Raw genomic sequence first — 60948 nt, 5'->3', positions numbered from 1 at the left:
TAAAATAGTGTTCGTTTCTTTAGTATTGATAAAGTCTGTTTTCAAATAGTAACATCCACTTCGTATATAGATTTGTTCCTCTATTCTAGGAAATCTATGAATGTGTTATTTTTATCCTTCTGTTACCAGAGTTCGCCGACCAGCAAGAACTACCAGATTCCTTCCTCAGCTCCCAAAGTTCACAACCCTTAATAGTTGACACACTGTCAGAGCATCAAATTTATCAACTTTTTTTAGAACACTTTATTATAATACAAACATGTATGCATAGGATAGTTGACACAGCTGATGAATGCAATGACTCACATCAGATTGACAGTGGTAGATTATAAGTATCACAACTGTACTAAACATGTTCTTCTTGAGTTACATAATACTACATAATATACTACATGTACCAATATACAGCACTGCAGGGGAATATGATGAACAAGGCCTCCAGCTACTTGCCATGAAATTCACTGTGCATTTCAAAATCCCCCAGTCACATAAGGGACCAGTCAGTTTCTCAATCCGGGGGGGGGGGATTCAGTGGATTTTGCCATCGGGCCGACAAACAGGCACTGACCCCCCCCCCCATCTGTAAAACAGAAAACAGGCTGACCCCCATAACTTAATTCTATAACATGATGCCCCCATATCATATTAACATGACAGGTATTTTTTGATCGTGACTCAGTATGGACTGCTTGACTGTCTTGCAAATACTTCATAAGATCCCAGGATATCACTATCATATAATTATTGACTACACAAGGTAAATATATTCAAAAAGGAGTTTTATAACATCTTGACAGTGAGAGGTAGGGGAAAAGCACAGGGGGCAGCAAAAATGTAATTAATTAATTGATTGATCGATCGATTGATCAATCAATTGATTTATTTTATTTATTATTTGTTAGAATGATTGATCGATTGAATGATAAATTTTTTGCAATCAATATAACATTACTATTTCCAAGCTTCAAAAGGGGGGGGGGGTCAGCCTGTTTTCTGTTTTATAGATGTGGAGGGGAGGAAAGGGGGGGGGGGTCAATGACTTTTTGTCATGGCTAAATGCACCGACTCTCCCCCCCCCCGCCAGGGTGGAGAAACTGACTGGTACCTTATGTGACTAAGGAATTTTGAAATGCATAGTGAATTTCATGGCAACAGTAGCTGGACTCATTGTGTACCATATTTGTCAGTGGTGAAAATTTATGTAGGTATGGAGGGTTATGTAACTAAGTGATTTTTGTAAATTTGACAGACAATAGTAGCAGGAGTCCTTGGGTGTCATATTTCCGAGCAGTGCTGTATAGTGGTACATGTAGTATTATGTAGTATTATGTCACTGAAGGAGAACATGTTTAGTACAGATGTGATACTTATAATCTACCACTGTCAATCTGATATGAGTCATTGCATTCATCGATCAGCTGTGACAACTATCCTGTGCATACATGTTTGCATTATAATAGCATTATAATAAAGTGTTCTAAAAATGTTGATAAATTTGATGCACTGACAGTGTGTCAACTATTAAGGGTTGTGAACTTTGGGAGCTGAGGAAGGAATCTGGTAATTCTTGCTGGTGGGCGAACTCTGGTAACAGAAGGATAAATCTGGTATGGTAACACATTCATAGTTTTGTTTTCGAACACTATGTATGGCTTGCAAAGAGTACAAAGAGATGTTCTACGTCAATATTGTGATTAATTGAAACTGAAGATGAATTTGAACAAAACGAAAACAGTTGTTTTCAAAGCTGATGGCACTCTGGCAAAGAAGAAAAAGTGGTTTTATGAAGGACGAAAGTTAACATGCGTCAGCTTTTACAAAATATCTTTGAATGCTTTTCTCTTGTAAAGGTAGGTGGGTAAAGCAGTTCATACTCTTTCGCAACAAGCCAACAAAACATGATTATTTTGTGTAAATTCTGTTATAATTTTGAAAATCTACCTTTTATGTCTTTACTTCAAATTATTTGATTCCCTGGTCAACCTATTTTAACCTATGCAGCCGAAATATGGGAGTACTCATACTATATAAATACTGAAAGAGTTCAGTTAAAATTCTTTAGAAAACTTATTGGAGTTAGGACGGATACTTCAAGTTACGCTGTGCTTGGGGAATATGGTAGACTACCACTCCATGTACAATGTGTAAAACGTTCTGTCAAATATTGGCTAAAGCTTATCAATATGGACTGATCCAGGCTCCCTTATAGGATTTATAAAATTTTGTGTAAAATGGATAGTAATGGCAAAGAGACTTGGGCTTCACAAGTCCGTTTTTTTATTACAAACTTATGGATTTACTTATGTTTGGATGGCACAAGATGTTGAAAATCCTGAATTGTTCCTGTCGTTGTTTATTTATAGGGTAGTCGAAGTGTTATGTCAGCAAATTGTATATACAAGTCACGAAAGACAAAACTCTATACCACTATGCAAACTTTAAATCATTTTTACAAACAGAAATGTACATTAATGTATAGCCAGATATTATGTGAGTGCAAGTGTCTTGTACGTGTCTGTACAAACCATACTGTACAAGCACGCGATTTTGTATACAAGGAACACGTTCTCATTTGCATTTCATCTGCATATGATTTATGAGAATAAACAAATTAATTATTTAATTCTTAATTATTAGTACAGGTATGCAATAATGTTTTTGGTATTGCACTGCAGTGTAAATACCACTATGGGTGCTCACCAGTGTGAGTAATCAGTGGTACATATATGTATGTGTAATAATATCTGGTACATATGTAATAATAAAAAACAAATAATGAAAACAATTAATAGTAATCGTCATCTATAATGACACATTTTTCATATCGTCATTTCTTAATCTGTTAGAAGCGGTTAGAAACAACCTTATCTGGAAGTTTGATACCATCCCTCTGGTTAAATAAATGTTCCGTATTTGCTTCGTGTGCGTGCATACGTACCGTGAGATTCATAACTGGTGTACATGAAGCTGAATAGCCTGGAGTATCAAGGTCTATGTAATTTACTCTACTGAGTCTACCTCATAGAGATTTCTCACAAGTACAACAACATTTTATATCAAAAATATTGGTGTATGACGTCAAATATTTTATGATTCAATGAATAGTCTCATATACATGTAGTTATAATACACAGCACAATATTGCTAAATTGAATTGATGAGTCATACATCGTGCAGCTTTATGAATTATGCCGCATTTATCAACATTTCCTACATAACCTACAGAGTTATTGAAAATATTCCTAATTATCAAATAGTATTTGCTGTAAGTGTTAAAACACACCAGAATTAAACTGAATGCCTCCCGTAAGGGAATCACTAATTATGCAAATTAAACTAAAAAAACCTATGATAACAGGCTTTTTTGGACAAGCGTGCTTTCTTACATGTAGGTGTATGTATGTGACAAATTATACGGAATTTTAAGAGTGCATGATACTGCTTAATTACTGAGTATCGTTCATTACCTAAAATCAATAATTATGCAAATTTTTCATTAAAACTGTAAGCTATATCAACAAATGTTATAGGACATATCCGCTTTAATTTGTTATAGTTTAATAATGCATTCCTGCCAAAATTAGCGTCTAAATCTTTTCCAAATTTGCATGCACTCTACATGTAAATACGTTATATTTAAATACATGTACATGAACACATCAGTGTTATTCTCCCGCACACCGTATACAAGTACATAGTTTGCACTGCCAAAAAGAAAACTCATATGATTTTATTATTATTTCTACCACTACACTTTGAAGGGACCTGCTCGTTAAGAACGGTGCCGTAAAACGGTCTTGGTTTGCGACGATGACTCGGACCGTACAGAGTCCATAAAACTACATTATGATACTAGTACAATACCGCAATCCACAAACTATTAGTTCTACCATAGACCCTCCACCAGTGGAGGGTCTATGGTTCCACGACATGAAGTATGAACAACAGCGTGAACTTTCAATTTGACAGAGACACAGTTGTAAAAGTTTGATACAAATTTTGTGTCACTAAGGAGAACTATTAATTCGGTATACACCAAGATAATCGTTCATTCGCGAACGATGCCTTACGTGTGGACCATGTTCACCCTAGTCCTGCTTGCATACGGAGTAATCCGGGACTCGATTCCGACAATTGTCCCTCCATTCTGCAAAGAGCCAGCCAACAAACACGGGCTTACCAAAAATACCGGTAACTAAGGAATAAAATCGTCCAGTGGTCAAATATCAGCCATGAATCTATTATTTAGTCGGTTTAATTCGTCTGACTGAAAAAGTCCCATTGCGGGTTACCAAAACACTCGAAATCGGAACTTTTCAAGTTGTACCGTAAATTTAATCACAGCTCCTTACGTACGTCGGCGCAAGTGTCTCTGGGTAATTATTCATCTCACTCGCCATATGGCGGTGTTAGGGAGCCTTCACTATTTACAAGGGGGAGGGCTGGAGGAAATCACAAATGGTCTGTTAAATAAACCATCATATTTTAACAACATTCACGGACAGTGTGAGTGATAAGGTGAGATGGTACACTCAACAAAATGCATCATTTTATAAAACAATTTTCTTACAATATATGTATTTTTACCTTCCGTAAGGAAGGTTATATATTAGAGATGAAGTCTGTGTGTCTGTACGTGTCTCTATCACCATTTTCTAAAACGACTGGCTCAATTCAAGCGAAATTTTGTAGACGTGTTCCATAGGTAATGGCAAGAACTGATTAGGTTTTGGTAAATATATCATGAATATTAATGAGCAATTTACGTAATTAATGGTTTTCGGTAATTAGGCTATATCTCAGAGTGCACACTGCAAATTCATTATAACTTGGTGCATACATTTGCAATACCAAAGTGTAACTGTCCTGAAAATATTATCGATTTAGCTTTTAGTTTTGATAATTTATTGGCATATGTCTGTAATTAGACGCAGTGGCCACACAAGCGAAAGTTGATGTTTCTGGTCAGGACACTTTAATACCTAAAGTGGTGTGATGACGCAAATGTTTTTGTTAATTGTTCATGATTAGTTCTGCAGTTGTCTTCCCTGAAGTAGCAATTGATGTAGGGAGAGTTATTTTGTGTTTCCCTTGGATCTGCACTCTGCATTGGATGGACAAACACGAGCAAAAAAAAGATTGAGGTGGGGTATAAGTGATGCAAACTCACCAGAAAACAATTTCTTTTCTTGGCCTAGGCCTTAAAATAGGTTTACAATGGACGCAGAGTTCACAAACAGGTGAAATATTTATTGTTGTTTCAATTTCATCAAATATGGACATATCATTTTCAAATTTCACACACTATACTAATGCGCAGATGAATAAAGAGAAATCGTATCTTTTTAGATTTTCAATTAGAAGTTTAGGAAGTATAATATTGCCCTCGAACCATCTCCTTTTTCCGTTCTTTTCTGATTTCTCCTGATAACAAACTACTGCTGTTTGTTGCAAGGCTTGTACATAATCATTTATATAGCTCTGTATCTCAGGATATAAATACACTCTCACATATTTATCAAGTGTAATAATCTATAATTTATACCCAAATGTGTGTGGTCAAAATATGGAAAATAGACCAAGCCTTACCTAGCCTATGAAGAAAATTTTGTGACAATGTATCAATAATGGTGACCTATACATTGACCTCTATATAATTAGTGTACAGTGAGGGCGCGCCACTCAACAAAATCTTGACAATTTTCCTGTAGTGATTAAGGGAGTGTGAAATACTCTACATGCAACGAGTAGACAGACTGACTTGTAAACTCGTGTTGGGACAGAAGGAAGTTCAACACACACATGCTGATGGTTGTGTACGTTAGTGCAGCAGAAAATCATAGGATCCGTCGGAATAGGAATAGGAATGTATACACTTTACCCAGTGATGAAGTAGGGCAATTATACCATATCACTTCACTGTATAAACTTTCAGATGCATAATTATAGCAATGTTATGTGGGTATGAATTTCGTTTATTATTTGCCGTGGAAACAGGTGTGCATATCCCAGGTATGTAAGGGATCACGAAAGCCGAGTGAAGTCGAGGATGGCAAGCTTTCCTGAGCTGAGAATAGGAGGCGGGCATTTGAACAACATTTTTGACAACTAACTTTCATTGAGACTTGAAAAATCACAGATGCAGAGCTAAATTTCTTGCATAAATCATGAAGTTGCAATACTATACCCTTACGGAAGGCATTCACTGCATTCAGTTTAAATCTGGTTATTTTTGCATGTAAAGTACTCATAAAAATAAATGTTGAGTGCTCATCTCAATTTTACATCTCAAAACACACAAAACAAATTGACAATAATTGAATCTTCAATTTGGTCACAAAACTACGGATTGTAAAATGTGACCCTCCCCCAAACATTGTAATTCAAAATATGACCCTCCCCTAAGAATAGGTTTGTAAAATGTGACCTACCCTCCGATTCCTCCGCCCCCCCTGTAAATACTGAAGGCTCCCTAAACGAGGGTTATTTAAATGTTGCAGTTCGAACTTGAAAAGGTCCGATTCGCTGTTTGTGATCTGAGCAGGGAATACTACGGTCAGAGGAACGGAAAAGGTGTAGATTTTCGATCGATTGCTAATATTTGATCATTGGGTAGGTAATTCTTTTGCAATTTGTGCACATACATTTACATTTTGCTTGTGGTCTCGTAATTAGGCCTTTTACGTTGCAGCTGGGACGGTGTTTAGGGTGTGTCACTATTAATAGACCCGTGCACCGTCTGCAAGCAGAACTAGGGTTTGTGTCAATAATAGACCCGTGCACCGTCTGCAAGCAGAACTAGGGTTTGTGTCAATAATAAACCCGTGCACCATCTGCAAGCAGGACTATGTTCACCCCAGACGAAGCTTCGAAGAGCATGTGGTGAACTGTAAATTCAATTCGCGTATTGCGTTCGATCCCGTAACGTAGCTCAAAAAAGTTTCAGGTTTAGTGAGAATGAAATGGTGTCATGAAGTGGCAGTATGAATTTATCTACGTGAAGTTTTCAGCATAGACTACTCTCCACCGGTGTGGTCTATTTAATCATTTAATTGCCGTGCTGTCGATGGAAACACTTTCTAACCACGTCTGTTAATAAGTAACCATTTCGTCAGACCGGCTCTCCACGGCGTCAGGAAATGGTCATGGGGCACATGAAACTGTTGAAACGTTTTGCATACGATGGGTCATATTCAAATTTCACAGGTCACACTACACATAGAGATTTAGAACTTGAAGGTAGTTACAATCAGAACTGACTAAATCCATGATGCCTTGACCTTGTTCTACAATTTCGAAGCAAAGATTACAACCATACGTTTGCCAAATGTAAGCCCCATTTGTCCCCTGTTTATGACGCATCCCCACTGGTATGTACTGAATTATATTGAAATTGAAGTATGTATGGCCTAATTACCAAAAATCATTAATTGTGCAAATTATTCATTAACACTGTAAGGTACATCAACAAACTTTATAGGACATATACGCTGTACTAAATTATGTTGAAATTGAAGTATGCTTTCATAGCCTAATTACCAAAAATAAATGATTATGCAAATTATTCATTAACGCTGTAAGGTACATCAATGAATTTTATAGAACAAATGTATGTTGAGATGTCCCCTATATAAAGGGGATTATGGGTAATGTATGCATATGCGGGAAATTCAAACTGCTATAAGGCTCAGCACTGACTTTGCCCTCATATCTTCATCCCATTTTGCACTGAAAAAGTTTCACATGGCTCTCATATTTCATATATACTGTTTGTAAATATATGGTTATGCAACATGAGTAGAAATAACTGACGTTACCTAAGTTTGGTAGTCAATATAGCAGGTTTACCATCAAACCAATGCAAAATTTGTTTCAAATTTGTCTAGTAAAAACCGTTGGCCCAGTTGTCAATTAGGCTTACAAGTTACACAAAGCATGATAAGACACTGTGAATGGTGCAAATAAACAACGTGCAAAATGCCAAATGCAAACAATACAAGCTAACAAAGGGCTATATTAGCCCGATATTTTGCCTAAAATCAAGCTCATATGTGGGAACGGTATGTGAAAATGATACATTGTTACTGAAATAGAATGATATTACAATGAAACCAAAATGTTTCTCTGTTCCTCAGTTTGATCGATATACGTTCTGGGCCACTACTCCTTAGTAAATTCACAATTTCTTGTCTGCGCGCTAAGTGTTTTCTGTCAAGTAGTTGTGTCTTTGACATACCTAGTAGGCAGTGATGTAGATAATTGCCGGTTACCGGTCACAACGCCCAGCTATAACTTACATAAGTATGTGGGACCGGCTTAGGAAAGTACTCAAATCTGAAGATCATTGAAAAAAATTCTAAGGTTGGAAAATTAAATATGAGTTGCCCAGAAGTTCTAATAGCAACTAAAATACCCAAAGTGTAAAAAAAAAGAAATTAATTCATAATTATTTGTAAAACATTTGACGATTATGCGGTAAAACAAGACTGGACACGCTATCGCTATCGAAAGCCTTCAATGAGTGTGTACCTTACAATTATTAAAATTAGGCGATATCATTTATTTTTGATTACAACATCAAGGAATATTCTAGTGAAACAGAAATTGATTGAATATTCTTTGACTAATTAATTTCATTCATATAATTTTTTTTTGTTAATTTATTTGTTATGTATTTCAACAGACTAATGAGTCTATATTGTTGTTTAGGTTGTGCCATGTATATTTACGTCCCTATTTGCATATGAATTAACGAGGGGACCGTTTTTACCATCGGCGTAAGTGCTTAGGTGTAAACCTACTAATAAGCCGTAACTCACAGTTTCAGGGTTTTGCTATTTCCAGGCACCTAAATCAGTTTGTCAAGTTTTTATTTAGCATAAGTTGTTGATTAAAAATTCATTGCATACAAAATAAAACTAACAGAAAGGGTTACATGTTCTTGCGCTTACAAATGTGGATAGGAGATCAAAATAATATATTACCAAATTTCATGAACAGGCTGGAAAGCAAAAGGGCTGCATAGCCCCTTTTTCTGACAAATGTGGTTACCGTATAACACTGAAATTTCCTTTTAACAAAATTAAAGGAACATTCTGGTAAACATTTAAGGCTGTATTTGTTACGTAGGTCCCTGTCACTTACACTGTAGTTTTGGGACAATACTGAAATTGGAGTTTCACAAATAAGGAGAAAGACATCATGTCCTGTTACCACGTCACAAGATATCACTGGCTCTTTAATGTACCTGCATCTAGACTAAATCATCTTGTTTCTCCATTTATTTCTTACCAGTTCTGGGAAGTTGTTAACTACATGTAAACTCCTGATATAAGTTGAGATCAAGAGAGTTCAGATTACAATGCCTCTGTTTGACAGTGCACAGAAGAGTCCTGCAGAGTTGGTGAATATCCTGACGGATGCTTTGGCCGTCTTAGAGGAGGAAAATGTCACAGACAAAGACGTTGAAAAGGTGAGGACTATGACAGAACCCCATGATGCATATGCATGATGAGTGCAATTGTGGCGGGGTATTTGGATGAGTTCGTATGCTGTTCTCAGCAGAAAACACTACACACATGAGTGCAAATACCCTAGAGTATCACCAAGACTAGAACTCACACAGCATGGGATTTTGTTATTATTAGAACATAGTTTATATTTATCTGAAATAGCAGATTTCCATTTAATTTCAAAATCGTAACACATGGCCTGTCTGCAAGAAATGACCATATACTTATTTGCATATCATTTGCATACAATATGCAATACCATTTCTAGTATCCATACGCACTGCAGGTACATGTAATCACTGGAACACATGTGATAATGTATATGATCTCATAACTTGACTATGCAGAGATAAAGTTCTCATACAATGTCCAAAACATCTTTAAGATATGTGTGGTATTGTTCAGTAGACTGTAAGATACAAATATACATTGTATTGGTAAGCCCTATCAGGCCTAATAGCCGTGACTGCTGGCTGATAACGTGGCAAGAAAGTCTTTATCTTATAGAATAATATATCTTAGAAAACAATAAATCTTCTTAGTATTGAATTCATTGAACTCACAGAGCAAGGTTACATGTACTACATTGTAATGTAGTGGGAACTTGAGCTCCATTCTAATGTCTTTTGATTGAAAATACAACTAACATTTTACTTCTTAGCTCACTCTGTAACTTTCGAAATAGTACCAAAGCAATTGCTACCCTCAGTTATTAATTTGATGATTAAGTTTAATGTCAAAACTGTACTTCAAGATAGGAAACACATCCTTCCTAGTCTCAGCAACCAAGGAGGTGGTTGGTAGTTATTCCATCCTGTGAAAAAGTCTCAAGAAAAATATTACAGAGAGTAAGTTTTTATTAGTTTAATACTAGAAGCTGTTTTCTCTTAGTCTGAGTAATACTTGTAGTAATATAAATACACTGTAACATTGACAATTGCAGGCTTCAGATGACGTGTCCAAGACGTTGATATTAATGAAGAATGTCCTATATGGTACAGGAGATCAAGAACCACAAGCTGAACTAGTAGCACAACTTGCACAGGAATGCTACAATACAGATGTACTACTCTTCCTTATAGAGAACCTACAGAAAATCGATTTTGAGGTTGGTCATTTCAAAGTGTGTTTATTTCATGCTATCTGTACTGGATTGTCAGGATATGACTCAGATTGTATATAATGTATCTATATCAATAATGTACAAGTTGAGTCAAAATATTTGAATGTTCTGAATTTCATAGAAATATGTTAAATTAATTCCTTTTCTGGGTCATTAGCTGTATATGTATATATATATATACAGCTAATGACCCAGAAATGGAATTAATTTAACATATATCTATGAAATTCAGAACATGCGCAGTTACTCTAGGTTTGTCATGTAGTTATAAAAACAGCTGAGCCTGAAGAAGGTGTGCAAGTCACATTGAAACGTTGCTCATCGCTTCACAGCTTGGGATTGGGAGTAAGGCCGACGTTTGAACTGTTTCATCTCTTCTAGTCACTATTTTGGTATATATATATATATATATATATATATATATATATATATATATATATATATATATATATATATATATATATATATATATATATATATATATACATGTATCTATAAAAACCCCTAAAATCAATGTTAGTTTTATGTCATAATGCTCCGAGTATGAATCCGTGGACTAAGGGGTGGACAATTTGTATATATTTCAATTCAATTTACCGGTATAATGATAATTCAGATGACTTTGCTGAGATCTGTTATGGTTGATATGCAGATAGATTGGTCAGATTGTTTTTTTCCTTGCCTAGATCTTGCCATTGTTGGTCCAGATGTATTTCCATTTCTTCGAATTTCGTTGTTGGTTTGCCTTAAAGAATAGTTGTCTATTTGCCGAGGTTAAATTTTCATTTATATATATGAGGTTGTTGTTGGCATATCCGAGGTTGTGGGCTGTTTTACCTTTCATGTGTTTCTGTGATGAGTACAGTTTGTTCCGGATAGAGCATCTGACAAACTTCACGATAATGGGTGCTGGTTGGTGTCTCATGGACGTTGCGGTCTGTGTGGTAATCTGTGCGATATATGTCAAGATTATCGATGGAAATGTTGACACCTGCTGCAGCAGTAACTTTTTTCACAACTTTGTCAGTATTTTCGTTTTCTTCTTTCAGTATCCCAGATATTTTGATGTTATTTCGACGTCTATACTGCTGTAGTTCATTCAGTTCGTTTGTAGTTTTGGTCAGCTGCTCTTTCAGATCTTTGTTGTCACTTTTGAGGTTCTGCAGTTGTTCTCGAAGTTCGTCGAAGCTGTTACAGACGTATGGCACAGATTTCTGTAGATCCAGTAGTTTACCTTCCATGTCAACAAGTCTGTCCACCTTAGAAGTGAGTAGAAGAAGAGTTGCTTAGATGTCTTCAAGCTTGAGATTTGTCGAAGTCTGACTCACTTCTGGTTCATCATTGTGGAAGTCTACTTCGACCATCTTCGGACGACTTGGTGGAAATCTGATATCATTACACCTTTTGCAGAGGTGGGGATCACCTTGACATAATTTGGCTCTTGATTGTCCATAATCTTGGCACTTCATACGTGGTTCAAGCGATAATAGTTCAATAGTTGTATAGCATGCAAAACGAGAGTGAATATGAGAATTTTTGTGGAGCGGTGCACATGCATGTCTTTACACAGTTATGTCATTACTAATCTATGGTTTGTCTGAGTACCATAGTACATGTTCAAATAGGTTCAGGCATGTTTGAATACATATGAGCTGTCAGGTGACAGTGCACATGTCTGGCAGGAATCTATGTACATATGAACTGTCAGGTGACAGGAGTTTGTGCACATGTCTGGTGGCAGGAATCTGTGTATGTATGAGCTGTCAGATGACAGGAGTTTATATGCACATATGAACTATAAGGTGACAGGAGTTTATGCATGTCTGATGGCAGGAATCTATGTACCTATGAACTGTCAGGTAACAGGAATTTGTGCACATGTCTGGTGACAAGAATCTGTGTATGTATGAGCTGTCAGGTGACAGGAGTTTATATGCACATATGAACTGTCAGGTGACAGGAGTTTATGCACACATGAACTGTCAGGTGACAGGAGTTTATTCACACATGAACTGTCAGGTGACAGGAGTTTATGCACACATGAACTGTCAGGTGACAGGAGTTCAGTTTATGCACATGAACTGTCGGGTGACAGGAGTTTATGCTCATATGAACTGTCAGGTGACAGGAGTTTATGCACACTTGAACTGTCAGGTGACAGGAGTTTATGCACACTTGAACTGTCAGCTGACAGGAGTTTATTCACATATGAACTGTCAGGTGACAGGAGTTCAGTTTATGCACATATGAACTGTCAGGTGACAGAAGTTTGTTTGTGTATATGAATTGTCTAGACTAATATAGAAGTTCTGTCTTTGTTTCTCCTTATGTAACCACAAGCTCCAACCACGATTCGATAAACTCTGTCACCCATTCCATTCTGATTCACTCAATTTAAAGATATCCTTATCTCATTTTCTGTATTGTTGAATATATCTTTAAATACAGAAAAACAGATGGAATATCTACTAACCATATGTAAATGTACTATTATTTGTTTATTTTCATAGGCAAAGAAACATGTAGAACAAATTTTCAACCCTATTTTGAGAAGACAGATTGATACCCGATCTCCAACTGTTGAATATATTTGTACAAAATCAGAAATCCTATTTACTCTTATAAAAGGGTAAGTAATGTGAACACGAGTGTCAAGTAGAAGTTATTTATTTTATAGATAGCTGATTGTAAGCATGATAAGGATGAATCTATACACAATGTAATTCTATGGGGTTTTTTTGTGATTCAACCAACCTAATATTTCTTCATTTGAGCAAAATAATACAAAAAGATGCCCTCTAGGACAGGATAAGAAAAAATTGCAACGCCAGTTATGGTAAGATCGTGACCCCACACACATAGTTTATGCAAAAATTATCATTTATTGCTGAAATTTAATATTAAAACCGATGGTTCAGTATTTTCATGCAGACTATTAAAGTATGAGGAAATGAAAATATCACTATTATGTACACATACACTTATTTTGTTAACACTGTTATTTAACCAACCAACTAACCCCTTCCTTTCTAAGGTGTTATTAACCAACCGACCAACCACTTTCTAAGGTGTTATTAACCAACCGACCAATCCCTTCCTTTCTAAGGGGTTATTAACCAACCGACCAACCCCTTCCTTTCTAAGGGGTTATTAACCAACTGACCAACCCCTTCCTTTCTAAGGTGTTATTAACCAACCGACCAACAACTTCCTTTCTAAGGTATTATTAACCAACCGACCAACCCCTTCCTTTCTAAGGTGTTATTAACCAACCAACCAACCCCTTCCTTTCTAAGGGGTTATTAACCATCAGACCAACCCCTTCCTTTCTAAGGTGTTATTAACCAACCGACCAACAACTTCCTTTCTAAGGTATTATTAACCAACCGACCAACCCCTTCCTTTCTAAGGTGTTATTAACCAACCGACCAACAACTTCCTTTCTAAGGTATTATTAACCAACCGACCAACCCCTTCCTTTCTAAGGTATTATTAACCAACCGACCAACAACTTCCTTTCTAAGGTTATTAACCAACCGACCAAGCCCTTCCTTTCTAAGGTGTTATTAACCAACTGACCAACCCCTTCCTTTCTAAGGTGTTATTAACCAACCGACCAACCCCTTCCTTTCTAAGGTATTATTAACCAACCGACCAAGCCCTTCCTTTCTAAGGTGTTATTAACCAACCAACCAACCAACCCCTTCCTTTCTAAGGTGTTATTAACCAACAGACCAACCCCTTCCTTTCTTAGGGGTTATTAACCAACCGACCAACAACTTCCTTTCTAAGGTTATTAACCAACCGACCAACCCCTTCCTTTCTAAGGTGTTATTAACCAACCGACCAACAACTTCCTTTCTAAGGTTATTAACCAACCGACCAACCCCTTCCTTTCTAAGGTGTTATTAACCAACCGACCAACAACTTCCTTTCTAAGGTTATTAACCAACCGACCAACCCCTTCCTTTCTAAGATGTTATTATGAGAAACAGAGAACTAATTAGGGTCAATCTAATCAAAAACATATACTCCAATATTTCTATTATTTACTTGATTGTTTGACTTTGGTAGAAAGAAATCATTGATGTAATTATATATAAACAGCTAGAGGCAGGATTCTCAGTTTTCAAACATGTACTATTTGACTGTGAGGGGCACAAGTAATAAATCAGTGCAGATAATCAAAAAGTTCAGATAATAAAAAAATGCAGGTTAACAAATAGTTTGGATGAGAACAGTTCAGATAATTTAAGAGTTCATGAAATCAAAAAGTTTAGATAATGACAGAGTTCACGGACACTGTGACACATTATCTAGTGTTGATAATTGCCATGTTGTGTTGTTTTATGTATAACAGGTATGAAAACCAAGAGATTGCCCTCAACTGTGGTGTTATGTTAAGAGACTGTGTTCGACACGAGCCTCTAGCAAAGATTATCCTCGACTCTGAACAGTTCTACTCTTTCTTCCGCTTTGTTGAGATGTCGACCTTTGACCTTGCTTCAGATGCGTTTGCCACCTTTAAGGTATATTACTTTCAAGTGTCTATATTTGAATCTACTGCACAGGTAGACACCATGATTTTTTTCAAACAAAGGAAACTGTTACCAGTATTATACTTCAACCACATAAACCTACACATTAGTTATTGATAGCATAGCTAACTTTGTGCACGTTTTTCCTCTATATGAATTAATGATTCAATCAATTTATAAAGTGTCAGTTTCCAGTACAATGTAGATTATAACATATTTAACATTAAGTATATATTCATCAAATGAGGTGATACATTCATGTATTGATACATGTGCGTATACATGCATGTCAGCTGGCATATTATGAGTGCATACATGTGAATAAATACTTATATGTAGATGTTTGTGTGTACATGTATGTTGTATACACTTACATATTGTCCTTTATAGCTATGGCATCATGATTGTTGAATGATTAGAATGGTCGGCTTGGAATCTGCAGGTTGCAGGTTTGAGTCCTTTCATGCCATTTGTTTCTGAATGGCTAAAGTCCTTGGGCAAGATTTGAACCATATGATTGTGCCTGTCAACCCAGTCGTAAAATTGGGGACCTGATAGGATAGAGGTTGCAATGTGAATACTTAATCCTATACACTTATAAATGCTCCCAGGGAGTTAACGTTGAGGAAATATAAAGTTCCATTGTGCTGCTATACATCCGTGCCAGTAGTAATATTTGTAAAAGTGCCTTGAGTACAGAGGTGGAAATAGTGCTGTATAAAAACTGACGTTATTCTTATTTATACAATGTTGCTAGGTCTTACTAATAGAGTTGATATATGTGAAAAATGTGTACAGTCAGAAAATCATATAGAGACATATCCTGTATCCTATATTCAACTTCTTTTTTGTATACACAGGATCTACTGACCAGGCATAAGATTTTAAGTGCTGAGTTGCTGGAAAAACGCTATGACAAAATATTTGCACTCTACAAAGATCTACTGACTTCTGACAATGATGTGACTAGAAGACAGTCATTGAAGGTTAGCATATCGATCACTTAGTACTTCCTATTTACTGTTAGAGGGTTAGATTACAAAGCACCAGAACTCCTCAGTTGTCCTTCTACATAACTTTTATATACTCCTTATAATCGGCTCAATACACTACATGCAACTTCAATACTTTGTGGCATATATAACATGCACTACTCAAAGACACATTCCATTTTTGTGAGACCAGTGCTGCTGAACCCGTTGTGATGTTCAATCCTGTTTGTCAGACCCATTTATATCCTTATATGAGTGTATCACTTTGTATAATCTGTGTTTCTCATTCTCCGTCACATCTGCTTGATTTGCTAGTGTAAGAGATATCTCATATTCTCCATTGCTTTTTTGTGTGCATTGTTTGGGTGATTACTACATCCTTGCTGTATTTTTGTCATTGTTCCAATTGTCAATATTTCTGTGGTGTTCATTGCTGTTGAGAAGTTGCCTCACAGATCCTGCTGTAATCTTACAAGCAGTATTTGATGGATTAGACATGTGCACTAATACTTTTTGGTCATCTTGAACCATGTCTATATGTGTCCGCAGCCAACTCCCATGTGCTCAGAACCTTCTGATCCAGCTGACTCACCAATTCCTTGTGTTCCATTTTCCAAACTGTCATCTGATAGTCTCCCTTCAACAACTCACATACTGCAAGGCAATAGAGTCACAGGTGCTGCTGCAAGGATGTGGCAGATAATTGGCCTGGCACTTGGACATTGTGTTGTATTGACGGATTCAGTGTCCCTTCCTTTCCCATTTATTGATGTTGAATCATAATGAACCTCATATTTCCAATTGACAGATGTATTGGCAATTAAGGAAAAAGGTTCATTCCAATAATAGCTGGATAAGTTGAGTGTTTGACTTCTGTGAATCTATACTGATCTATGAGACTATTCTGTGTTTACCAATTGAACAGTCTGTTATCAGATCACATACAGCTCCCAAATCAGAGCCATCAGCACCCTGTGGCATGTAGATTTGTGCTGCTCTCATCCCCTAAGCCCCTTCAACCAATGAATCAAGAACTACACTTATTTTGGCTCCTGTGTCTAACAACCATTTGCATTTTTCTTACCACCAATGTGTCCCTCAATTTCAATCCCATTTGGTAGTGGTTGTGGCAGTCCAGCAACTGATACAATTGGTCTGGTCAGTATATCACTTGCTGGAGAAGACTGACAAACTCCTCCAGTCATAGACAGTATCCCTGGGGTGCACGAATCGGGCTTGGTGCTGTGCAGTCTACTGCCCTGTGAACAATTTGTCGACAAGCCGTCAAGAGTAGTGCTCTCAAAACAAGTGCCCTTTAAGATTAGTGCAACCGTAGAAATTCCTATTTGTTCATGGCCTGTGAGTGCTGTCATCTTTGCCACTCCAAAGTTGTTGGAAAGCCATTTTCCAAAACACACCACAATGAACAAACCTGAGATTTACAAATGTAGATAAACTTACAAAATGATGTCAGTAACGATTAACAGTTGTTTTTGAAATCTGGCAGAAAAATTATTTATCATGTAGATGTAGATCATGTCATATAGATAATATACATTATATAATTGATTGCCCAGATGGGAAGGTTTTTTTTGTGCTGAACGTGTATTCCTGATTGAAAGAGATTAACCTGAAGGTATCTAAAGTGAATTTTGAAGACATATGTTACTTGTCACTATATACATGTGTATTTTTCATTGATATGGATTGAAGAAGGTGCCGAACTTGTCAGACAACAACACAAAGCTATCATACTTGTAATCTAATTTTACAGATGTTATATACATTTGATCACATTTCCTCATCTATTTCAGCTTCTAGGAGAAATACTTATAGACAGACATAACTTCATTGCGATGACAAAATATATTGCTAACCCAGACAACCTGAAATTCATGATGAATCTGCTACATGACAAAAGCAGAGATATACAGTTTGAAGCCTTCCATGTGTTCAAGGTAGGTCATTTGGAAAGGATTAAAGGAGAGTGTGTACTATAAATGAAAGGAGTGTATGTACTATAAAAGGTGTATCTCTATTGTTACGGTATAGGTCCTGGGTAAGGAATAACACACCCGGAGTGTGACTTGGTTATTGATAGTTCATACATAGAACTTCAAGTCAGCATACACTGTGCCATCAATGCTTAATATACAGATGGTTTATGATAACTAATTTAAGGATTTACTATCTCAAGTGACACTTTTGTGTATTTCTCACGTCATATTTAACTCTCCAGAATTAAAATTGAAAATGAACAAATCCACCAAAACAATAACAATAACATTGTTGTCTGTGCTTTGTGCTCTAGCTCTGTTTGAACTGAGTGTTCTGAGGTACTGTACTTGTAAGTTTTCCACGTAAGAGGCAGTTTGAATGTTAACTCCTGTGGTATTGTGTCAGATGTAGGAAGGTGGTTTCAATCATGAAACAAAAAACAACAAAAATAAATGACAATAAATGTAAGAAACAGACTCTGGGGTAAATAAAGAAATTGTGCCATTTTCACTACATTAGATTTGAATCAGATTGCAGTATTAAATCATATACCTCACTGTTCTGAGGTGGTTATAAGGGTGCAGCAAGATAATATGCCTTACTGTTCTGAGGTGGTTATAAGGGTGCAGCAAGATAATATACCTCACTGTATTGAGGTGGTTATCAGGTTGCAGCAAGATAATATACCTCACTGTTCTGAGGTGGTTATAAGGGTGCAGTAAGATCATATACCTCACTGTTCTGAAGTGGTTATCAATACATGCTGTAACACGATTCATTGCTATAGTCACAAGAACCCTTTCTGATCAACTTTTCCAAATGTCTACAACATGTTGACTGAAATTTGTGAAAAAAGTATTTGTGTATATCAAATGTAGTAATAAACATTTCCACACTGTCTTCTGTTTTTTTTTGGGGAAGAGGATACTGATATTTTGCAAAAAACACAGTTGGATAAGTAGCGTAAAGAGTAAAGTTTTAATATTCATATGATGTGTATTTGTGTCCTGTTTTCAGGTGTTTGTAGCCAACCCAAACAAGAGTGAGCCAATCTTAGACGTCCTGTTGAAGAACAAAGAGAAACTGGTAGAATTCCTTACTTCGTTCCACACAGACAGGACAGAAGATCAACAATTTAACGATGAAAAAGCTTATTTAATTAAACAGTTACGTGAACTCAAACCAGCCGCATAGTCTTGTCACAATTACCACCAAACTCTGTATATTTCACTCAAGTTTTGTAAAAATAGATGCAGGTTTTGAAGAAAATAAATTAGAATGAAATTACTTTGATGATGATGTTAATCATTAAGACTTATTTGCAACATCTTTGACATACAAGTTCATGGTAAAAGTTGCTGAAAAAAAATGATTACACCCCCTATTGTCCGATAAAATTTGTTGATGTACCTTACAGCGTTAATGAATAATTTGCACAATTAATTATTTTTTGTAATTAGGCTATATCTTAAGACTGCACACTGCAATTTCAATACAATTTAGTACATACGTTAAACATAACAGAGTGCATATCTCCTATAAAAGTTGTTGATTTGGTTTGAAGATTTAGTGAATAATTTGCATAATTAATTATTTTCGGTAATTAGGCTATACCTTAAGACTGCATGCTTCAATTTCAATATAATTTACTTCAGACATTAAACATAACAAACTTTATATGCCCTATAAAGTTGTTGATGTACCTTACAGTGTTAATAACTAATTTGCATGTCAGATTAATGATTTTTGGTAATTAAGATATATCATAAGAATGCATACTTGAATTTCAATATCATTTCGTACATACGTTAACCATAACAAAGCAGATATGTCCTATAAAATGTGTTGATATAGCTTACAGTTTTCATGAAATATTTGCATAATTAATGATTTTAGGTAACTAGGCTGTATCTTAAAAATGCAAGCTTCAAATTTTGTATAATATGGTACATGTATCAACCATAATAATACACACCTGTCCTATGAAGTTTGTTGCTACAACATGTACTTTTTATGAGTACTTTGAATAATGAATGATATTCAGTAATTAAGCAGTATCATGCACTCTTCAAATTCCGTATAATTTGGCACATACCGGTACATTAACCTAAGAAAGCATGCTTGTCCCAAAAAAGGCCTGTACCATAGTTTTTCTTAGTTTAATGAGTTATTTGCATAATTAGTAATTCGGTTACGGGAGGCACTCAGTTTAAATCCGGTAGTGTTTTGCCCCAATCTCGTGAATAAATATCCAGTTGATGAAGAAACTAAGATATGCTGTGTGTACTGTGTTGTTATTGTAACTCGCTGTGTTTTGTGGCTGTTCAGAATGTGTCAGTGTTCGTAGACTACTTGGTGAATTTTTCAGCAAAGCTACCATACGTAAAATTGTGCATTTTGTTTGTAGAGACCTGAAATGAGGTCTCATGGTTTGTTGCTGTACAATGTTAAGTATTTACACTAAATTGGACATGTTCAGGAAAAAAACTGTTTGCAATCTGTTAGCGTGTCTGTACATGGCACTGGCACTGTCATTGTGCACTGAAGTTGTTGTATTATTAAAGCTAGCATATTGATAGACTGTAAGATACGTTGCGACGTTCTGCCCTCACTGGCTCGAGGGGTTGGCCCATGTGTGAGGGCACACCGTCATGGCATACCTTACAGACTAGCATAATGACAACTCTAGCACCATAGACTGGCGAGCTAACAGTAACAGATTGCACAGCTTTTACCAGAACTCAGCCATGTGTATATACACACATGCAGATTATTAGAGTGCCCTCAACTGAATTTACCAACAAATCTCATTTGCATCCTTTACATATTTATAATCAGGTGTAGTATGTATAATATAAATGGAAATACAACTGAGAGCTTTATCGCCATGTCCCACTAACACCAGTGAGGGCTCCCTTTGTGGTAATAACGTCATGCTCATTACACTGTACAAGATTTTACCCACAACTCTTGCTGATTTGTACTGTTGGACATCAGCTCATTGAAGTCAGAAAATCTCACCTGTGTACAGGATTTTGTATGAATATTTTTGCCATTTTCAAAACGTAGAATTGACACTGATGAGTTTCTGAATATATATTTTCATTGGTTTTGGTATCAATGATTTATTGTAGAAGGAGTAGCAATTTTAGAAATTTGTCAACAGATTTTCTTGAAAGACATGCAAAATATTTTCCACAAAACTAAGGAAAATATATGCACCTGTTATGACTTTGCCAAAGATATAGATTTATTTGAATAGGTATGACAAAAGAAATTTACATACTAAAACACATCATACACACGTCTACCCAAGTTATTGATACTTTGACATTGAAAAGTGTTTTATGCACAGTACATGTTTCATTTACTTGTTAGCACATTTTATGCAAAATTTAGAACTTTATTTTTGATTCCCCAAACGTACTTTTGTTACATATTAATTAAACGTAATTACTATGCTTAAAATGTTGGCAAATATGGGTTATTGAAGAAGTTATAAAATAAGGAACTTCCAAGCATACCAATCAGAGAGAGTTGTGGGTAAGATATTGCACAGTGCATTATATCATTGCATTATCATCTCATATTTTTTTGCATTCAAACTGGTAATTTCGGGGTTATTTTGGAAAAAAACAATCAAGATGGGGGTTAAGGATAATATAAGAGGAACACTATGATTGGTTGATTTGTTGTTGGATAATACCAGCTTGTAATCTTTTCAGGGCATACTAACATATCCATGCAATGATTGGTCAATTGCTTGCTGAATACCAGGTTGTAACCATGTGAGAGCCGCTAACATATACCAGCTGTGAATGCAAAGATTGGTCAATTTGTTGCGAGACAACACCAGCTTGTAACCATTTGAAAGTGTGCTCACATCATACAATTGTGAATGCAAAGACTTAAAGGGTAGAGATAAATGATGATGCCAATTATAGAATCTTGGATAGTTTAAATCACATACACACTATATCAATATGAATCAACGCATATTATCTGAATAATCACATTTTTAATTACAATATTAATAATTTCTTTGTGTGAATGAATACATTATAATAACAATAAGATATTTCTTTAAGTATGTAAACACTTGTCTCCCAAGAAGTTTGGTGAGGGCCATCCCTCATGGGTTCAGTGTTCATGCAGGAGGAAACCAGAGTACACGGGGAAAACCTGCATTGTACGATAGAGTCAAACTGAACGACACTCGATCTTCTTACTTAGAGCTTGGTAAATTTAATCAAACCCTGAATGGATTTTCGAACCCCGACCGCAGTGGTAAGAGCCAAGTGGTTTAACCACTTGGTCACCGACAACATTACATTAGTCATATTATGAAACGTACATAACTCGTATACATGTACATAAATTGTAAGAGTTGGCAGTGTGGAAAAAAATTACATTATTTTAAATACCTAGATACGAAATAATTAATGCATCATTCTTAAATATTCAAAAAATAGTATTTTCTCTCATCTCTCTACAGTAAGACACATTCTTTGCCTACAGTAGTTATTTTATATTGTCTTACAATTTAAATCATGTTTGGAAAATAACTGCCAAACAGGTTTGTTAAGTTTATGTTCACTTTCACCCGTAAAAGTAGTCATTTAAGTCAGATTTCAGAACATACAGTATGGGGTACAATATAAAATGGTTTTAATACAATCGGTAAATTAATTTTGGATCTCAGTATAAAACTGAAGGAGTATATGAGATTTGAAAAGTGTCCACAAAAACACTTAAGTCACAGCGATATCGCAGTTTTAAAGGGTACTCACTGAATTTATACATTTTGGGTGACGTAGTTTTTGCTGCATACTTAGAAGGTACTTGCAGTATTCTACTTACTGAAGCATAGTGAACCATAACTTGCAATTGACTGAACTCAAACCTGGTATTAAGATATAACTTACAAACTATTTTATGACATAATTTATTCCTACTATGCAATCAACTGTTACTAACAATGCCAGAAGACAATTATAATATCATATTAGAAGGCATTCAATGACATCAACCTTATACTAGAATAGTTGATAATACTATGTACGTTCATCATGGAAGCACTAGATTCATAAACAAGTTCTCTTCTTCCAATTTTGATTGAGAAGCAGACATGTTTCAAACAAAGCACTGAAGGAGGACAAGGGATTTGTTAAAAACATGTCTGTTTCTCAATCAAAAGTGGAAGAAGAGCACATTTGAATAGAATAGAATACTTGAAGCTTTTTTGTAAGTATTTTCACTTGAAATAAAATGATTATAAAAAGCTTGCGTCCCCTTATGCCTTGTTTAAAGTTGTTAGTGTTTGTTGTCCAATATCATATCAATATCGGTGATGGTCTGTGACATTTTCTTCAAAACATCCCTCACCATGGCAGGACCAGGAATGTTGTCAGGATACGCACCACCAGTAGAACTATTTCCTGGCATACTACCTAGGCCTCTAGTAGTGCTCTGTTCCGAAGAGGCTGAACCATTTTCCAACAAATCTGATGATTGCTGGTTAAAAGAAAACATACTATTCGATGGTGTCAAAAATTATAATTTTTAATGAAAACTGGAGTAGTCTGTAATTTTTTGGTGGTGGTGGTGTTGATGGCAGGGGTAACTTTTGTTTTGTGTTGAAATACACTGTAATCAATACATATAAATAAACTTGTCACTTGTAGGTAGTTTTAGCACACCTTGAGACACAGGCTAAGTTGGTTGAATTTAGTTGTAGATTCTTCAAACCAATGAAACAACTGTCAACTTTATTAAGCAACAGTTAAAAAGGTTCTAAGCTATGAGCATTTTGTGATTAAGGAGCCCCCTCCCCTCCTGTTTTAGACAACAGTTACTATACATGTACTTGCCTTGAAACACAAATGGTGAGAAGAGAGTTGATTGCAATTCAACTATTATCCTGCTTTCAGACATTCTGATTATTTGAATTTGTTATAAATGAGGAAAGAAAAGTGACACATGTTGGAATTAAATGCACATCCCCCTAAATATTAGTCTGATTACTTTCCCATCAATTTTGAGAATGAATGAAAAATGAAAAGATTAGACTCTGACAGAACCAGCTGTTCACTAATTATATAACAAAGGATACAGTTAAATGTCTTAATCTTCTTCAACTCTGATGCAACAGCTCTGAAAACAAAAACAAAAATGACAATGTTATTATCTAAACAATGAAAATGATAATTATACAATTTTATTGGACCGATGTTTTTTGACAGAAAACCTTTCCTGCGAGAGTACACACTCCCCGTCACTGTCTAATTGTATTGGGTGATTGGCAAGAATGGGATTCAAGCAGAAGAGTACTATAAGGCAGCTCTGGCAATATTGAAGGCAAGTTTCCCTTAACGTTATAGACCACCCAAAATAAAATAAAAAATGTTTTGTTTTTCCAATTTTTAGTTGAAAGAATGCAGGGCTCCCTCTAGCTAAATGAATTTTGTAGCCACTTATTTAGCCAATCTCAATTTTGTTAGCCATTTTCAGTGAACATTAGTCATTCATACAGGCTAAAATATTAAACACAGGACACACATAATATCATGATACCTTGGGATTTTTATTCAAAAAAACCTACTTATTGTCTGTTTACAATAATGGTCGTATCAATGATAGCTTTATATGCCCATAGTGTTTTCTAATAATCACAAGAGTGAAAAAATGGAATTGGATTTTTTTCTGGAAAATAGCTTCCTCTTTATTTGTAATTTACATACAACTGTAGGTTGTGAAATGATATACTTCTGTAAACAACTCTATTATATGTAAAAGTTCACACCAAGATAATGTCAATTTTAAAGAGACCATACTAGGCAGCTCTGGTAATGTTGGAGGGAAGTTTCTATTAGCTGAAGAAACTGTCAAAGTTCGCACCAAGTTGTTGTCAATTTTGCTCCAAAATTGTAATCACAAGTAGAAGAAAATTTGTGTTGAAGTCAGTGATACATGACATTTAAACTTTGTTGGTAAATTGAAGTCAAATTCAAAACAAGAACAAGAACAACAACAACAACAACAACAACAACAACAACAACAACAACACATCAGGCTGCTGTCACTCTAAACACACTACTGGCACAACACAACTTTTTGTATCTACTTTCTAATGTTAATCAACAAGACTAGCAAAAAACTTGTCACTGTCTGTCATGCCAGAATGATTATCACTTGCAACAAAGTCAACATTAACTGTAGTCTAGCAGAGAGAGCCTCATCAATTCTGCTAACATCTTATAACCAAGCGTTGTCAGGGGCTGACTACCTATTGAGCTCTGCACCAGAGGTAATCGTCCTCGCTTTTGTTCTGCAACCTTTCAAGTACAGCTCTGAGGTTACACTACAAGACTACAATATATGTTGCTATAGATACAAGTATATCATTTACCTGCCATGGTTGAAATTATGCACAGTGCTGTCGTAGAAATTCAGTCGTTCATTTGGGGAACTATTAACCCATGCAGCCCACTCTTTAGCAATAGATATGTACCTGTAAAGATAAAATGAACAGAAAATGACATGTTTTTAATCTATCAGAATAGCATACATTGTAGTTATCATGTACAGAAAAGACCTGATTTCACAAAATGCACAATTTTTTGTTATTTTTAACTTTGATTTTCCATTGCATAACAGCCTGCATTAGACTGTGCAATGAGGTCCCCCACCACCCACCACCATCTCAACAATTTGCAGATGATATGAGAAACATTTCGACACTTACTTGGCGAATCCACATGGCTGATGAAGACTGACCAACTGATATTGACCATTGGGAAGTAATAGACGACATGCACCGGTAGGAATGGCTTGATCTGATCTGATCTTAGGCAGACTTAGAGATTGGTGTGGGGGATCATTCTCACTGTCATCATTCTGAAAACATGTAAATCATTTAAGTCATGCTTGGTGATCCCTCTATAAATGGGTTTAACACCCCTTTTTATCATGTGGAATATTCCATCACCTTGGTTACAGATGGTATAATTTTAACTGACACCAAATGTTTATGGTGGTTTATTTATCATGAGCTTTCCTTTTCTACAATTTTCTACAAGATTATTTACTTTTTTACACAGAATATTATAATGATAAATTCTGCATGCCAAAATTAAGCTGACCTTTGACCTCAACATATTGTTAAATTAGTTTACAAGTAGATGGTACTATTGTCTGAAATCATTCAATGAATTATTATATGTCCTGTAGATGCAATGCACTAACTTTTGAACCCAATATCATTACAGAACTTCACCACTAGAGGGTGGTATTTAAACAAAAGGGTCTATGGCATTTAATAAGAATTATTTAATGGACACGTTCAAGGTACCTCCTGTTACATGTAGCTATCCATGAGGTAACATTTTCTGTGAAACTGGCTAATGGTTCCCGTTTTGAAATAATGTAAGCTAACTGTGGCGTGCATACTCGGATATGACTATATTAGCTTGCCACTGAAAGGGGGGGGGGGCGCTCTAATACTAAATGGTTCTATGACATTACATGTACATGAATTTATGATATTTTGAGAATGTTGGTATTACGCAGTCACTTTTAAACCCGTAATCACTACACTAGTTCACCACTAGAGGGTGCTATTCATGTCAAAGGTCCATAGACATTGATTTGTCTTACCTGTTCATCTGAGTCTGAGTTAGTTTCATTCTCTTTTCTGAGTCGACTACTAAAGTCCCATTTCATATCTAACATCGTTCTATCAGTAAACACAATTCTAACCCTTCCATCAGTGTAGGCAGTAAATCTACCAAGTTCAGCTATTTTAGTTTCTTCTAAAATTGATGCAGGTACTGGAACGGTTGGTTGTTTTCCTGAACATTTCACCTATATAGCATAAAAAACAAAATTGGTTAGTATACATGTAGGTTTCAAAAACAGATTGATGTCATAATATTTTAAAGATTGGTAGTGTGTTCAGAGTTTTGTCATACTACAACAACGATTCTAGGCTGGTTGCACTTTAGACTGAGACTCTCTCACATTCCTCGGAGTTTAAAATTTGCATTGCTAAAAGGGTTGTTTTTTTATGTACCGATATCTATCACGTAATTGTATTTGAATATCCTTGTACTGTGGGCCCTCTTCAACCACATAGGACTAACGGTAACCATTCATTGATGTGTTACTGCAATGCTCAGTGTTATCGCGAAGCTTGGGGCATCAACGAATAGTTAGCCCTATGTGGTTGATGAGGGGGCGCACACTACAAGGATATTCAAGTACAATGATATGGTTGATGTCGGTATATAAAAAAACAGCCCTTTTAGCAGTGCGAAGCTCCGAGGACTGAGAGTAGAGTCTAGTTGAACTTATACAGATGTTTGGGTTGAGACATATTCACATTGCAGTTGTTACACAGTAATCTCACAAACTTTTATAGTACATTTGTAGCATTTCAGGGTTTTTTTAAAAACAGTTTCTGTAAAGGGGAAACATTTTCATAAACTATGGATTCTGGAGAATTATTTCATGATTTTTCATCACCAACAATTCCTTTCAATTTCAGAGAAACATCAAGTTGATTTTGTGCCTTTATAGGGTATCTTTGCTGTGGACCATTGCATCATGGGAGTCAGCAAAATAATATATTCATGTTTATACAATGAATATTCATGAGATATATTTTACATTGAACGGAATAAGGACTTAGGAGTCATGAATATTCGTTGTGAAACCATGAATATATTATTTCTGCTGACTCCCATCATTCACTGGCCAACAGGTGATGTGAAATCATGAAATGACTCTCCAGAACCTATAGTTTATGAAAGTGTCTTTATTTCCTGGACTGGTGTTCCCCTTTAAATGAGTGTAAATGCTACAGCTAGTCAAATCACCAATGTTTCAATGTGACACTGATTCTATCTAATTACTACATAAAAATTGTCGACATGGAGTGCTTTATGTAAGCATTTTTACTGTAGATGAGTACTAATACAAATGCCTACCTTCCAACAACAGTTAGAATAGAAGTCCACCATGGATGAATCTTGGTGTCTTATGTGGTGAAACAACCTACAATTGAAAAAAATGATACATGAAATTGAAAGAAAGGAACTACAAGAAAAACATACATTTCTTTCAACCTCCTGTGTATGCTAAGATATGTGTATAATATGGACTGATACAAACTATATGTATAGTTACATGTACATGGTATAAATTAATATCGTTATGTGTAAAATAAGAGTACCTACAAGATGGCTTCATCTTCACACAACACTTTTGAATTTGTTGTAAACCACAGGCCTGGCATCTTTATGACACCATCTGAGACATACTGCTTGCACCGATTCGTCAGCAGAAAATACGCTCTGGATTGTGAGAAGGTCAGCGTTACAGTGTAGAGAAATCACTGTGTCTGGATGAGGTAGGTTCATTATAGTCAAGCTCTGTTTTTTTTTGACAGGCCCTCATGACTGAAAGCATTACAATTTTGAAAACAGAAACCAATTTTCTGCTTAGACTAAAATCAGTATATGTACATGTATCATCTATTTCTCATTTCTATTTTACTATAATTTACCTTGCTGCAGTACCAATAAGTCTCCGTAAAGAATACTGTAGTTTGGTTGTATCAGGGGGTGGATTCTCTGCTGAGTACACTCTCTCCTCTATCATGGAATTCTCATACCAATACTGTGTAAAGAAGCATCCAGTGGGGCCTTTACTTCGTATGATGGATCCATCCCCTGGGTAAACTTCAACCACAGGTCTACTACCCCAATGAAGTCTGTAATAAAGATATGATAGTACTACACCATAGTATTATAATTATATGATAATGATATGATATGTAATCCCACAAAATATTTATGCAAATGAACGCCTGATTGATTGATTCAGATACACATTTTTTACAAGCATATTTGTTGATTTGGACTTCTCAATTTGCTATCCTAACTGACATTTTGATTTTGAATTTCGCTGTCCCTCCTCATCTACAACAATGATAGCAGTATTCCACTGGTCTAGAAGCCATGCCCCACCTCACACAATGTGTGCAAAACATTAGCGTACATTTAAATAGAGGACAACATAGGTATTTAGAGTGAGGTTGCATTTCCATGATTACACCTAATTGTGGATTCAGCATGTGAGCTGATGACATGATTTAAGTATAAAGTATGACGTACTCAACAAATAACGGTATATACTGTTACAGGAATGCCATTCAAGACTAGTGGAACACAGCTATCATTGTACATGAGGAAAGGACAGCAAAATTGAAAATCAAAATGTCAGTTAGGATAGCAAATTGAGTGGCAGCGCTACAAAACCCCTTGATGAGTGAGTTTCAGTGTGGGTACTCACAGGTATTGCACTCTGCTATACTTTCAGGATTTGTTATGTAGCTACAACAGAGAACACGACAAGCACTGACAAGTCTGAGTAAGCCATACCACCATGGGGTTCTGTCATATTATTTCACAAAATTATCATGACTAAATAACTTTATAGATACCATTACCAGTTGTAATGAAACTTTCTACTCACAGTCAAAATATTTCTGGGAAGCAAAGCCCCTAATTTTCGCTGAAATCTCATTAGCATTATCAGGGTTGTACTACAATAAGCTATTGTTGTACACACCTGATGATGGTGATGTGCGAAAATTTGGGAGTCACCTCCAAGAAATTTTTTGACTCTGTCAGTAGAAATTTTCATTACTAAGTATGAACCCAGAGGCCATGAACATTCCTTCTTGCAACTTTATGGATGTTTAGTTGTATCAAATAGAATAATATTATAACTTCAAATTGACAACATGGAATTAAACTTTGCGAAGTTAGACATCATGAAACATTACATTTTCATGGATTTGGTACAAACACATTCAACATACAAATTCTAAACTTGCATGGTGATTGCTGTCAGACCAGTCACATACCTATAAATGATGCCATCTGTACAAATTACTTTCAACTTCTCTTGTCTTACATTGTACACGCCATCCTGAATCTTAGCCACACCAAACGTTTCTTTACTCCACATATGCAAATGAGATGTAGGGCAGTTGAGTGGCAGGGACGTAGGTACAGCACTATTTATTACATCATCAGTTTTCTCATCAGATGTAACACTAGCTTTGGATTGGGCTTCCTCACTGCAGTCATGTAGTTCCTCATTGACGTCACCATTGTTTTCTTCTTTGATTGCACTCAATGCTAAATCCAAGGCTTGCTTCCAGTGACTGGGGCAAGAGGCAACTGAATGGTGCTGAACTAACCAGATATAATGATTTCTAGATGACTGGCTTTTACTATCTCCATGACAACTATTCTCTCCTACACTATCTTCCTCTTTGTTGCCTGGCAACTCCTTTTCTTTTCTTTTGTTAGCGGTGTCTCGCTGACAAAGTATACCAGTAAAACTGCCATCAAGTTCCATGGAATCAATGTGCTGGAAACAATTTTTCCTCCTGGCATCTCTGTTTTCACAGACTTCTGTATTACGTACATGAGGCTTGCTGACCTTTGCCAGGAATCTAACATTGAATTCTTGTTTGTGAGGGGCTAGTGTGAGGCTGGCATAACCACCTAATGAAGACACAGAGACTGAACTATCTTTCTGAAGTGTGACCATGTCCTTGCTGTTGGCATGTGTGGACCATTTAATATGATGAATATCGGAGTGTACATTCTGAAATAAACATGTTGTTGGTACATTAGTCAGTTTTTTGCTTTCCAAAATGCTTTGCATGAGATGATGTTGCTTATGTTGTTACGTTTAGTTACATAATCCCCACTTCAGGTAAAAGATAATGGCTGTGGCAGGATTAGGGACTTTGAAATAACACTTGTATAATGAAATGATGGAAAGACATGCTGTTAGAGATTTTATACAACAATGCTTAAAACCATTAATGGCAGAGAAGGATTTTATTGGTAAACTGAGAATATGGTCAGGTGACACCCCCCCCCCCCTGAGTACTAGTAATGCATGTAAACCCTCTTGTATACAGATATGTAACGTTGTATTGGGAGATGTGCAATGCATGTTGGAACCAGCAACAGGTCTATTGACCCATAGACCCTACATGAAGTGATTGACCCTTAGAAATGATAGTATAAATATTTTATGAGAGCAGAAGTGCCATACAATGACAAAATCACAGTACACTTCTCTCTGGTATGGGTTACATGTGAACCTATGCTACAGTAAAACATACAACGCATTACTAGTATGTTTGCCATTGAGGGCGTACAACACTGTGTACAATGTACAAAGCTATTACTAGTATTATACCCAGATTACAAATGTACATGTAAGGCTCTGTACGTTTTAGGCATTTTCCCATATTTGCACCAAGTAGGTAAGATTCATCTCACCCACCAACCCTACTCATCCCCGAATCTCACTGGCACCTGTGACTAATATGAGAACCTGGGATTGAATCCCTGGCACAGAGAAAGTGGTTTACTTTAGTGTTAAGGGTTGTAGGAGACATACATGAACACTAAACATACCACTTGGTCTCTTTCATTCATTAGCTCAGTACAAATAAAGGGTCGTTCTGCAAATCTGTTTCTAAACTCCAAAGCTTCAATGACTTTAGTTCTGAATTCACTGGTTACAAATTGAGTTCTTTGTTGAACCCTGTAACGTAAAAAAATGAAATGATAGCAATTAACTACACGCTGAAAGAACAACAATTGTCAGTGTGTTCAGACTTAAACATGAAGTCAATCAAACACAATTTTGACATTAGCTGGAAAAATACTCGTGATCAAAGGGTTAGGTTAAACCGGTTTACGTTTTGTCACATCAACTCATCTAGGGACTCAGAGTGACAAGACCAATTAGGTAACTAATATTTTGCTTGGCTGAATGAAGAAATATATTACAGATTATACCATGCATGAGTGAAGTTGAACAAAAAATATGGAATATATACTCTGGTCGTTCTACATTGTATATCATGACAATACGCGTCTACAAATGTACATGTAGGTCAATGCTTGTCTACATGTATGCAGTGTTTTGGGAACCCCGGTAACAGAAAGGGGGAAAGAGGTAAAACTGGTAGTGCTTCCCATGCAATGTATCATAATTTTGGTGGGGAACCCCGGTAAAATGATGTGGGAACCGGTCCCCGGTAGATTTTACCTACTTACTGCCCTTAAATAAAACACTGTGTATGTCACTGGTTCTGCTGGATTCAAAATATTCAAAATTGCCATTACTTTCCGCAATTTTTCTTTGATATTACTAGCATTGGTATAATTATGTTATTCTCCAATAATTTTCTTCATTCAGCCGAAAACTACTCATGACCTAAGGGTTGTCACTTCACATCTCTCAACGAGTAGTTACAACCCTTGGGTGACAAGTACATTTCTATATTCCTTGGATAAAAGAGGAAAAATATTGGGGAATAACATATGTCTTGGTACTAGTGATATCTAATCAGTTTGAGACACAAATGTGAAAAAGTTACCACGATTCATCACCTTCACATTTTTTTTTAAATAACCGAAATAATACCTGTGCAACTCTTGGAGTGGATGGTTAGTTTGTTGGATTTGTTTTCTGTGTACAAAACCTGCACCACAAGGTGATAGCTGTAACTGAGATCCATCGGTGTATGTCACTTCTACTGCATCATTACTAAAGAGTAGTATTTGTGTAGCTACTGGTAACGTAAACAGTGCCATTGTATATCAACAAAGTCAGTTCTGTAAAGACATAATATGAGAAACAAAAATCACACAAAGCTATATGTATGATGTATCTAGTGGCAGCGAGTGAACAAGCCTATAGTATCTTACAATCCTACTAATCTTAGTCAGAGGCTTTCAGTAATGCATTCATGTTTTCAGCTGTAGGACAAATACAGGTGAAAATCAATTTTGAGAAAAATTTAGAAGTTGTAAGATATGTCATACTGTTCAGCCCTATCAGGCATGTAAACTATGAAGTGAGTGCTGGCTGGTAGCATGGTACAAATTGTACAAAGACAAAGACAAATTGTTCTTGCTACATTTGTACATCACATTATAATGTTTACAACAGTGCTAACAAAGGTGACGTTTGAAAGAGTGTATGTGATCTAACTAGCCTTACAAATATATATTCCATGGATTATATTATCACAGAGAGATGTCAAAGCCCTAGAACTCATATTTGCCAAGTTAGTTAACTGCTTGATTTGATTTGATTTCATTGACTTGTTGTTATGTTTTGTTTTGTTGAAAATTGTCAGTCATGTTATTCACATTTAGAGTTTACCTAGAATCATTTGTAAATATATGTTTGAATATATGACTACACTTGTTGTAATGCCTGACTCAGAGCTCTATACAATACATATGTAGACTCCAAAATAAATTACATCCATCTGTTTATTGCTTACAAATCATACCATGGGTCAAGGTAATCAAGGTGGTACATGTAGAAATCATAATGTTAAAGAACTCACATGAAGTTCAAACCCTTTTGTGCCTAAAATAACTGTTAAATTACATAATGATATAATTTGTAATATGAAACTCATCTGCTAATGTGTCTGACTAGAAATGATACCAAAGTCTGAACATAGGGCCTGAATCCATTCATTGTAGAAAATACAAATCTGGGTTATACTACATTTGTACATATACATGATATAGGCAGTGAGTCTAGTACCCGGGTCTAGTAATAGTATTTGATTTTCTTAAACCCAACCCCAAACTCCCTACAAATGTGTATCTTATGTATTGTCAGTCCACTCTTGCCCTAGAACAACAAAGATCCTAAAAGTATTTTAACTTGATGTACTTAACATACATGTACATGTACTATTTTTTGACTGACAAAATGGGCAGCTGAATACTTTCAAACAAGAGAACTCGGCCGGCCATTCGATGAGGTGAATTTGGCTAGCTACGATGTCAGCCAGTACAAGATAGAACTCGGCCATTCGATGAGGTGAATTTGGCTGGCTACGATCTCAGCCAGTACAAGAACTCGGCCACATGACATTAATCTAAAAAACTAAAATTCAGAAAAGTTAGTTTTCTCTGCCAACGATAACTTTGTCTCCAGTGCGATTAACTTGTCAAATGATTGTATTTCTCCACGAATACAAACTCCGCACGTAAAGTCTGTAGTTCTGGTATGAAATTGGTGATTCTGTGTGCAAGCCTGAACAAGTCCGAAAACATTGAAACAAAACAAAACTTGTCCGTCTTTGAATCCCCGTGTGTACTATCACCTATCGAATATTTCCCGGCCACCTGATACAGTACGTATTAGTAACTCTGGAGCTGAGCAATATTGAAACTGTGAGTGTGACATGGGGAGGCGTCATGTCGACGTTGGGGTAGAGGGTGTTGTTAAACTTCAGCAACTTTGATGTAAAATAATGTGCTGTGATCCTGTGCTGTCGTTTGCTGCTTTGCACAGTTCTGGCACAGTGCATGGTCGGCAAAATGACACTCACCTAAATATCGTAGCAGAAATGAGATGTACCATGTGGTGTATCAATACACCAGCAACACGTATCCACAAAAGTTGATATTGCTGACCAGGAAACACTAAACACGAACCGAATCGCGATTGTTTGGCCGATCGTGTTTTGAACTATTTTGAACTGACCGCCATCACAACATCACAATAATCACAAAACGACTTTATGGTGGTATTCGTATTCGTATTCGTATTCGTATTCGTATTCGTATTCGTATTCGGTTCGTTACCGTCGTATTCTTATTCGAATCATAGACGAAGATTTCTTCAGATTTCAGAGAGGTTGCAAAAGAACGAGTAAATGTACTTCATATTCTTTCTTTTTTTTCAGTGATACAATGAATTTACATTTTCAATTCTTTATGCCATGTGATAAGAAAAATAACATGTTAACCAATCAGCTGCCTCATCATTGGATATGATAATTCAGAATTGTAAATTCTTTAAATAGTTGTGGTTGTAACTCACATATTACTAACTATTGTATCAAAATAAACATTTTTTCTCGACACAAAATTGAAAATTACCAAAAATTACTTTGCAAACACATTTCCAAATGACGCCGTCGGGGGCGCATGGCACTAGCTTGAAGGCAAGCCCATAAAGTTTAATACTTACCATGAGTCAAATAGTCATTTTTCGCTTTAGATTTGACTGATATGTTCTCATATCACAGTGCAACGGTGGCAGCTGTGGGATCTGGCAACTATGGAATGTGTCACAGTGACAGTGGTGGGATGCCGAAATCACAAAATAGAAAAAATAGTGACTTGTTTTAGACTTTTACGACCATCAATCGACTTGTGTCATGTTTTATTAATCCCAAATCCCAAGCATGTCATCTTTGGCCACTTCAAAATCCCACTAAATGATTGTATCTATGATGGTTTCAGCTACGTTTTAGTTCACTGAAGCTATTTCAAAACTTCCGCATCATGACATTATGTTGATAAATATCAAAATAGCATAGTCAGTATAGCAGAGGCAAATCGTCACCATCACAGGCATATATATATATATATATATATATATATATATATATATATATATATATATATATATATATATATATATATATATATATATATATCAAAGAGATTTATATAGCGCCAAACTCCACTACGTAGCAATGTTCAATGGCGCTTTACAAAAGTGTGGGTATATAGAGATGTCAGTAGGCTCTGCTAAACAGATAAGTCTTGATGCGCTTCTTAAATATATCAAGGCTGGGTGACTGGCGCACTTCTAGAGGAACATTGTTCCAAGCGAAGGGGGCGGTACGCGAGAAAGCACGATCACCATAGGTCTTCCGGTTACTCCGTGGTACATGAAGTAGGATTTTGTCGTTTGATCGGAGAACTCTGGATGACACTTTCAGGTTGATTAGATCAGATATATAGACATGAGCAGTGTTGTTCAGAGCTTTGTACGTGAGTAGCAGGATCTTGTAATGGTTTCTGTAGTGTACTGGTAGCCAGTGTAATTCCATAAGTATAGGGGTTATGTGGTGATATTTCCGAGTGCGAGACACAATTCTGGCTGCAGAGTTCAGGGCATGCTGAAGTGGTAGAATGGATGAAGATGGTAGACCACACAGGAGTGCATTACAGTAATCTAGTTTTGATGTGATTAGAGCATGTATTAACATCTGACAGACTTCCTTAGTTAGATACTGGCGAATATGGCTTATTTGACGGAGGTGGTAGTAGACTGACTTGCATATCATGTGAACGTGCTTACATAGAGTGTAGTTTTCATCAAATGTTACTCCTATATTCCGTGCGGAGTTTACAATTGGAATAGAACTTGATCCAATTATCATGTGATCAATGGGACGAGGTGAACGGTTGAACTGGGACCTTAACAGAAGTACTTCAGTTTTGCCATCATTGAGTTGGAGTTTATTTTCTGTCATCCACATTTTTATTTCATGAACCATTCCTTCCATCTCGTGTACTGTAGATAGGATGTCAGACTGGGAGAAATATTGATAGAGTTGATTGTCGTCGGCATACTGATGAAAGTTGATATTGTGATTTCGAATGAGCTGAGCAAGTGGTAGGATGTAAATGCAGAACAAAAGTGGACCAAGCACTGAACCCTGTGGTACTCCGAATTGCAGTAGTTGAGTATCGGATGTTGAGCCATGTATAGATATAGACTGTTTTCTGTTCTTTAGATAGGATGAAAACCATTGCAATGGGATGTTCTTGATGCCAAGTTTAGATAACCTTGAGATGAGTACGTTGTGATCAATAGTGTCAAAAGCAGAGGAGAGGTCGAGGAGAACCATAAGTACACATTGACCAGCATCCAGTGCCTTGCAGATATCATTATTGACTTTAGTGAGAGCTGTTTCAGTGCTGTGGTATTTTTTGTATGCTGACTGAAGTGGTTCTAGTAGTGAGTTGGCGGTCAGGTATGATGTTAACTGATGTGCAACGATCTTTTCGAGGACTTTAGATAGAAAGGGTAAGTTTGAAACGGGTCTGTAGTTTTTGAATACACTTTTGTCAAGTGATGGTTTCTTAAGTATCGGTGTGACGACTGCATTCTTGAGAGAGTCGGGAACAGTACCAGTTGTGAGAGATAAGTTTATGATCACAGAGATGATGGTTAGGAGATTACCTTGATATTGCTTCAGAAGTGTTGTAGGGATAGGATCAAGCACACATGTTTTTGGTGGCGAGTTAGAGATAACTTTGCTGATTTCTTCCTTATTGACAGTATGGAATGTAGAGAATGACGACGAGACAGCGGCATCTGGAAATACGAAATATATTGATGTATGGTGAACATTATCCAGGCTTGAACGGATAGATGTGATCTTGCTGGTGAAATAATGGCTAAACTGTTCTGTTAAATCTTTGGTTGAGGTATGGTCGAGTAGAGTCATCTCCATGTTCTTTCCAGACAGGGTTGATAGGATACGAAAAAGCGATTTCTGGTTACCTGAGTTTTCTTCAATTAGGTTGGAGAAGTAGGCTTTCTTGGCATGTCTAATAGAGTGACTGACATTTCTGCATTCATTGAGGTAGATCTGATAGTGGATCGCCAGCTTTGTTCTTCTCCATGCACTGACGTTCAGCCTTCCGCCTCTTCTTCTTAGCCATGTCGATTGTGTGTGTGTGTGTGTGTGTGTGTGTGTGTGTGTGCGTGCGTGCGTGCGTGCGTGCGTGCGTGCGTGCGTGCGTGCGTGCGTGCGTGCGTGCGTGCGTGCGTGCATGCATGCATGCATGCATGCATGCATGTATGTATGTATGTATGTGTGTGTGTATGTATGTATGTAAAGTATGTATGTATGTATGTATGTATGTATGTATGTATGTATGTATGTATGTATGTATGTATGTGTGTGTGTATGTATGTATGTAAAGTATGTATGTATGTATGTGTGTGTGTGTATGTATGTATGTATGTATGTATGTATGTATGTGTGTGTGTGTGTGTGTGTGTGTGTGTGTGTGTGTATGTATGTATGTATGTATGTATGTATGTATGTATGTATAGACTAAATCCAAAGAATAAGGATGTTACAAGTCCTTACTCGGCGTTTCACGCATCCTCAGCGATCATCAGGCGACTGATAAAATTAAGGTTGTCAATGTCAATATGTACACGTACCTGTTTGTGTATACTTTGCATAACAAGATGGTCGGACTAAACTATTCCTATTCCGAGGGAACATTTATTTTCATGGCGACATTTGCAGACTATAATTGTTGTAGTTTAGTCCCCGACCATCTTGTTACGCAATATATACACAAACATTTACATGTGACGTATATATCGACCTTGACAATCTCAAATTATATATATATATATATATATATATATATATATATATATATATATATATATATATATATATATATATATATATATATATATATATGGGGTGGGGGTGATGCAATACGCAATAGGCTGGTAATATTGAGACTTTGGTGTGTTTCCAACACTTATAATTTTGTATGATTTGTCATCACTTGTATAAGCTGCGCACGCTAGTTGCTCGTGATGTATTTTATATTATATATTTTTATCAGTGTTCCACTGTATTTGTTTCATTCTTGAAGCCCTGATAGAGAAGGTTTCTTGTTACGAAACGTCGGTGAATATTTAATAAAGAACTGTACAGAATTTTCGGAAACTCGATCTTGTTTATACCTATCCACATACCCTCAAGTTCTGTGTTTCATGTACATCAACCGTTGATTGTTTAATATTGTAGTTGAACACGTACGTTAGCTTTATAAACCCTTTATATTATGTATATTACGGAATCGAAGTCATATAAACTCTGAAACAAAACATCGCCTGGCTCGACACAAATCTCACTAACATTGCTACAGTTTTTTGTCTGGCTAGACAAAATATCTCTCTGGTGTTGTAAATCTTCTCATCTGGCTCAACAAAAATCTAATTAATATTTCCCCATGTTATCGTCTGGGACAACAAGAACTAATTACAATTGATATTTACGTTATGTTTTTCCTATATTATATGAAATGGTCACTATTGTCATTCCCTAGAAAATAGTGACCATTTCACATATAGGAAAACATAATATAATTCTTGTCGTATATAAACATAGGTGATATTGATTTGAAATTACCCCGTCGTTCATGTTTGTCAGTATTTATATGTTATGTTATGTTATGTTATGTTATGTTATGTTATGTATGTATGTATGTATGTATGTATGTATGTATGTATGTATGTATGTATGTATGTATGTATGTATGTATGTTTGTATGTATGTATGTATGTATGTATGTATGTATGTATGTATGTATGTATGTATGTATGTATGTATGTATGTATGTATGTATGTTTGTTTGTTTGTTTGTTTGTTTGTTTTCCTACTCATAACTAACTAAGCCCGAGTCCATGTGGTATGATATGGAACACATGCACTCACATCTGATTCATGGAACACAGCGCACAAAAAAGGCGTTATATAAGCTTCAGGAAGCAGTGCTCACTAATTACATGTAATGTTATTTCATTAACTAACATTTGTCAAAGGAGAATATGTTGTTTCATTGTGCCGAAATATTTATAGATCAAACTACAAAACATGGTATATCACAAGAGAATTTGTAATCTAAGTATACCTGTGTTGTGTCGCGATCGTGTTTGCAAAATTTCAAACCTGACGAAGCTAGCTAGTGTTGCGTTTGTTACGTCACAATTATCGTAATATAGATTCTTTTTTAGAACGCCGTGTGTTCTTCACAACTTTGAACAAAATATTCTCTGCAATAGTACGTCATCTTTACTTATAGCAGTTTCAAGACGTATTTTTGGTAGTGATGGGTTGTCGGTCATCTAGAATCGTATCAAATGACATAACGCCCGAAGACCAGTTATGGGCTTTAATACAGAGGGCTGAATACAAGAAGATCAAAAAGTTCTTTAAATCGGGAAACACGGTGAACTGGGTCGAGTTTGTCCAAAATGAGGTAAATGAGACATCGCAGAATACAGGTAACTTTATGTCTGCAAGACTTCCGCAACATACATTGCTAAAACGTTACCGGAGTGGACGACACATGAAAACTTGCACGAAACTTTTAAAGATTTTATTCGAACACGGCTTGGATCCAAATCTGATTGACATCAACGGAAAAACAGCAGTCAATTACCTTGTAACAAACGTGAACTATTTCCGACTTTATGTTCACTCGAACAGGCGACTAAAACAGTTATGCAAGAAGTCTTGCGAAGTGTTGAATATTTTAGGAGGTTATGGCGCCGACATGATGGCCGGTACAGATGAGGACAGTCTAGGACGGTCGCCCCTTCACTACTCCGTGATGTACGATTTCTTGGGCAGTACGGAGATTTTCCTAAAGTATGGTGCAGACATTGAAAAGAGGGATAAAACAGGTCTCTCTCCAATATTACTCGCTGCCCTACACGGATCAACCAAAGTAGTATCTATTTTATTAGCGAAAGGAGCCGACTTCACCGCAACAAACGTTGCAAATGAAAACATTCTACATCTTCTCATCCGGGGATTTTGCCATCCAGAGACAACGACACCCTGGTTAGAGTACTTCATCAAACGCGGTGTCGATGTAAATGGAAGAGATCAGCTCAATAATACCCCATTGCACCTAGCATGTCATTTTGGACCCGATGATAACATGATCATACGTCTAGTTCGTAATGGCGCAGACGTCGAGGCCGTCAACATATATGGCCGAACGCCTCTTTTCGAGTACTTAAACACAGAATACGTATTAAATTACCCGACTTCTCACGATGAGGTACTGACCCACGAAGACATCGAACTATTGGCCGGTTTCCGTTGTTTGTTAAATAACATGACGGATCTTCGACATATCGTTTACGACTATAGAGGGAAGATACCGAGAACATTACAGGACCCAAATGTGTCTGATCTGAAAAATCGTTTGGTGAAGAGGTGTAAGCGGCCACCATCATTACGTCACATGTGTCGACAGGTTGTACGACGGTCGTTCGGACTCCTCAATCTGGTCGACAACCTCCCCATATTTACTTTAGACATCCCACGTGAGATGAAAAGATACATATGTAGTCCTTACTACGTTCAAACTATGCAACCAATAGAAATGTAGCCGCATTCCCAGATATACAATTTGTATTTTTTTAAAAGTTACTGTAACATGTCTTTGCGCAGAACTCCTGCGCGTATATGATAAACAGGCGTACTGCATTTTCAATAAGCGGGTTGATTGCCCCAAAGAGAGACATTATTTTGTCGTCAATTCACTTTTATATTAATTTCTGATCATCAATAAATAAAAATTCACATGGAGTATTAACATGAACATGACAGTCTCAGTTATTTGAAGGTGTTAAGATCCGGAATTTAACATGATCCCATGGCCATGGCCACGTTCTCACATCAGTATAATCTTACTAGTGGAGCCATTAGATATGTCCTCTGGTATATTTTTTTTCTGTACCAACTTTTCCTAAGCTCTCTGCTAAGCAACTAAAATGTTAATTCCACGAACTAAGCTTATGTCACTTTATGTGATGATAAAAAAAATGACAGTCGCTGCCATCTCCATGACGACCGTTTGTTACGAGAACGAGTCAGTGGTCACGGTGAGTTTTAATACACTGAACGCTAGCGCTGTACTGCCTATTGCAAACAAAATATTTTTTGCCAAGTAGTTTTTTTTGGTTCGAAGTGTCTGAAAATAAATGGTATATAAGCCGACCGACCCTAGTTTAAGTAGCCAACCCTAAACTTTTGCTTACATCCCAAAAAAGGTAAAATTGTTGGGATTGACCTCTATTTCCATATAAATTTAAATATTATTTTACATTCAAAAAGAATAAAAATGTGATCATTTCTGTTTCATTGTGAATACAAATTGATTGTGCTGTCTGAAACATTTTTTTTTCAATTTTGGCCAACTTAGTTACAAGGTGGGTGGGGGGTGGGGGTGGGGGTCTGAGGCAGAATTTAGTTTTTTATCTCTTCACATATATGCGTCCAGTTCCTATGAAAACACCTTCGTTTCCTGGAGTGGCGTTCCCATTCGAGTATGTCTGCGCATGCGCCATTGTAGGTCGTTGTGTGTACGTTATACAAATATCTTGGTGTTGTTTTCAATTAGTTTTTGGATTTTCTGCTGTTTTTGAAACATTGGCAAACTCCTCTAGTAGAGCAAAAAAAATAAAAATAAATTCGAAATTCAAAACTTTAAAATTAAAGAACTTTGGTTTTAAGTCGTACACCAAGCTATATAACGCATGTGTTGCTACTATTCTAGATTACTGTTCTTCAGTGTAGATTTAAAAAAATAAAACCAAGACAAATGCCAAGCTGTTCAGAATAGAGCGCTAAGCTTTCTTCTAGGAGTGCATATGTGTTCACAACCCACTCATGCTGTTTCTGGCGACACAGGTTGGAATTCATGTAGAAATCGTACACTTTTTAATATGGTCAGATATTGGAATGGATTAGTATCTCTAGACGAACACAGATTGACAAAGAAAATTTTCCTTTGGGACTTTGCTTTGTAAATGACATCGACTGACATCGTAGTCAAACATACGCACGGAGACAGAGCGGAGACCAAACAAGACTCCGTACTCACGACGTATGCATTTATGCGTTTGTTTTGAATTAGCTGGGGTGGTACTCGTACACATCGGGATAACTCGGAGAAGCACATGTTTGTGATTTTATTGACTGTTTTCTGAGACGGGACATTGGGTTTGGAAATACAAGTTTAATCAACCATAAAACAGCCATAACAGATACTTTCAAAATTAGAACACGGAAGGAAAATAACGGGAACATCAATGACATTTCTACCAAACTCGAGATCGCACGTAGCTACCTAGTGTACAGTAAGTATGGAAGTGCAAAGCTTAGTCCGCTCTGACCCGTGCGATACTTGTGAAGTTAATTTTGAATTTTTCACGATTATGTTCAATTGTCAAAACACGACCTACATGTAATCTGTAAAAAAATTCTCATCTAGGTGATTTTAACTTTCGTGATATTAAATGGGACTCAATGGAAGCTAACACTGAGATTTCACGTAAATTCCTTGAATGTATAGAAGACAATATGCTGACACAACATGTGGACAAGCCTACCCGTGGTGAGAATATTCTGGATCTTGTTTTGTCTGGAAATGACGATATAGTGATTAAGGTAGAGGTGGGAGAGAAGTTTGCTACAAGTGATCACAGAATGTGTCATGTTACCCTAGCGATCCCAGTTCCACGAATAAATTATGCACCAAGGAAAGTTTACCTTTACTCAAAAGGAGACTATGATGGTTTTAATAATGAGATCCGTACTATTGATTGGGAACAGGAGTTCGCTAAAAAGACAATAAATCAGAAATGGGAGATTTTTAAGAATAAATACTATGATTGTCTGGAAAAATTTATTACTCACAAGTTAGTTAAATCTAACCAACGACACAAGCCTGCCTGGTCGAATTTTAAGTCTGTCAAGAAAGCTAAGAGGAAAAGGCGTGCTGCCATTATCCGTGCTAAATCTAGTGATCTTTATGCTCATAAGATGCAAGCTGGTATTGCTGAAGAAAAGGTTCGTCAGACAGTTCATCAGGCCAAACGTGACTATGAGAACAATCTTGTTCAGCAAATCAAAACTGAACCCAAGAAGTTTTTCAACTATACTAGACATTTCATGCGTTCATCATCAACCATTGACATTTTAGAACAGGATGGCGTTAAAATCTGTGATGATATATCAAAAGCAAATTTATTGAATGACTTCTTTTGTAGTGTACTGACAGATGAGCCACCCCTATCGCATTCAATCCCATTTAATGTCCACACTACTTCACCAAGATATACGATGCGTATTACAATTACTAGTGTCAGAGAAAAGCTCATTTCCTTAAAACCTAACAAGGCTTGTGGGCCGGATAGTATCCATGTTAATGTGTTACGCAAGGTTCTAGATTTGGATGTCCCCCTTGCTGCTATTTTTCAACACTCCTTATCATCCGGAGTAGTTCCTCAGGACTGGCAGGATGCAAATGTTACGCCTTTACATAAGAAGGGATCCAGAACTGTTTGTAATAACTATAGGCCAGTTTCCCTGACAAGTCAAGTAGCCAAGGTGATGGAACGTTTAGTTCTCGATGTTTTATTAGATTTTACTGAAGCTAATAACATTATATCCTGCCAGCAACATGGTTTTCAGAAAAAATGTTCCTGTACTACACAACTCTTAGAATGTATTGCTGACTGGACTAAAGCCTATGAAGATAAATCAATTAAAGGAACTGATGTAATTTACTTAGACTTTTCGAAGGCTTTCGATTCAGTACCACATCATAGACTTATTTATAAACTCCACCAACTTGGTATACGAGGGAATCTCATTCAGTGGATAAAGTCATTTCTTATTGGACGTCGTCAAAGAGTTGTTCTGAGAAATGGGATCTCTACTTGGAAATCTGTGATTAGCGGTGTGCCGCAAGGTACAATCTTAGGGCCGATGCTATTTTTGCTTTTTGTCAACGACATGCCAGATGCAGTGGAAAGTACAGCGAAAATGTTTGCTGACGACACAAAAATTTACAACAACATTTCAAGTATTCATGACTGCAATCAGCTCCAGAAAGATTTATGTGCCCTTTCTTCATGGTCTCAGCAGTGGTTACTCCGTTTTAATGCTACTAAATGTGTTGCACTTCGTTTTCATGCTGCTTTCAAATATGCTTATTCTCTCAATGGAATTTACCTCCAAGAAGTGCCTAACCAGAAGGACTTAGGGGTGCTCGTTAGCAACAACCTTAAGCCTACTCAACACATCAAGAATATTTGTAAAAAATCCAACCAAAGGATTGGCATGATTAAGAGATGTTTCAGTGAATTTACTAGAGAAAAAACTTTGACATTATATTGCTCTATTATCAGGCCAATTCTAGAATATGCCTCGGTCGTATGGAATCCGAGATTGAAACAAGATATTTATTTACTTGAGAAGGTGCAGAAGAGATGCCTTAGACTCTGTCCAAGTGATATTATTTTGCCCCCCTTGGAGGAGAGAAGACATCAAACTGACATGGTGGAAACTTATAAGTACATGACTAATAGATATAAAACCCCACCGGAGACATTTTTCGTATCTCCCCATCGTCATGGATTGAGAGGTCACTCATTAAAAATCTTCAAGCAAAATAGCAGATCAGAAATCGGAAAACAATTTTTTGGAAATAGAGTTGTGGACAGCTGGAATTCTCTTCCCGAAGAAGTTATTTCTGCACCAAGTATAACCAGTTTTAAAGAAAAGTTGAGGGCTCTTCCCAAAGGAAATAGGAGCTAAACTACCAAGTAAGCAAAGTAACCAAGTAACCAAGTAACCTATCCAACGATTTTGGTGTGATAACGATCGACCAAATGCCGACGCCAGTGTGTACGTGTGCAACTGTAATCTTGTGATAACAAATGATACAAGTAAGTAAGTTTGTTCGTACCCAAGCATTTCAGTTTACAATTTCAATGATACAAATTGTCACTGTGTAATAGTGTTTGGATCGTGTTAGAACAGGTCCCTCAAAATATAATTTTTCTGGTTATAATTTGTATGTATAAGTTTATAGAAATACGTGTTTCACCCAGACTGGGTGTCTGGCCGTACGTACGCACCGGAAAAAAACGTAGCAGAAACACTGCCACTAGACTTGAAAAAAAATATAATAAGGGACTCTTCGGATTAGGCAAGAACTACATGTAACCAATATGTGTGAACAGCCACTAATATGTTGATAAACTACCTGGGTCGGATTTACCAAATGCTCCTCCCAGATAAACAAACGTATTCCTTTGCACATGGTGACATGCGCAAACCTACTTCCGTAGGGGGGGCACATAGCCTGTTTGGACCTTGGCCTTTAAAATGACATACAAGTCCGTTGGGCTGGGAGGATTCATATTCATTTTCATGCGAGATTGTACTGTAGAGATGTAATTTACCTCACATATATATTAATATATATGATATATTATATGATAAAGGCATCCCTCGATCTCTGGAGAGAATAGTACGCAATGCCTTGAAATGATTATAGCAGAGCATGCATATATTTAAGCCTTGGAATTAGGTCCTAAGCCATAACTCAAAAGGTTCACGTTTCAAAGTATATATATATATCTTGAAATGTATGTGTAAGGAAGAGGTGTTACTCAAACTTTCAAAGAGAGGCAGGGAAGGGGGTTACTCGACTTTGTTGTCTTCTCACTGCAATTCCTCCGACCGACCCCCCCCCCCCCCACCAAGCCGTAAATGATGACTGCTTCGCAAGTAAAATAGAGACAGTAGTCTCCATTTTACGGTATATTCTTTATGCTGTTATTTGTATTTATTTATTTATTTATTTATTTATTTATTTATTTATTTATTTATTTATTTATTTATGTTTGTTTGTTTACTTACTTACTCACTCACTCACTCACTCACGTTACTTTACTTACTTACTTACTTAACTTAATTACTTACGTTACCTACTTTACTTATTTTATTTTACTTTACTTTACTTACTTACTTACTTACTTACTGACTGACTGACTGACTGACTGACTGACTGACTGACTGACTGACTTATTTGAGGATGCACTACTACATACACGTGTTTCAATTCTTATCGAATGTATGCAGCTTTGTTGTTAAATTTAGTACTGCGAATTGTGTCAGTTCACCCTGACTAAATCATCCTGCATAGTAAAGGATCTAGGAATCGATAAGCATGATGATGATACTACTAGCGGCCACTTCACATTGTCTTTTAAAGTCAAAATGTTCACCTACGAAAATGTCAAAATTATCAGTTTGGATAATAGTCTACAGTATACATTATGATCTTCGATTACAGAGAGTAGGTTTACTGAGGAGGATAATGCACTACAGTCTAGTTTGTGAATAGATTCATTCTTTTTGTATGTCACGTTGCTGGAGAAATCTACAAGCACCCATAAGCGATGAACAGTTTTTAAAAACACCTCTGGGTGAACCCTTGAAGAGTAAACCAAGCAACGGTTGTTACATACAAGAATATGCATCGGGAGATATGACAAATTATCGTCGAATTAATGAATTATTTCCCGAACAGATGCAGTTAGGCACCGTTATTGTCTAGAACATTGAATGGATGTAATTTGCATAAATGTTGTCGGCTTGTTGGACTTATTCTGCGAATAGTCTCTCTGTAAAACTTTTACTTAAAAACGGACTTCAAAATCAAAATCAGCTAAAATTGTGAATTTTGATCTCATTACCTTAAATCTGTGCCTGCATCTTCCTTAAGGGGAACAAACCAAGTTTATACGTATTAAGGCTCTACCTATTACGTACTGAAACTTAACCATCGCTTGCTATTTAGGCAAAAAACAAACAAATAAAAAACAAGTTTGTTTCCAATAAATGACTTCAGAAATTAGGGTAGGTAGGTTGGAATTTTATTTTATTTTACTTAAAAAAGTAAATTTAATGAAGACAATTATAAGTTAAGTGGACGAACGCGTTATGCAGACTGTACTGTTATAGTCTAAAAATACCTGGTTTATCTCTGGAATACGACTTTTTAAAAAAGTGACCACAGATGAGGCAAAGGCATTTAGGGTTGATGGGGTTACACACTAATATTTTTATTTGACCTTCGCACATAGCTGACAGGTTATGTAACTATACTAGAATCACTCTCATATCTCCCCTTGTACACGTGATCACCTTGATTTTAGGGAATTACATCAGACTACATACAGTGTTCTTGGATTAATGTTACCTCCCGTAAGGGGGGGGGGAGGGTTATGTTATGGATTTGTCTGTCTGTCTGTCTGTCTGTCTGTCTGTCTGTCTGTCTGTCTGTCTGTCTGTCTGTCTGTCTGTCTGTTTCCGTCTGTACTGATTAGATTTTGGTAAACATCCAATGAACATTAATTAGTCATTTGCATATATGTAGTTGATGGTTTTTAGTAATTAGGTTATATCTTTGGATCGAACGCATACTTCAAATTCAATATAATTTGGTACATACGTTAAACATGAGAAAGCACACACGTCTTGTAAAGTTTGTTGATTTAGCTTAAAGATTTAATTGATAATTTCCATAATTAATGATGTTCGGTGATACTTCAATTTCAATGTAATTTAGTACATACGCTAACCATAACAAAGTGCATATGTCCTATACAGTTTTTAATATTGTCATCTCAGAATACTATTCGCGAAATACAACCATAATTCTAAATATTAATTCATGACAGCTGAGAGGTCACTTTGACCTCAGGTGACACATCCAAACTTTGCTCCACTCTAAATCATCTGATATAAAATTGTTGAAATGTTACGAATAACAGAAATTTGTATTCTGTCATCCGTGACAGAAGTGCATATTTGAGTGGACAACTCCAAGACACGATCACAATCATCTCCAGTGCCTTGTGGGTGTTCAAAGTGTTAGATCGAATATACGAATAAGAAATACAACACTGAAATGTGCGATTCCGTAGAAGAATATAGCATCGGTTTGGTGAATGAAAAAAGCAAATAGCAAAATTTCGTACCGACTAGCAAAGTACGGCATCGACTAGCAAAACATCGTATTGACTAGGTGAATATATGGTATCCTTCGATAAGATAATATAGCATCGAGTATGTGAACGTGACATCGACTAGATCAAAATGACATGCTTAATTTTGGCCTTCATTGCTTTCATATACAGTTTATTGTTTGCTACACCTACGTACGATATACCGGTTATAAGAATAGGATCAATGGCAAAACAAATCGACCTCAACATCTGACCTTTATTTATATTACTAAAACTGCCCAGATGAAGGTTATCATGTTCGTCACATAGGGAAGATAAGTAAGTGCCGACATTTGAATTAAGGGCATAAATGGTACAATGAATCACTCACGATTTTGGAAATTGTATTATGTACTTGGATTCGTATATTTTATTCAGTTTTTAGCACAACTGATTCGAGATTCACAAAGCTTAAGTGCCATGGGCATGGTAAAATGTCTGTCTCTTTGCGTGTATGTATGAATGTATGAATGAATGTATGAATGTATGCATGTATAAATGTATGCATGTATAAATGTATGCATGCATGTATGTATGCATGTATGTATGTATGTATGTATGTATGTATGTATGTATGTATGTATGTATGTATGTATGTATGTATGTATGTATGTATGCATTAAACTTTGCATATTCCCCTTCCATCTGTCATTTCAAAAGTGCTTGAGCCTAGCATGTTCTAATTACATGTAACTATATAGAGTTACTTTTGTATACTTCTGACAATCAATTTGCTTAACACTCAACTGACTGATGTGTCTATCTCTTGAAAGAAGTTATTTAATTTTATAAATCTTATAAGAGCTCTATATATGTCTCTATGTTTTATTGATATTTCTAAAGTGTTTGATCGGGTTAATTGCTGGTCAGTCTTAAAGAAGCTTTATTGACGGTGTAATTTTTTGTTCGTTTGATGGTCTAACTTTAAGTTGAAAACAAACAACAAAGTTTGAGAAAATTTTTAATCTGTCCGAGTGGTTTAGTATGATTGTTTTTTTTTTATTATTCAGTTTTGTCTTTTGGTGAACGTGTCAGGAAAAGTGTCTACAACTTTGTTAAGAGAGTGTTAGATAGTAGCAATGTTAACGTGTACAGTGTGTTTATTCATGTATGTACCGTGATTCTCTCCAGTGCCAGCGTATAATACACCCATATTTTGTTCATAAAACGGGTTTTTGACTAGTCACTGTGATAGAATTGACAAAAACATTAAAAACAACTTACAGTACACACGTACCTTCCTTTAGCTTTCTACAAAGTTCGATGCCCTTTCAAATAATACACGATACTACCAATGAAACTGATACTATAAGACAATATTCGTTATAGTCTGCATGTCAAGTTCTTAGAACTTGAAATGTTCATAATTAGCACACAAACTTGAATATGAGACCTTGAGTTGTAAACAGTGATGTTATAGTCCGTTCAATTTGAACTGCAACGGCTCCTACAATTCGTTCATGATGATCAACACTAATCATTTCTGTGAAAAAAAATCCAATCAAAGTATTACATTTTCTGCAGAACACAAATCAAGAATCCATGTGCCAGTACATGGTTTCAGCATAGTAGGTTTCAAACAAACAACATTCGGTAATTTGAAAGTTTGGAAAGCTCGAGACGAATTTCAAATATGTGTGTGTGGTCGTGTTGCTTGCTGTGCTGTCACAGTATATTTGCCCATTTCAAGACAGAGATGCACAGTTGCAATCGAGGTCCTTATTTCAGACATTAGAGCACTCTAACCACTCAGCATCGTATAGATGCACATAGCGACGTATATCATGATCATACATATACCAATAATCCCGATTTTCGCTTAGACAATGTTTAATCATACAAAGTTTGCAACCATAAGTTTGAATGCACTTCTCAGAAACACATGTAGTTGATTTTGCTCAGACCTTGAGCGAAAACTTCTTTCAATCGAGAATATATATATATATATATATATATATATATATATATATATATATATATATATATATATATATATATATATATATATATATATATATATATATATATATATATATATGTTGAGGGTAGAAGAAAATCAAGTCGGGTTTTTCGTCTCTACAAGCCTGTTTCGTGAGTAAATCACTCGTCAGGAGATTTACTCACGAACATTTCCATCTCCATAAACATCTCCTGACGAGTGACTTACTCACGAAACAGGCTTGTAGAGACGAAAAACCCGACTTGATTTTCTTCTACCCTCAACATATACTCCGCTCTGCGTGCAGACGTATCGAGCACTGTACTACGGACAAATCTTACCACTGACTTCCTATATATATATTTTTTCTTTTGTTTTCCTATTGTTTTCGGAACTCCTCTTTGTGTATTTTTTTAAACAAATGGTACGCCTGCCAATTTCAAACTCGTTGGTGTTTCGATGAAGAGGTGTCGCGGTTTGACTTTGATGTTAGCAATCGCCTTCTATTTATTCGGACTGCCTCACATTCACAAGTTCCTTATGCACTTCTCGGCTAGTCAACAAGCACGTCGACCATTTTCGTCTGGCTGGTGAACGGTGCATTGATCGTGTTAGAATCGAGTCACAGGATACGTCAGTCGAATTCGAACATTGTCCACAAAAACAAATTAAAAACTAAAGCTTGTCTCGCATTAATATATCGTTTGATTTGATTGATTTAGAAGTCACCTAAAAACGTTTTGATTCTTCAAAATTTTGAGGAAAACGTCATTTATATAACGAAATTTCGGTCTACGAATAACTGAATACGTTCATCACTGAATACGTTCATCACTTGCGTCTCTATAGCTATGTTTATATATCTACCGACATCATGCATCACGCCACGTGTTGCCGAACCTTGCGATTTCTCAACTGAACCCCATCATTTAGGAATGTTGCTGTACTGAGAAACATAAAAAATTAGTTGTTGTTTTAGAATATATAAAACAAATCCCGTTATTCGATGATATAAAAGTCAAAACTGCACTTCCGCAACCCGGAAATTCAACAGCATTTCTTGGCCCTACCATGGCCGCCAGGCGTGAGCTTGTAAGTTGTACTGTTAGTTTGTCGACCGTGCAAAAGACAAAAAAGAAAGTCTAGCCGCGATTGATGCTTTGAGAGTCACACAATTATACGATAATCTTCCTCGAAGATTTACTGTTAACCCAGGACTGTTACAATATTACGTCCATGCGTCCATCACAATAAATTTCGAATACATACCGTCATGTTCGTGAACTGAAAAGATTTACCCTGGATTTACTGAATATTGAAACTTTGATTTCGTGCGTATCTTATTGTTTTTTTTATGAATATCGCCCATAAACTTGCACTCATAAAAACATGTACAGTACTAGTTTCATCTGCACATTACTGAATAATGAAGAAAAGCTGACGTGTGACGTGTGTTAATGTGTGGTTATGAATATATAATGAGCACCTCGCTAAGTCGCGGCCCTCGCTAAGTCGCGGGTTTCTTGATGGACCCGGACACCCGCGAGTTAGCGAGGGTCTACTGTATATATATGTATATATACATAAAATGAAAGAAGACGAGTATGATATTACATTATGGAGTTACGAGCTAGTCGGACCCCTGTATAATGTAATAAAATTACAGTCAATAGCAACACCCTTCGCTACCATGGCTACGCCAAGAATTATGTCTGTTATTCATGTTAACACTGGTGTGTAAATTGAACTGTAATATTTTATCCTTTCTTTGTATTGTTTCACACTATAAAGAATTATAAGTATATCTGTACATCTATTTGAGACACCTGTTGTTAAATTGTACGATATTGTTTTATATCCAGCAGTCATATTTCCGATATCTACGTAAAGTGGCTTTGAAAATAGAATTGCAAGATAACTGTTCTTGTTATGTTCAACCTCTTACTGCAGCTCTTGTAGGATTTTTAAAATCAAGCATTTCCTTTCCAACACAGCACAAATATTTGCTTTTTGAGTCAAACTTCTTACTCTTACTCAGCCCCGTCGCATACATAGATGCTGTCCTCCTCATCATCTGTTGCAAGCCCTTTGCAGCTGTAATGATGTATAGTAAAAAATCTCTCACTGTCACTGTTTCTCTTCCATATCCATATATGGTTACAATCGTCATGGTGACTGCTATGTCATTCACCAGAGAGATTAAATGATGGGTAACAGACTATCATCAGAGGATTTCTTTGGGCTTTGCTGTCATCGCGTCACGACTCGTACCTACAAATGTACAGTGTATTCACCGATACATAATACTCTTGTCTTGTATTTATATTCTGCCTTCAAGCCAAACAATCTTCGGCTATAATGCCAAAAACACTTCCTTACAAATTTAGTAGACTACCGAGGCATCAAGAACAAAACGTAATTTCAAGATACTGAAGTGTAGTGGTGACTCTAATGCGATGTAACAATACTACATAGTGGGTGGATATTTATGGCTCGAACATGGATTATTGCTAAAAGGTGCGAGCACCCGACTTCCTGACTCAGACTGTATGCATTGTTATGTACGCCATACGATCAACGTCCGTAATACCATGTTAGTGGTCAAACAGAAGTTAAAGTACTTGGAGTTATTTTCGTTTATAAAACCTTTCTGAAGACGAGATGCTCCCTCCAGATGATAGAAAACAAAGAGGTCAGAGGTTAGAAGGACAATTTCCAGAATAAGCTCGGACACGACATGAAGGAAATCAAGAGCTCTAAGGAAAAATGTTCATCCCTGCTGACAAAACAAGAAACTTTTATCGAGCCCATGAAAGCTAATACGAGAGAGAATAAGAGAGAATATAAAAAAGAACTACATAATGGACGTGAACGCCAACATCAACCCAAAGGCAAGAAAAAAAAGAGACGACCTATAAACCATCGACGACAGAACAGAAGCAATGGCCAACAGCAAGCCTTCGTCGAAATATTTTCGTAGAATTAGAAATAAGTCTGACTGGACTTTTCCTTTAAGTTGTTATCAGTAACCAGTGCAAATTACGTTATAGGATAGTAAAGTACATCTTCTCACACATATAAAAGTACTAATAGATTCAGTAAAAGTGTTAAGTGTGAACTTAGTTCAAATGTGTATAATGCACATATAAAATGATAGTTTATTGTACAACAACATCGAATAATAAGATCAGCTATGTTCATGAAGAATTTGTTGACTATACTCTAAACTATATATCTGTAAATTGAACAAAAAATTAGGTAGTGTCTAAAGTTTTATACAACATATTAGGTCAAGCTAAAATCTTTTGAAAGCGTTATACTACTTAATTCATAGCATTGAATGGGTAAAATTCCAACGTTTGTACATTGTTCTCACATAGCAGTAAAGTGATTGTTTAAGATTTCACCAAAGCTCTACATATTATCACAATCGCCATTTTTTTTTTTTACAAAATTGTCAATATAGGCTGAAAACAAACGGAAGTTGATTGCGTTTCAAGGCAACTGGTTGAAATGCAGGTGTTAACAGAACAAAAACTAATCACACATTAAACTATGTATCATATGTATCTTCGGTGATGTCGAAGATGTACGAGTACCACTGTCTTTTAACTTATCCAGTTTATGATTACCTTGGAACCCAACTCTTACCAATCAATGTTCACAACCAACCCCAATTACAATCAGTTTAAAACTCTAATGAGTACTTATAATTCAGATATTTTGCTCAATATGTGTAACTATGTATATAAAGCTACAACGATGACAACTTTCAAAGTAAATACTATGTAATATATTGTCATTTTTGCTATTCGTACGACAGAAATGTCTTTTTCACTATTCGTAAATTTTGCATTTGGGCTGGTGGCCTAGAAACGCAATAAACATATTATTAGAACAAACACAAAGTAAATTACAAATGTATACAAAAACCTGTCTATGAGACAAAAAAACCAAAGTCAGACTTTCAAAACATTCTGTCTTGTCTCAAACTTCAAACCTTATATGTACAAAATTTACAACTTGGTTTATTAATGGTGTAATACTAGTGTCAGTTGTACGGAGTTGATGTTTACTGGGAAAATTACCCTCGGTAAATACATATCTCTGAGGGTTTAATAAACACAACAATACAAACAAATTGTATTCGTCCTCAACGCCAATGTGTGTACAGACTCTACAAAAGTGTCTCTATCAAGAGCGCTACAACCTATATCGATTTTACATCAATTACTATCAACCATCAAGTGGAACCGTAGGTATCATAATTGCTTGGCGCTTAAACAGCATTTCTTTCATGGGAATAATTCACACTTGAATGAATCATACAAGCAATTGAGGATGTATTATCGAATTGAATCTTAAATTAAACGAAAACACGGTTTTCTCCGTCGTTTTCATTACAAGATTAGATAAAAAAAACTAAGATTATTTAATGCTGCAAAAAGGATCAGACATGTTTGTGTAATATGTGTCTTGAGATATTCTAGCATATAATCAAAGACGCTAATAGACGAGGAATGTCTTGAGCCGATTTCCCATGTTTAGTCATCATGCGATCTATAATTTCCTTTTTTTAGTTTGGTGGTTTTTAACTTGTTTCCCCAGATTGTGCACATTATCAACGCCTTTTATAACACTTTTATGATGAATTATATAAGAGAGTGTTTCTATAACTCAGATTATCCATACTGACCGTTGCTATGGTTTCATTTATAGATGTATCATGTCTATCATTTAACCGCTTATGTATGTATAATGTTATAATGTTAATGTTGGGTTCTTATATAGCGCTTTCCCACTTTCTCAACTCCCCGGGGAGCATACAATCCATTGCAGCCATTTCAGCGCATAGGATTAAAGCGTTCACATTGCAACCTACATCCTACCAGGTCCCCAATTATACAGCTGGGTTGACTGAAGCCCACTTTAGCCACTCAGAAACAAACAGCAGGCAGCGACAGGGCTCGAACCTGCAACCTGTAGATTCCAAGCCGGTCACGCTAACCATTCACCCATCGTGACTCCACGATGTATGTATGTATGTATGTATGCGTGTGTGTTTGCCTTGAATTATAGCTACTTTGCCTAAGAGAGTAAGTATAACTACGAATTAAATAAAACGGCTTTAACAGATATATGCAAACTTTTTAAACATATGTTGTAGGTTTAGTCTATAATTCCGTCCAACTCAAGTTCTAAATGTGCACAACACATGATGAATAATCGTAAACTCTGGTGTCGGCTCGGAAAATGTTCAAACGAAAGATGACCTACTAGTATACTTTTCGGCACCTCAAAATCTTAATAAACGTTGCCCTTAAGCGCTTGTCTCTGAGTGCGTAGATAAACGGATTACCGGCAGAGCTAATCATCCCAAGAGAAAATGCAATATCGTTGAGTTGTCCGTTGTACCAGCCTTCTTCGCGATATTCTAAGATGAGCATCATGGAAAAGGGCATCCAGGATAACGCAAAGAAACCTAGAATAATAAGAAGCGTTTTTGTAGTTCGCATTTCTTTCTTAAAGATCTTCATGCGAATTTTTCTCGTCTCAGAATTCGACGCCTGCATCCGTCTTATAGGTATATCATTGCTAGGCATGGTTGACGGTCGTACAGAGTTTCGTGACAAAGACAGAACGGGCATGTCTGTCGAATTAACAGCGGAATGTAGTGCCAGTATACTGTGCTGTTGTTTGATAGCGATACGTCCAAGGCGGCCGTACAAAATACACATGACGAGCAGTGGTACAAAGAACACGCCAAAGCAGATAAACATCAAGTATTCTCCACCAAAAATGACAGATGGACTATTGCAGTTGATGACCTTTGGTGTTGGTTGATACAACCATCCGATCAAAGGGAGAACTCCGACGAAAGTTCCAAGCAACCAGGCACATGTGATGAGAGAAAGACATTTTGATTTCGTCATCGTCAATAGGTAAGTAAGAGGCTTGGTTACTGTCAGATAGCGATCGATAGCAATGACGACCAAATGAAAAATACTTGTCGACCACAACCAGAGCAATACGGAGAATGCTGCTGCACAGAAGGTGGCCCGATTCGATATACTGTTCGGAAAACCTGTTGGTAATGCCCCCACCGCGATGTAGAAACCTGAGATTGTATCAACTGTGCCTAAACTAGCGATGAAAACATACCCTGTCGTCCACAATTGTTTATTCAAGAGTACCGATGTAACGACCAGGATGTTGCCAAAAACAGTTACTGCTGAGAACACCATGATACGTACGGCAGCAGCGATATCTTGTTCGAGTTCAAAATGGCCCGTCAAATTCGTGTAATCCATATCGTAGTTCGGTGACGTGTTCTTCGACCAAAGTGAGGAATTAATATTTTCCCATGTCGATTTGTTGAACATCTCATGCGTGTTGGAAACCATGTAGAGAGATGTACGAATGCAGTAAAACGAACTATATTACTATAACAGCAGTTACTTGCATATATGAAACGTTGCAACGACGTCAAAAAGACGGCTTATATCATACCGCTAAAGTGTCATACAATTCCTGTCAATCTTACAACACCAAACTGTAAGAAACGAATGAACGGACTCAAATATTTTACGTGGTGCTTTCAATACTCGACAACGAGGCTGAGTCATGTGACCATGCCTTTTGGGTAGTTCTTTTCAGTTTTTACACTCTGATGAAAAATACAATACTCCGATGTTGATTTTCGTTTACACTGTCCTGATCAAACAAAAGTTTGATGGTGTTGCTTCTCAGGTCCAAGAGTTCATGACCAATCGCGGCCAACCTATTTTCTATTTAGTTTATGAACATTGAAAATAGGAAATTAACTGTAATTCTTATTCTTATCAGTCCATAAATCAACTCCTCACAATGTCATATATTGGTGTTATTTTAACCCATTGCTATCACGAACCGAAAGAAAATTAGGAAAGAATTTCCTCAAAAAGTAAAATTATATTTGAGGGCCTTACCTTGATGTTGATGGATTTAAGGGGTATTCGATGCATCAGGTTCCGTGACTGATCTTGACCATCCTGAACTGATTTTGTTTATGAACATTGAAACTCAGTTTGCATTCTCCGATCATGTTGAATCCACTGTTTGTATTCTCCTAACAGTGTGCGATTGTAGGTATCGCAGAATACTTAGTCAGCACAAAACTTACGGTTAAACAAATATTGGAGTTCCTGTCACCCTCTCTTCTAAAAAAAATGTTAAGCCCCGCCAAATGAAACTCGAGCATTATTTTAGTCACCCCTTCTGTCACCTACACTATAGTGGAGATATAAAATCACATGGTACAATGATGCATAAAAATCAGTGATAGCCAACTACAATAATGAGATTACTTTACACAGGATGTGGATTTCACATGCATAAGGAGATGTCTCTAATTAGCTCTAACCTACAATGAGGTACTTTAATAGCCATACACCTTCCATCTTGCTTTGGGAGAAAGACAATTATCACCTCGATTGCTACTGATTGGAAGGAGACAACTCCAAAGGTGAAAAAAATGAAAATAAGACAGTATAGGAGGCCATTTATAGAGGCATAAAATATCCAACTATAGACATAATTTAAAGTCTTACAATGCTTGAATTATGGTAATGAAATACCAGAACTGAAACAATTATGCTATGCATTACATATTATCTGGAAGTGTATTTTGTTGTGGCAAAGCTGAAAGATATTTTGCGGATGTGCACTTGGTAAATGACTTCTTCTGAAGTTTAATTTGGTTCCAAAAATCCCGAATAAAGAGCAAAACATTTCAAGACTTTCGGACTTTTCATAGCCCAATGACTGCTCAGCTAGCCCAATCCAATGGTCGTAAACCATTGTTCCATTCTTTTTAGTGCACATTGGATATGCAACAGCTTAATTTAATCTCAATTCATGCTTGCATGCATCATCAGAGCCAAGTAAACCACTGTATATTATACAATTTGGAATAGACTCAAATGTGTATTGTTACATGTACTATTCAGAAAATATAAAGAAATGTCCTTAATTTTGAAAAGAAATGCGAAGCTCGCATGAGGATATATTGTCCATCACAAGAAAAAAATGTATGGGTAGGTTGAACAGCTTTTTCATTTTTTCTGGCCTAAGGTCGTATCTTTCAAAGTAGTTGCCGAAAAGATGTCACATTCAAAGGATAAAAAATGGATGATGCTTTCTCTAATAAGTAACAACACAATAACCATTTTCTTTACCTAACTCCCAAAACTTGTATGGCCTCGTTTACGTCGGAACCCAAGGTGAACTCAGTGAATTCTCCTTGTCATTATCTTTATAATGGCAATTGAAGTTTGGATTTTGATGTCGAAGGTACAGCTCTGTTTACAAATTCAGGGCCATTCTTTCCATAGCAAATTGTTGCTTCAAAATGAATTGCGGAATAACGCTAGTGTCAGTGTGAAATGAAAAAATTATATCAAAGAACATTTTAACCAAAGGCAACGTCGAACACAATTATTGAAAGTGGATCTTCAAAGAGGGGATCTTAAACTGCGTACCTAGTTTAATAATTTTTCAGGGCCACCAAATATTCCAAAAAGAGATCTGCCGTTTTATCAGTATCAAATGTTTTAATATAAGGAACAAGATGTAAATGAGATCGAGCGCATCTTCGGAATCACTGCATGCAGCATAGCAGGCGACCTCACGTTGAACGACTTTTTCCGTCTTTTTTTGAGCTTCAATAGCTGACATATCAAATGAAGGAGACTTTCAAGACTACTGTTACTCGCGGAAAATGCACAGTGGTCAGTGCACGTGTGCACTTCTTTTGTAATTTCCCGCACAAAGAATTTTAATTTGCTGCAAAAAGTTACAATTTTTAACTGGACACATTTTTATTCAAAGTTAAGCCAGCGTACAATAGAGATATAAGATACATATTAGCGAGGAGTGTACAGTCACTGTAGTGAACCATCGATTTAAATCGCGTGGCTTATTTGATAACTTTGATCCAGTTAATTGGTTTCAACATTATTGCACTCTTTACCTTAAAGGCTAATATTATGTAGTCACGAATCTTGATTTGATACCCACATTGACATTCTGTCAAATGTCCATGTTCCATTCATAATGGCTTTCAATTATTATCTTTTATATATGTATGAATGTGTGAGATAATGATGCCATTTTAATAATGCTGACATTTTAGATCTAGTTGAAAATATATTAGAGATCGCTAATTTGCACAATTTACAGACTCACAATGCATGTGCTGCTAGGCAATATGGGCTCACATATTGATCGTCAGTACTGTGGCATACACCCTACACCTTTATGTTCAATTCCACTGTTCCGGTACACGTGATCTTTAAAAGCGTGCTTATTCTCAAGAACAGTTTAGGCAGGAGTAATCTTAGTCAGTCCTTTTATCGCCTGACTTGCCGCTGAGATAAATAATACTTTCTTTCCAAAGTTCAACTGAAACCTGTCTTTCCTAGTACCGGTATAGATACGCCACTTATTGCCAACGTCCAAACAGCACCCGGGTCTGCCCACTACCTTCTGTAAATGTTCTCTACTGAGTTCTCCAATTAGAATTTTCTTTCACATTTTGTTCAAATCATTATATTAAGATTGAACATTTCTTTCATTCCATACAATAAATTACGGTAAAATTAAACTTATTGCGAAATAAAAGAAAACGTTTAGTAAATTATATAATATGAATTCAATATCAACAACTTTCAGTGTCTTTCAGTAAGCCTAGTTTTGTTCCTAGATATAAGTAAAACATAAACTATATGCAAATTACGATAATCAATATACGTGACATATTTGCATAAGTAACTGATCGTTTTATTGTGTTGAAATTCGTGATAAAAGGAAGTATTTAACTACTTTACAACTACTTTAAGAAAGGATTATCATTTATCGCAATAGTTCACATTGGTGTCAAGACAATGCGTACTATATCTTATACTAATGCAGCTTTAGATCATGAATAAAGAACGTCCAAAATTGACTCTAACTTATCACTCTTTTCTCATCAGCGTCAAGAACATTATATACAAGCATTTCAATATTGTGCGTTCGATTAACAGGGTATTAAAACCAATTCACCATTTCTTAAGTCCTAATGTATCTTTTAACATCTTGGCGGCTTAATGCCAGAGATCTGTTGGTCCATACAGAACTACATGGATTAGAAATTACCCACAGGTTATTCCCTTACGATTGTTATCCATGTAAATACACGTCGTTTTGTCCTCAATTCTGATGAGTGACGGTATTGTATTACACACAGTTG

General features: G+C 36.4%; 3 protein-coding genes across 3 annotated transcripts; 1 reads left to right on the top strand and 2 right to left on the bottom strand.

The window, feature by feature from the left end:
• Positions 1 to 6499: 6499 nt before the first annotated feature.
• LOC144442862 (calcium-binding protein 39-like) lies at positions 6500 to 19391 on the top strand. Its single transcript, XM_078132258.1, has 8 exons — positions 6500 to 6612; positions 9295 to 9472; positions 10456 to 10620; positions 13146 to 13264; positions 14996 to 15164; positions 16034 to 16159; positions 17980 to 18123; positions 19181 to 19391. Exons 2-8 carry the CDS (start codon positions 9362 to 9364, stop codon positions 19355 to 19357), a joined length of 1011 nt encoding a protein of 336 aa, XP_077988384.1. The 5' UTR covers positions 6500 to 6612; positions 9295 to 9361; the 3' UTR covers positions 19358 to 19391.
• Positions 19392 to 23476: 4085 nt separating this feature from the next.
• On the bottom strand, positions 23477 to 34741 carry LOC144442137 (uncharacterized protein C5orf34 homolog). The gene is made up of 11 exons (XM_078131405.1): positions 34626 to 34741; positions 32690 to 32880; positions 31672 to 31801; positions 30093 to 30844; positions 28728 to 28934; positions 28150 to 28216; positions 26804 to 27025; positions 25908 to 26044; positions 25572 to 25673; positions 24244 to 24316; positions 23477 to 23677 (listed from the first exon to the last, which is right to left on the bottom strand). Exons 2-11 carry the CDS (start codon positions 32857 to 32859, stop codon positions 23477 to 23479), a joined length of 2061 nt encoding a protein of 686 aa, XP_077987531.1. The 5' UTR covers positions 32860 to 32880; positions 34626 to 34741.
• Positions 34742 to 55954: 21213 nt separating this feature from the next.
• LOC144442136 (adenosine receptor A3-like) lies at positions 55955 to 56989 on the bottom strand. The gene has a single exon (XM_078131403.1). The coding sequence runs from the start codon at positions 56987 to 56989 to the stop codon at positions 55955 to 55957; it is 1035 nt and encodes a 344-aa protein (XP_077987529.1).
• Between the last annotated feature and the right edge of the window lie 3959 nt (positions 56990 to 60948).

Source organism: Glandiceps talaboti, chromosome 11 (assembly GCF_964340395.1).
Source record: "Glandiceps talaboti chromosome 11, keGlaTala1.1, whole genome shotgun sequence".
NCBI lineage: Eukaryota > Metazoa > Hemichordata > Enteropneusta > Spengelidae > Glandiceps > Glandiceps talaboti.
This window is presented reverse-complemented; position numbering and strand designations above follow the sequence as displayed.

Excerpts from the sequence above, each read along its gene's own strand:
- LOC144442862 (XM_078132258.1), top strand. The coding sequence starts at position 9,362 with ATGCCTCTGTTTGACAGTGCACAGAAGAGTCCTGCAGAGTTGGTGAAT. Across the intron at positions 13,265-14,995 it reads CTATTTACTCTTATAAAAGG|GTATGAAAACCAAGAGATTG; the intron begins GTAAGTAATGTG and ends TATGTATAACAG. Across the intron at positions 15,165-16,033 it reads ATGCGTTTGCCACCTTTAAG|GATCTACTGACCAGGCATAA; the intron begins GTATATTACTTT and ends TTGTATACACAG.
- LOC144442136 (XM_078131403.1), bottom strand. The coding sequence starts at position 56,989 with ATGGATTACACGAATTTGACGGGCCATTTTGAACTCGAACAAGATATC.
- LOC144442137 (XM_078131405.1), bottom strand. The coding sequence starts at position 32,859 with ATGGCACTGTTTACGTTACCAGTAGCTACACAAATACTACTCTTTAGT. Across the intron at positions 26,045-26,803 it reads AACAGGTAAGACAAATCAAT|AATGATCCCCCACACCAATC; the intron begins GTCTATGGACCT and ends GATGACAGTGAG. Across the intron at positions 25,674-25,907 it reads CAGCCATGTGGATTCGCCAA|GTACATATCTATTGCTAAAG; the intron begins GTAAGTGTCGAA and ends TTATCTTTACAG.